Raw genomic sequence first — 57,571 nt, 5'->3', positions numbered from 1 at the left:
TTTTTTTTTTTTTTGGTCTTTTTGAGACAAGGTCTTGCTGTGCAGTTCAGGCTGGCCTTGAGCTCACTTTGTAGCCCAGGCTGGTCTTTAACTTGCAATGATCTTCCTGCCTCAGCTTCCCAAGTACTGGGATTACAAGCGTATGCCACCAGGCTTGGCAAAGGAATGAATTCTCGAAAACATTTTAAAACAAATAACTTTTAGCTTCAAATTAGAAGCAAATTAAGACTCAGTACTAATTTCTTTTTGAGCTGTCAGAGAACTAAGAAAATAACTTTTTCAGATTATGAATGCTGTATCATTCAGAAAACTATTTCTTAATATAGGTATGTATAGTTGCTGTAGATGCATAAAGCTCTCCACTGTGGCAAATAAAAGCAAATGTGTGTATTTGCACCCATTTTAAAAATTATATATGTTTTGTATTGTTCCAAATTCTTACTTAGAAATATAAACTTTAAAACAGAATTTTTTTATTCAAGAGAAAAAATACAACAAACAAAGCAAGTGTTTTGTGTGCGTATGCTTTTTTTGTTATTGTTGTTGTCATTTTGGGGGGTTTTAGCTTGTTTATTTTTCATCCTGAGGGTTAAACAAAGGGCATTCCCACTGCCTTCAACCCCTTTTATCATTTTATATTTTGATACAGGTGCTCACGATGTTGCCCCAAAGGAGCTTGAACTTGTAAAACCCCTGCCTCAGCCTCTCAAAGTTCTAGGATTACAGGCATGAGCCACTGTTTTGTACAGTTTGTGTAATCCATCATCACTATCACATACTCAATAATGAAATCTGGACCATCCTTTTCTTCAAAAACTTTATTTAGTTTTTTTTGTGGAAAATTCAAATATCTTCTATTCAAATAGCATACTTATGGGACTCTTAAAATTTGAACATATTAGATTTAATTGTTACCAATACCAAAATATTGATTTAGGACTTCAGATAAATAATTTTTGGGCCACTTAAAGGGAATAACTATAATGGATTTTTAATAAATCTCAGAAATTACCATTAAATTATAAAAGTTGTAAAAGTATGCATATCAAAAAAATACATTGACACAAATAAAACAGAGAATAAGTGACTAAGAACTATATATGGGGCTGGAGGTGTAGCTTAGTGATTGAGTGCTTGTCTAGCATGGCCAAGACACTGAGTTCCATCCCTAGTGCTCCAAAAAAATTAAAAACGACAAAAGAAGAGGAGAAAACCCTATATATCTACAACGCAGGTAAAATTTCTGTCATGGCACCTGCAAGCAAAGCATGCCTCTCTCAGTAGGATTTAATATACTTGCTGTGACTTAGAGATAAGAAGTGCACATTTAAAAATCTTCTTCTCTGATAGATGTTAAACAGTATTGTACGCTGCTGCTGTACGATCCTTTCGGCTTAGCTTCAAATCTATTTCAAGACTTCAATGAAGCAGAGATCTTTGGAACACTGAGAAAAAAATCCAGCACAGTTCATTCACTGACCCCAGAAAATTTCCTTAATTTCTTGGTGTCTAATTCCTATCTGGTCTCAAGGATTCTTATTGCAGCCTTACATACTAAACATGCCCAGTGTCATAGGCTATAATGCTACAAACAGAAGGATTATGATTTCTTTCTGCTGGCTTTTTTACTGTATTGAAGGAGGATGGGGAGATGTAGTACATGCAGAAAACTGTCTAGTTTGAGCTCATTAATCATCAGTAATTAGCAATTGAGAAAGGAAATACAACTAATACACTGAAGTTAAATGAACTTCTGCAGAAACAAACAACTAAAACTGCCTGAGCCCGAAATTTATCTTCTGAAATGAAGTAAATAAAACTGTAAAAATAAAATTTTAACAATTATTCAGTCAACCTTATATGTAAAAATTCAAATCTAAATGGCTGTTGGCCTCTTTAGAAAACAACTGTACATATTGTTTCTCTGAGTGTTTATTCTCTGGCTCAGGTAAAGTTCATATTAGTCAAATAAATATTACCAGTTGAATAGAAGAGATTCCTATACTCAGATCATTGGTTATTTTAAATATTTTCAGTAAACTTACATTCTTAGTTCTTAGCATTTTTCCTTATCAAAATGTGTCTCCATACATTACAAAGACCCCATATTTATTGTTCTCAATTTATATCTGCTTTATAAATGCGCATTCTGCATTCGGGGAAGACATCCAACTGAAACTGTTAAAAATTGCATGTCACATGTTTTAAGGCACTTGACAATAGGCTCATTAAAAGTTGCTTCTCAATGTGGAAATGTAGGTGTTGAAAAAGATAAAACCACTAGCTGCTAAATTTGCATTTTAAAAAAGGCAAATTCAAGATGTGTCAGATTTAACAAAGCTGCTGCTGGGGGTCTAATTTCGAGGGTAAAAGATAAAAGGGCAGCAATCCACTTTACTCCCCAGTAGATCAATGAAAGTTGTGTCATTTCTATTGCTTCATCAGGTAACTACAAAGTAGTTTCCTCCCAGTAATTCCTTTTTCACTCTTTTGAGTGTCTGTGTGTGTGTGTGTGTGTGTGTATTCTAAAATATCTGACTGTGAAATGGGAAAGGTTTATTTGACTATGATACAGGATATCAAAAAACCCTATATTCAGTTCTTACATAGCCACCAACAAGCTCTAAGTAGTAACACCTGAACACAAACCCTCATCTACCCTTCCCAGACAAAAAAACACTTGGGAATTTGAATTGCTCATGAATTTTCCACTTTTCCTGCACTTCCCCCATCTTTGCTAAGTTCTTCCCAGTTGCTGCTTTCAACTTTTAATCTGATTATCATAACGCTTCAACCTGAAATTTTGTCTGAATATTTCACATTTCTTAGCCACATTAAAATTTACAGAACAAAATCATTTACTGCACTTTGAATGATTTTTCTGGGCAGTCAAGAATTATTTTTGCAAATCAGTTTAGTTATGGTACTTTGAAAGTCAAATGTATCTACGAGTTGCTTTGTTAACTTTTTTTTTTCTAACATGTATTTCCTGAAATCCTTTTCACAGTACTCATTAAAACTGTGAGACGTTGGGTGCTCTTGGTCCCTTTGACAAAATGAGCTCCATATTCAAACAGCAGACGCAATGTCCAAAGTTCGCATCCTCGGAGACAGTCTAGGAGACAGATGGAAAAGTTGTAAACAGGCCTCAAATTGCTTTGGTGAACACAGATTTACTTTGAAGATTTCACTGAGCCTTTTGCACTTGTAAGCCACTCATGGCACAAGAGAGCAAGTTTACTGTGCAAACCTTAACCAGATACCAGCCACAATGGGAGAACCTCAACAAATGTAGATGTGTGCTGCAGATAATTCCCTTGAAAGTTTAGATAATTGACTAAAGCTTATTTAAATCTAGGGAAAGACTTTACCCTCTTCTTCATCTCATCTCTTCTTTTCTTTTTTCTTCCATAATCCTCTCCACCCCATTCTGATCTTTTTGTCATTCTCTAGATCACCCTGCTTTAAATCTCTGTTTTGTCTGAATTTCCACCTCACTTCTGAAAAGACTTTCCCAGGCTGGCAAATTCCTGGATTCAGAATGGAAAGGCTTTGCTTGTCAGGTTCTCCTCATAGGCATCTTTTGTCAAGAGCAAAGGAAAAGAAAAACTTGGTTCTTTGGGAACGTTATTAGGATATTTCTAGAAAAAGCATTTTACAAACACAAATTCTAATGAAAGGGAATGACTCAGAAAGACTATTTTCCAAATGTTGCTATGAAAAGAAAAAGTATTCACTGGCCAATGGACACATTCACAATTACCTGTAAATCAAAGACATTTGTCTTGGCACTATTTCAAAATGTCAGAATAATATTTGGGATTGACATTTAAAGAAATCACATTTGAACACAGTATTCCTCACATTCAACTCTCTGAAATATTGGTTTAGAACAGAGGAGCAAAACCTTTTGATCCCTATGTTCAAAAACAGTCACCATGCTCTTAGGACACAGCAGATAAGATTCTTACTTGGTCTTCTGATAAAAGAAAAACACATTTAATCAGACTGAGTGACTCACTCTTGATAAAAGGTGGTTGAACTGTCCTCATGAAGAATTAATGAATCTCTGTGTTATTTAAACAAGCAAAGTTCCTGGGATTCAGATTTAGATAGTTCAGTCTGTTCAACTATCACAAAATAGCTTACTATTACAGCTGGAAGGGCAGTTATATGTAATATCAGTCATTTACCCATCCATTCAAAAATTAGGGATAAGAATCAGTTAAACACAAATAAAATGCTCCCTTTAAAAGGTGTTTAATTCTATAATGGAGATGAGGCTCTTTCAAAAGTAATTATAATGCAAAATACAAAATGCCCATGGACACACAGAGAGCAAAGATCATATCCACAAGAGAGAAAGGCTTCTCAGAAGAGGTGATAGTGAGTACATGGGTAGGATTTAAACATCTAGCCACAGAGTAATAGAAAATAGTGAAAAATAATGCATTATGTGAATGTTTTGATGGATTACTGAGGTTGTGGGTGGTAAAACTTTATCATTAGACTGGAGAGTTGAAAATGGATTCAGCAGATTGTGTAGAACAATTAAAAGCTTGTGAAATCATGAATTGTCTCACAACTTTCCAAAAATGCAGTTCAAATTGTCATGCTAGAGCAATTGGATATCCACATACCAAAAAAAAAAAATTACATATTGATCTTTCTCTGTATAAACACAAAAAGTAATTATCTTAAAATTGGTAATAGATCTATATGTAAAGGCTGAAGCTATAATGCTTCCAGAAGAAAAGAGGAAAACATTTTAATGATTTTGCAAAAAATTCTTACATAGGACACAATAAGCATTAGACCTATTTTTTAAAAAGACTGATAAATTGGACATGATTAAAATCAAAACTTTAAAGTTGAACATTAAAAACACTAGAGTGAAATGAAAAGACAAAATATGACCTCACTAAAACACTGGCAAGTCATATATTCTATAAAAAATTTGTATCTAGAATAAATTATGTGCTCTTACAACTCAATACTAAAAGGAGAGAAAACACTTGAGTGGACATTTCACATATGGATGGTGAACAAGCAAAAAAACCCACACATTTTATTCATAAGGGAAAAGCAGATTAAAACCACAAAGAGATGCAAATTCACTAGAATAGCTGTAATCTCAAGAGAACAGCAGTGTTTATCTGTGAGGGTGTGCAGAAATTAGAACTCTCGTACATTATCTTGCACATGCACAATGGTGTGGTTGCTTTGGAAAACAGTCTGGAATGACTGTAAATGGATAAGTATAAAGTTGCCATATGACCCAGCAATTCCACTTCTAGGTACATAATGAAGAACAAAGCATATGTCTAAATAAAAACCTGTAAGTGTATTCTTCAGAAAAATATGATTGATAATAAATCAACCTACGAATAACCCACACATCTATCAACTTTTCAGTGGATAAATAATGTTGTGGTATATCCATACAATGGACCAGTATAAGCTATAGATACACTTTAAAGAAGATTACATCTGAAAATGTTGTGTTGAATGAAAGAGGCCAGACTGAAATGACCATGTAGTGTATGATCTCACTTTATGAAATGCAAGAAGATGGCAAATCAATAGACAGCACAGAGTTTAGCATTTGCAAGACGTAATGGATGGGCGTGGTGATGCACGCCTGTAATCCCAGCACTTGAGAGGCTGAGGCAGGAGGATCTTTGCAAGTTTGAGACCAGCCTGGGCTACAAAGTGAGTTCAAGGCCAGCTTGAACTGCACAGTGAGACCCTGTCTCAAAAAGACAAAAGAAAAAAAAAATAATGTAATGGAAGCAGGAAGGAGATACACAGCAGTGTTTTAATGGTGATGACAGTATTCTAAACCTGGTTGTGGTGGTGGTAATGCAAGTCTGTGAATGACTAAAAATTATTGAATTATACACTTAAAGCAGATGAGTCTGTACTATATAAATTGTGCCTCAGTAAAACTTTTCAAACGTATTAGGGAAATGAACAATACAGAGAAAACTGTGTTCTAGGAAAACTAATATGGCTGTAAATATGTGGCAGTTTTGGGGGCAGGGAAAAGCCAGAAGCACAAGGAGCTATGAGAAAGCTCATACAGCTATGCAAGAAAAAGGAATGACATCTGAACTAGGAAAGCAGTGTCAAGGACAAAGAGAACTGTTCAAGGATGCAGAATTGCAAAGACACAGCAAGTCAGATGGACAGGGTTTGACGAGGGCAGGGAAAGATGGCTCTACAATTTTGACTAGATAATTTGAAATAATCCATTCCACAAGAAGGGAAGAAGCAGAAAACAATTATATGAGTTCAGTGATATCAGTGTTTTATAAGCACCTTTTATGAAGGAGTTGTTAGCTTAATAATAACTTGATTTTTTATATCTGGGTTGTTTTATTTTTCTCTTACTCTATCTAATCTGCCTTCCAAATAAAACTTCCTTGAGCTAAACATTCACCAAATTATAACACTCTGGGCCCTAGAAAAATTATGGCAGGTAGATGGGGTTCACTGTCATCCTTTAAAATAATTTTTTCAACAAATACAGATTATTTTTGTAGTCAATAATTACTCTAATGATTTTATACTTACCTACCATTATGTGGTTAAACAAGGATAATATTGGATGTGTTAAGGAAGCTCTTAGGAATCTTTCCCATCTTTATGAGGGCAGAAAATTTTCTTCTTTAGAAGAGCTTTTATTATACAACATGTTCACAGAACTTCCATCTGTGGGGAAGACTTTCTCATTATTATTGAAAAGGCACAGTACCTTTTCAGTGGGTCAGAATACAGTGCGCTTTTCTGTTCACTTCTGTAGGCCAGGAATGTTCTAGTTATTAAGCCATTAATAGAGCATTGTGTATGTCCAATGCTTAAGTCAAATGGTAACTATGAAATTACTTTCGCAATTGAAAATTCATGTTTCAAAACCCTTCCGGGCAACACTCAAACTGTATCTGTTAGGAGATGTTATAAGAGCATTTAAGGAAAATAAAACCATATTTACACGATAAATACCCAGCCATGAAGTATAAAATGTTAAAATTAATCATATACAAAGGTACAATTGTTTTCTTACAAGATTTATGTTCGTTTATGCCTCCATGCCTCACATTTGTAGCTAGAAAAAAATGTACGCAATAAGAGAGAGTCTCTGTGCCTTTCACTTAGTGCCCCGAATAGTACAATTGCAAAGGCACTGACGCAAAAAATATACGGAGTCATGTGTTTCTGCAAAATATTGTAGTCAGGACATCAAATGAGACAAACAATAGCAAGTAAAATGTATGTTTTCTGTTTGACACACACACACACTCACAAGTATAAAATGAAAGAACATCAGCCATACAAAGCGGCACGGGTGGAGCAGAGACAGGGCTCATTAACAAGCAATGCAAGCTAAGCATATAAGAATCCACAAAATGACAAGATAATCCTGCTGCTTGCAAAACTCAGAAGTAAAAAGAGATAGAAAAAAGTTACCAACACTTTCATAATGCATTTGCAAAGAGATAGAAGTGGAGAAAGACTAAAAATACAGATACACAACTTAGACTTCTCTATAATTAATACATTTCAGACAAGTAATGAATCCATCCTAGACATCATAGGTGTAGGTCCACGTAAGTCTGGACAGATACAGCATTTGGCATAAATTTCACATTTTTGAGATAATACAGATGAAGAAATAATGCATTAAATTAAATTAGATAATGGGTTGCTTGCAATAGGACGATTCAACACTGTCATTGTAGAAGGATCAGGTAACTACTTTGTAATGTGCCCATGTTTAGCTAAAAGTGGTTATTGGTGGCCCTGGGATTTGAAAGTAAAATACTCTCCCTCCACCAGGTAATTTTCCATATGCATTTGGGAAGTGTTATGCTTAGAATGCGTTAGATCTTTAGATTTCTTCTTTCCATCTGCTTTCATAACAAAGAAAAGCACAGTGACCACAGCTGACTTCAAATTAACTCACAAGCTGTCAAGTCAGGGATTTGGTGTTCAGCATCCAAGTGGAAAGATGCCTAGGTCATAGCTCTTCCCTAACAGACACCGTTTCTAGGCTGTTGTCCTCCAGCCTTCCTTTACACCATCCTATGTGCTTGTCCAGCCCTTAACCATTTATCATTCAGACTTTCCATTTGTCTCCTGTACCCAACTCAGTCTGGGCTGGTTGAGTGAGACGTTCATTTCTTCAGCAAGCAAGTGGCAGGTACTATTCTGCAGACTGGAAACGCAGCTGAGTAGAACAGGAAGCATCCATCCTTTTGGGAGATCACAGGCAGACAGTATGCTAAATACTCTCTCAAGCAGGACACAGCAAAAGCCATGCATTATGGCCTTCTTTCTGCCAAGTCTCTAGATGTAGTTTGTTACCTTTTCTGATAAATATTTGAATGACATACCATGTCACATGGAATAAGGCTATCATGAGAGATGAGAGGGTTTATAGTTTCATGATAGAGGAATCAGCTTGACAACTGATTAGGAAAACCCTTTTAATTTTTCAAGCGTTCTTTCCTATGGAGGCTCATTCTGAACAGAGTTGTCTCATTTAATAAAAACAGTAGAGCCAAAATATAAATTCTCCAGATACTATTAGCGTGAAACTAAGAATGATGAAGAGAAATCTGGCATTCAGAGTTCAAGGAAAGCTTCTAAAGGATGAGAAATACTTTGAAAACAAACTTCTGCTGCTGTTTGGTTGAACCAGAATTATAACATTTTAACCCTGTCTGCTAAATTGAATTTTCAGTTTATCATTTTGGAAACATGATGTTTTGGTATAAGAGCCCACAACAGGGTTTTTTTTGTCAATGACCTGTAGACATTTTTTAAAGGACACACACTCCAATTAATCTGAGGAACTTAATTGGAAAAAAATTTTAAAGGAAAAAAATTTATTCATATTTTCTTCTTTCGGAGTCCTGTGGTCAAAGTTCTGAAATCACATGTGCTTGCACTGCAGTACTGGATGTACCACTTTTGGAAAATGTGTTCATTCTTAGGACCACTTTGTTTCTTGGCAAATAGGAGATGAAAATGCCTATGCTGATGAACTGTGGTAGGATTATAACTACTGGGCTAGCGGAGAATGCTAAATAAATGCCAGTTGTTGTTATAGTTTTCTTCTAGACTAAAAAACTAAATCATGCCCTAACATAAATTCCTTCATTAGTAAAATTGCAGAAAACAATCACTCCAGTTGAAGCAGTAGTGGGAGCACTGATTACTCTTGCAGTCAATGCTCACACTCTATGGAGAAGCAGTGTAGACGGTGGGCACATAGCACCTTCTAGAAAAATGTATGTTTATATTTTTCCAAACACTTTGTAACTTCAATGTTTCAATTTAATTAGTGCATACGGTATAGCCCCAACCATAGAGGCACAAAGAAAAGAGAACATGAGTTTGATATCCAAGTGAATTAGATTTGACTCAGCTCTGTGCCAGATAGTGAGCGTGGCAAAGGCATCACTGATCTTTTATTTCCTCTTCCGTAAAGAAGAAAAAATAATGCCTACTCTGTAGGGGTGTTGACTGTATTGAAAACATGATCTTACTGTACAAAATTCGGAGCACAGGACCTGATGGTCAATTGTACTCAGGAAATATTATTTCTTTCTTCTCCTTTGCAGTCTTTTCCCTCCTAGATAACAATAAAGACAGGGTCATATATAATAGTAAACATTTCTTAATTTTTCTAAAAAAAAAAAAAAACCAGTTCTATTGTAAATTATCCCTACAAATGACTGGTCACATTTGTCATTTCTTATGGTTGTATGTTTGATTACTAACCCACAGCCTCACAATCAGGTATACTAGGGTTTATTTCATTTTAAAAATAATTCCTACTTCTCTCCATTTTGATGCCTTGCAGATTGCAAGAGGAGCTGATGCCTATTACAGTCTGAGGAATAACACATTTCAGAGATGGACAAATGCGACGCCGGTCAAGGATCTTCCCACCCAGTCATCTCCCCTCCAGGAGCAGTGCTATGCATTCCTCAGACACGCGTGAGCCAGTACTCAGGTCACAGTGGGTGATTTGATTTGCTTGTCTTTCTAAAACAAAAATAGGACAAAATTCATTATTTTACATCTTGCTCTTTTAGCTTAATACATTGTAAATTTCTTTGTACTTTTATGTTGATATTTTTAAGGTGAATATTACTTAATATAATTGTATCATTTTCCACATTCCTTCCAACATTACCTCTTGCTCTTGCAAAGACCTCATGGTGTGTGTGTGTGTGTTATTCCTGGAAATTTTTCTAGGCTGGAGAAAAGGATAAAAATTATTTCATAATCATCCAATAGAGTAATAGTCCTGGGCTTTTTCCACTAAAACAAATCTTTACCACATATCATTTTCTTTCTTTTCAGCAATTATTTCTAATGCATTCTGTTAGCCCCAGAGGCACATACAAAATGTATAGAAACATTTAGGAAAGTAGTTTATGTCATGGTCACCAGCCTCAGCTTTTGAGACCAGCGAGATCTGAGTTCAATTTCTCCCTTTTCACCTACTACTAACAAGTACTACGCATACTGAAAATGGAAAGCACAAAACTCACACACTCCTACTAAGATTAATTGAAAGTAAAATCATATTATTAGTCTCAATAAATTAATAAATGAGGATGAAAAAGAAAAAGGAAATAAATTTAGAGATCCTGAGACATAAGGAGAACTGGAACTTCCTAAGCTAGTTCCTAAGGCTTTCTCATCCTTGTTTCTGTACCGTTTCATAGAGGCCTATACATTTCCCTTCTTGTCCGGGGCTACTCTCAGATCGGCCTTTTCAGAGAGCCTAAAGTCATCACTTCCTTCTCTCATAAACTTCTTTTTCTTACATTTTACTTCCTGCCTCTTAATGTAAGGGAACAATTAATATGAACTGATGGAAAATTAATGTCTAGCTGAGAAAGAAAACAATTTTCATTTCTCCATAGTTCCAGTTGAGAGCTTTGCCTCAGGGGTCTCAAATTAGGATGCACATTCTAGGTCCACTCACCTCGCTTAGGAATTCTTGGGGAGATACTGGAGCCAGTACAAAGCGATCTGTCCAGCTACAAACAAGTGGAGGAAATGAGCACCATGGGGATAAAAGATGAGTACCTATTAGCGGGAGGCAGCACACTGTGAATCAAGATGTAAGTAACATACATTACCTGCGTGCAGCTCCTGCAGTTGAAAGATGGTGGTAATGTTTATCATCTGAAAGGCTTTTGTAGTTAAATGGCATCTCATACACACAGTGACTGCTATATATAAGGCAACCAATTACAATGCATATATTAATGTACGTTTTTAGCATCTAATTCATACATTAAAAATATATAACATCATTTTTAAGATGTTAGAAAGAAGAGGACTCATGGTGGGCCAAATGTACATCTCTATTCCTCCCTCCTGGGAAGTTATTAGATAGATGTTTTTCACTTCATTTAGGAGGAAGAAACAATCTTAGATCCTCTAGTGTGAATTCCAGCATCAAAAGAGAGTTTTAGCAGTGAGGTGGCAGTGAGGGAAAGGAGAATCCAGAAGTTTAATAGAAACAAAAAGAAAACATTAAGGGAATGCCTAATCAGCATAGGGGCTTTGGCAAAAGAGACCAAGGAAGAGATAGGGTTAAGAGGCTGTTGGGCAAGAAGTAAAAGGATTTGGTGACAGCCTGGATAAGGAGGAAGAAAGGGACGCTGTGTGTTTAAAAGATATGAGTGATAACAATGTCCTCAGTCACAACAGAGAAGCTGATCAACTGATGCCTCTTTAGAATGACATTAAGTTTGACCCACACCAAACTGACTTTGTATTTGTGCACTGCATTCTGACATTCTTCAAAGAAAGTAGATCACAAGTTTTTGGTGAGGAAGAGGAAAAGAAAGAATAATTGCATATCACTGACAGAAAAAACATATATAGTAGTAGAGTACTCACTTTTAGCTCACTTATAGTAGTTATATAAAATTTTACCCTCACGGTGAATTAGTTTAATCACCACATTATGCTAATTCTCACTTATTCTAAAAGGCAGATCAGGTATTACTTCCTTTAGCTCCTCAGTAATTATCAGGGCTGTCTTGAAGAAACCACAATGTTTGAGGAATTTGTGGTGTATGACAACAAGAATTGATGTCTAGACTTTCATATTTAGTCCTTAACCTGCAATGTTGTAATTTGAAAATCCTATATCAACTCAATCTAGTTAAGGATTAAGTCAATTTGCCCCAAGAAAGAAAAATAAAAGAGAGAGTTTGCAGTATGAATTAATTTGCACTCAACAGCACAAAAAACCTTAAAACTTTTCACTCATTTCTACAAAATAATAGTGTATTTATGATGTTACCCTTCATCTATGCTTTCTGAATTTCTTCACTATTGAAATAACAGAATCATCACAAAGGGAAAAGCATTTTATGTAAGGAAGAAGAAGGAGACAGTCCAATTCCAGATTTTAACACATGTCATATTTTTGCCATGTTCTCAGCCTTCATGGAAAATTATATTCAAATCAATTAATCTTCATTATCTACCTCTCTGCACATTATAAACTTGACATTATAAACTACTAGACATTGAAAACTTGGCCTGTAGGAAAGAAAAAGAAGTTTACGAGAGAAAGTTTTTGAAAAGAATTGAGAGTATTTAATCTCACTAATTCACCTTCCTGCATATTTGTTAATTTTTCTGAATTTCATGGTCCTGCTAGCAGCAGCCGTCAGTTTACAAGTACACAATTCTAAAGTATACAGAAGTATTCTTACTGATTAACAAGTAATAATTGGATTTATCTATACTTATGCCTTCCCATCTTGATTAGACCTTTCTGTACATCTCTACAGGATTGATGAAAGAGAGAAATAACAAAGGAAAAAAGAGAGAAGGAAAGAGATAAAATGTAAAAGCTCTGAAGAACTACTTGAAAGTTCCAAGTGAAGAAAGTATTGCTTGCCTTGGCAGGCTAAAAATATTATGTCAATCCACAAACAACTGGCTACTGAGAAATAAATGTCTAGTATATTGCCAGTCTCCTGTGTCAAGTCAAAGAGAAAATGCATGCTAAGAGATCATCAAGACAAGGATCTACACTCAGAAATGTAGTGCACCAAGTATGTTATCCAACCTGCTAGCAAAGGTTATCAAGAGTAGGCCGAAGATTAAAAACAGCAGAGTTGAACTCCTTAATCAAGCACAATGCAGTATATTTTTGGAAAACAGAATTGGATAGAAAGAAGTAAGAGGTAGGATTAATAGCCTTTACCCAGAAAATCCCAAGATAAGCTCTGGTCTTATACAGAATTTGTTGTTCTTCTTCTTCTCTTTTAATCAAACTTTCCTCTTTATTTTATTACCCCATTTTCTCATGGTGTGGTCTTGCTGCTAGAATCTCTTCTCAGCTTTCTTCTGGAGTTAAGACCCATTATCAAATAATTCATCAGCTCAGTTCCTTGTATTCTGCAAGCAATTCTATTTTTTTCTCAGGAGGCAAATGTACAGATAGAAGTATGGAGTTTGACAAAAACACTGACTTGACTTAGGGAAAGTGACCCTGAAAGCTTCCGATGATTTCTATACTGTATGTGGTAGGATGTAAATTCACCCTTATCTCTTTACTCCATTTTTGAGATTTTTCATCTCTTCTAGAATGAGGGCTGCGTGTGTGTGTGTGTGTGTGTGTGTGTGTGTGTGTTTTCAGAGTCTTAAAGATACTACGATATCCCTGTGTAGGAAGTTAATTACCACTTCCATTCTTTTTCTGAAGAATTCAAGTTACTTTTCCCAGCCTGGTAAATGCCCAAATCCTGATATGATCTTTATCTCAAAATCTGCTGAGAAACAGCAGGCATAGTGGTCCAACTCCACCAATTTTGGGCAAATTCCAGAGCTTTCTCAGGAACTTCTGCTACATAGAAATGAATGCTACTCCCTGCCTTCTTAGTACCCTTTTTGCCATGTGTTAGTACCTTCTTTGAGAAGCTGAAACTTCTTTGAGAAGTGACTGGTTTAAAACAAGCAAAAAATATAATGTGGCTGATTTTCTTGATTGTGTTTGTTTTCTCTGTTTTTTCCTTTACTTTCACTCAACTATCTGAGTAGTCCTTTGAGTTACACTATTTGCAGGACCTCACTGAGAATAAAACTGTAAATTCTTAAATAAAAGAACAACTTTTAGAGATCTGTAATTTCTAAATAGAGAAAAACTGAATCTAAATAAGAACCTACTGATTGAGTAAAAAATGAAGGACTTCTACAAAACAATCTGAACTTTCCCTCTTCCTGCCTAGCTCACTTCTTTCACCATGAGCTAGAGCAATAGGGCCCTAGTGGGCCCCTTTTTTGTATAATCCGTTCTTACCTACCCCTTCCTTTAAATGTCTGGACCCCTCAGTTTTTTTGAAGATGTAAGTAAACCTCCTAACTCTGTTCATACAAAGCTCCCTATCTTCCCCAACCACTACAGATTCTAAATTATTTCTGCAAAGCCTCTTTCTTTCTCTCAGATACAATTTTCTCTGATCTATGGGCCTGTTCAGTGTTTCCCTTCTGTATTCCTTATTGCCAACTCTCTTTGTTTACTAAGTTCTTCATGACTTCTCCAGTGAGACAGCTCCTCCAGGCAGCCTTTCCTGATGCTTTTTCTCTCCCATCCCTGACTGTGGTAGATGATTCCTCTGAAAACTGTCATAGTTTCTCATGAGTATGGTACTTTTATTAATAATTGTATTACTCCTTATAGCTTGAGAATATCGTGAGGGAAGAAATTATAGCTCTTTCACTTCTAGGCTTTGTGTAAACTAGATATTCAGTAAATATTTGTTGGCATATAGAAAAGCAGTGTCTTACGATAACCATAATTTATAGAGTGACTATATAAAGTTTTAGAAACTGAAACTGTGTTTTCTTATTTAATCCTTTAAAGAGTTTTCAAGGAAGTTTACTATTACTCACTTTATAGATTAGAATATTTGTTAATTTTTGATTTATATGTTTGTTTTGTTGCAGTGCTGGGGATTGAACTCAGGGTCTCATGCATTCCAGTAAAGATCTCAGCCACTTACTTACACACCCAGCCCCTAGATAAGAGCATTTAGAAAACAGGGAAGAAGGGTAAAGAGTAAAACTCTGTTATGTTATACTTTATCATGTTTTCTACAACAGATTTCTAATTAGAATATGTTAAATATGATCTAGTGAATTATTTAACACAATATATTACAGTCAAAGCTTGTCTTGACTACTGAGAATGATTAATAACACTGAATGCTCATTATAAAGAGCTTCTACTTCATCCTGAGGTACAAAGACAAGGAGAAAACAGACTGTGTAGCATAGAAGGTGTTGTACTCAGGGTTTGTAAGGAAAAGGAATACAGGCCATATAATTAACACAAGGTTATTTTATAATATTCAACCCAGAAGTCAAATGCAAAAGAGTGAGGGGGATCCATGCACATGTTAGAGACCCAAAGAGTCCAGCTGAGGGCCTGGATCCCATAGCAATGTCCTGCAGGAGTTCAGCTGAAAACCTATAGCCCATGGCAACATCCCCCAGAAGTCCAACTGGAAGCCAAGAGCCCATGACAATGTCTCCTGCAGGTCTGTATCAAGTATCTGCACTGGGAAGGAGCAAAGGTCAGTGGTGAAAGCTAGAAAATCTGCAGTAGCCAGATGAAGGATCTGTGCCAGTAGGCTGACAGATCTGCACTGGAGCTAGGACATGACGCTCAAACTAAGAACCAGAGATCCCCCTCAAAAAACTGCAGCCATCCTCAGTGACAAGGTTCTGAGCTCCTCCGATGATGAGAACAGCCGAGTTCATATCAGGAAGGAAAGCCAGCGCGACAACCTTCTCCAAGAGTATCAACAGCACACATCATCCCTTCTGAAGCCAGGAAATAATGATACTCAGAGTAGGAGCTCTCCAAAGTGAAGCACAGCCACCCTCAGCGACAATGAGGTCCCGAGCTCCTCCATGGACTACAGCTGAGTTTATATCGGGAAAGCTAGCCTGGCATGCTTCTCGAGGAGAATCAACAATCCCTTCTTTTCTAGTTCTCTTTTTTATGCTATTGGCAACAATCCTCAAGTGGGCCTTCCACACCCGGCACCATGCTGACTCAGTTCAGCTGAGTGTTACAAGTTGGCCACCAGCTGTCAATCCCCCCAGAATGATACAGAGGAAATAACTCAACTCAGAAATTGAAGACGAAATGTTAGAGCTAAACACAAGGAAAGCGCTAAGTAAGTATTCAGTTGGAATTTTCCTACTTCTTTTTTAGAGTTAGCCCTATGGTTACATAGATTCCTCATCTCATTTGTTTGTCCATGAACTCCTATTCTATTTCTTGATTCTACAGTGTTTATAATGTTGACTGCAGGCCCTGCAGAAATGTAATGATCTTAGAGTTAATTTTGTTGGTGATGGACTGAGGTTAAGGAATATAGCTTCTCATGGACTTCATCTCATTTTCCATGTTAACATTAAATTCTGGGCCATGAACGGGGCACAGGACAGACTTTCCCAGTGAGAGTAGCCCTTTATACTGTCCAGTTCTACACTTGTGTAACACTGGATGTGTCAGTGATCAAACAGCATGGGCATCACCATCTATTTCCCCAAGGCTCGTCGGCCAGGGTAGGGCGGCTTATACAACCAGAACATTTACACTGTTATTTGTGTCTTCCTATGTTTAGTTTGGGGCACAAAATTTTGTTACTTCAGCCCTTATGTTTTTAAAAGAAAAACCAAGAAAATATTCAAGCAAGTGAGCATTTTCCTGATAATTGGCCAGTTTAGAGGACTTATTTCCTGCTCTAATTTTTAAATTTGTTGGTTACCATGGTAGATTCATAATAACAAACATTTCTTGGTTATTTGTGCAGAAAAACCTCTAAGACTACACAATGCAGTCATTCTTAGGACAGTAGTAGGTGGCCTACTGTTAGTGGAAGAAACTTTTCAAGTGATGATTTTTCTGGTCTTTAAACCCAAGCCAACAATCGCTCCTCAGCCTTTCGGCTAAGATCAAGTGTAAATCCAAGCCAAAAATTGTTGATCCTCTGTCATTAGGTAATAGATGAGAAGCACACAAAATATTCCTGGAAAATACTGAATGATCAGACTAGACAAAAGTGTAAAATATATTTTGGAAATATTGAGGTAAAGGCAAAAACATCTTGTTTCAAAAAACCATTTAGACCTGCTTCATGGAGACTGAATCAATAGAAGGTTTAAAATGCATTAAAGTAGGAACATGCTAGAAGTATTTCAAATTATTATAAGGATTTTTGCCATAAAATCCCATACCAAAGATAATGGAGCTTAGATGAGAATCAACATAATAGAATATTAAGAGTGTGGATAAAAGTTTTTAAATATGTGTCTTTATTCACCACCTAATAAGATGTAGATATGAGATTTTTAATGTCTGGGTATAGCGGAACGATAGCAGCCCTTTTGACAGTTAACTGTGAAATGCCAAGTGGCTGGAGGAAGAAATGCCTAGCAGATGAGTAAAGCACAAGCCTGGTTCTGGGTGTGTCTGTAGGGAGTCTCCGGCAGAGATTGCCGCGAAGGCCCGGCACATCCAGTTGTGGGTAGCACTAACCAGTAGGTTTTAGTCTGAATGAAATAAGAAAAGAAAAGGAAAAGAAACTCTGCCCTTTTTTTGAAGACCTTCAGTCTGTTTGAGTGGCTGTGTCCTTTGCTGCCATAGCCTTTGGATGCTTTCTTCAGTCTCCCAACACAGACTCACACCAGCAACACTCCAGAGGCCTTTGAACTTGTACACAGCATCTGTCTTCCTGAGCTAAGCAGCTTCTAGGTTCTCTAGCTCGCTAGCAAAGAGATGCACATTGTGGACTTTCCTGACTTTGATCCTACTCTCTCTCTCTCTCTCTCTTATGTTCTCTCCCCATGTACATATATGGAGAGAGCATGAGAGACAAAATATATAAAAACCTATCAATTTAGAGAATAGAGATGTAATATCTGGCAGTTCAAAATGGTGAGCTCTAGACATCCTGAATGCATAGTATTTGTTTTTTACTGATATTTTATTTTTGGCTCCCTATTCCTATAACTACCTTTTTCTAGGTATAGCGCTGATTTTGTTTTCTAGAAAAAAAGTAATTTTAGTTTCCAGTGATGTATTTGAAAAGAGAGAGATATCCTCTTTTATTTTTAAAAAAGAAATTATATTATGAAGTATATAAATACACTTTCTATACGGTATAAAAGGGATTCTAAAAAACAACTAGAGTTAATCCTTTGTTTTCATTGAAATAAATGCTCAACAAAAGAGTACTTTAAATAGACATTATTTCTGAAAGAATGTGTTAACAAAACAAAGTATCAAAAGGCATGTATAAATTTTAACAAAAACAGAAAAGCAAATGGGGATATACATGGCAAACGCAAGGTCTGGAGCTCAATCCCCAGTACAAAAAAAAAAAAAAAAAAAAAGAACAAAAAACTACCTCAAAACTTTTTTAAAAACATTAAACCAAATTATATACACTCACTTCTCTTTTAAAACCCAACACTAAGAAAACAAAACATAATTACTCTTCACTGTGACCCCATACTGTACACCCACAGACACTCAGGATTTATTTACATGCTGAATATAAATTTTAGAGGCATTGGGACTAGAACAAAAATCAGTATGGATCAACAATTTAAGTAGGTATGTGACATCTTTGTAGAATATAGAAAAGGGGTAACAGCTTAGTGATGATGTCCCCTTGTAGATGACTCTATTTTAAAAATCTAAATAAAAAAATAAAAGCAAAACCCTGGGTCTGAGTTTTAATATCTATAAAATGGGATGTTTTAGCTCAGATTGCTATAACAAAATACCACAGGCTTGAATTTAGATATCAGACATTTGTTTCTCACAGTTAGGGAAGTTACAAGTCCAAGATGGAAGTGCAGATATATTTGATGCATGGTGAGGACCTATTTTCTGGCTTTGTGTGTCTGTTTTCTTGTGGAATCTTCTCATGGCAGAGAGAGAGAGATAGAACTCAAGTGTCTCTTCCTGATTACAAGAACACTAATTCCATCATACGGGCTTCACTCTTGTGGCCTCATCTAAGCCTCGTTACTTTCCAAAGCCCCAGCTCAAAGTCCCACCATGTTACCATGTTGAGGATCAAGAATTCAACATATGAATTTGCGGAATACAAATATTCAGTCCAATGACATTAGAAATGGCAATAATCCCTTCAGCCCTTCAGTATATTGTTGAATCCTAATAAGAAAGAAATGCATTTGATTAATTGATCAATTCAGGCTGATTTGCCTTCTGAGTAGGTTTTCAAGAATAATTCTTTAGCAACGTAAAAACTGCTCTTCCTAAATTCACTCACTGAGAAATCGGTTAGGTTAACTCTGGTGTTATGTGTTATGACAATGTTTCCACACTTCTCTAGTTGTAAGAATCAACGTTGGGTAATTCTTAAATCCCTCCTGCTGGAGATTTCCTTGTGAATTACTTTTTAAAATGAAATAAATTTTATTGTCAATTAAATTAGGGAAGTGAAAAGATTCCAATAGGAGAAATCCCTTTTCAACTATCAGAACTAAAAGCTATTTTTATGTTGCAGTGAAGAGGGAGACAGAGGGAGACAGAGGGAGAGTCATTCATCCACAACCAAAACCATTCCTTACCTAGTTTGGAAATATATGTTCTAACAGTATTTCTGTTTGACTGTCTATGAAAATGTAAAAGCTACTATGACCTGGCCTTCTTGTTTTATGGATAATGTACTTGGCCTTCTTGTATTATGGATGATGAAGCAAAGGAAGTGCTTTGAGCAAGATTAGAAATAAATATATGAAGGAACACCAGTCAAGCTGCACTTATATCATTCCACAATTCTTGAGTGATGAATTATCCACAAGCAATCGTTCTTCCAAAATATGTCCTATTTTCATTTCTGAAATTTATTTTCTTTTAAAGCTAGTTAATCACATTCTTTAAAAATTTTCTTTGTCTGATTCCAGAGTCTGTTTTACTTATCAGTATCAGGAAGCGAGGATTTCTAATTTCTTATTATGCTTCTAACATCATACCCTGGAGCCACTGAGAAGAAAATGAAAGGGAAAGTTACTGGATATGATTCCTAAAAGCAAGGTTTAAAGGAAAAACTACCATAGAACTAAACTGAAAAAATCTCAATAGTGTACAGGGTTGAAGAAAACTATACCAGGTGATTTACAAGTACTGTTCAACAGAACTGCTAAATTAAACCAGGCTTGGTGGTGTGTGCCTGTAATCCCAGCACTCAGGAGACTGAGGCAGGAGGATCATTATAAGTTCAAGATCAGCCTGTGCTACAAAGTGAGCTCAAGGCTAGCCTGAACTGCAGAGCAAGACCCTGTCTCAAAAAAAAACAAAAAACAAACAATAAAAAACTTCTAAGCTAAAGTCTCCTGAGCAGCTGTCCCTCCTCACTGGGTGAAGAATAACTGAACACAAATAAAACATGCACAGTCTGGGTGCTAGGGGTACAAACATGAGTAAAGCATAGCTCTTCTCCTTCCAGATTCATGAGAGTGTAGGGTAAAAGAGAAAGGTCCATCTGAGACCCTTTCTGCCTTCTTCAGGGTACCCAGCTTGTGCATGAAATGTTAGACCCTTAAAACTGCTGTTAAATTAAATAAGCAGGTGGCTATTTGCCTTGAACTTGTCTCTGTACTTTAAATTCCTCTGTCACAAACCAGAACCAAATTTAGTTAAGTAAATAAACCAAAACCTAATTTCAGAGCATATTTTTTAAGAGTAACAAATAGCCAGATTTCAACCAATCACAAACAGCCGAGTTTCAGCCAATCACAGGCAGTCCCCCAGTTAGACCAGGCCCAAATAAGGAAAATACCTAGCTGTGGCCAATCAGAAAATTTCTCCATTTTGTTTCCGTGCTTATCCTATAAAAGCTCACTGCTCACATTGCTGGGTCAAAAGCTCTGAAGCTCTTTTGGTTCTGAATGCTGCCCTATGGATGACTCATTCTTTACTCAAATAAACTGTCGTAAGTATACTTTGTCTAAAGTTCTAAAGTTTTTCCTTTAACACTGCCCAGTACCCTGGTGAATATCACCAACTGTCCGCAAATAGGATGAAGACTCAGCCGGTTGAGACCTGCCCAAATTTCTGACTCACAGAATCATGAAATACAATAAAATAGTTGTTTTGATAAGGAACAAGTTTTGGTACTAGTTTGTTCAACAGCAACAAAAATCAGAAAAGTGAAGTGTTTAATTCTGTATGATTTAACAAAAAGACTCTTCAAATGGATTGAAACATGAATGTGGTGTCAAACTTTTTACAATCTTACTTTCACAATCAGTAGGAGAAAGTCACTCCAAGATGAGCCAACAATATGAGAAAAGACAGAAGGACATGAGTTTTGTGTATTGTATTATCTCATTATATTGGACAACAAAATAAAATAGAATGAAAGAAAGGTTGGTGATTAAAGAAAGGTGATAACCATCTCTGCCCAAAACATTCATATTTTAATCTCTTTAAAATAGATATATTTTTATAGGAAGTGGGAAACTAGGAAGAATTTAATGGAAGAAAGCTGTAGCTGAAAATTATTTTGGATTTGAGGAGTGAGGATTAAGAACTCTAGTTGTGCAGTAATTTCAAGAAGGTGGAAAGCCTGAAATATGCATTTAAAAATAAAGATAGATAATTTAAAATCCCAACTCAGTAAGAAATAGATTGTATAGATGGAGAAAGAAAGATGATGAAAGATTAAATCTTAATTTTTGTATCAAGTGACTGAATAGCTACCACCAATTAAAAATGAAATAATAGGGCTAGGGGTGTAGTTCACTGGCACAGTGCCTGCCAGGCAAGCACAAGGTCCTGAGTTCAATTCCTGATACCAAAATAAAAAAAAAAAAGGAAGAATAACAATTTGTAAAAAATTATAGTTCAGTGTTTAAGTTTAGTTTTTGATATGTAAACTTTGAACATCTGCTGGATAATAATGTTCTACAGCTTGAGATTGACATGAGAGGACCCTCACTCTTTTGTTTTGCATACAGGTGTACATATAAATATGCATGTGCTTGTATGTACATTTAAGTACATGTATATATGTTGAATGCCTATGATATTAGTGACTGTTTCCTATTGCTAGAACAAAATGCTCACATCCATAACTTAAAACAGGAGAGGTTTAATTTGGTTTATGATTTCAGAGGTTTCAGTCCATAGTTAACTGGCTCTGAAACACAAACATCATGGCAGGAGGGCATGGTGGAGCAAAGATGCTGATTTCATGGTGGCCAGGAAAAGTGCCAGTGAGAGATACGCCTTCCAAAGGCACACTGTCAGTGACCCACATCCAACTGGGCCCCCACATCCTAGCAGCACATTCACTTATGAACATCAGTGGGTTAAGTCCCTAATAAATATAACACCTCTGTGGCCCAATCACCTCTCCAGGAATCTCTCAATCCAGTGAAGCTGTCAAGATTAACTAGCACAGCCATACCCTCACACAGAGATATGGGAATTGTCAGTGTAGGCAATGTTTAAATCAAAGTAAAAAGGCAACATAGCCCAAATTAAGCAAATAAAGTGAGAATGAAAAAAACAGACAAGAATACTAAGAAGTCCAGAGCAATACTAATATAAAAGGATGAGGAGAGGATAAACTTCACATAAAGAAACTGAGAATACTCAGTCAGTAAATTTTGTCATGAAGGCTGTGTTGAGAACTAGATTATTAACTTTAGTTGCTGAAAATTCCCTTCAGACCGCCCCTTCCCAAGTAATATAGACTTTACTTCAGTGTACTTGGAGCTGGGTTGATGATAATATGTAAGTGTTATATAAATCAAAATAACTGTGGATTTAGGTCTGGGACCAGCAAGACTATATATATATATGATATATATTTTTACATTTATATATTTTATATTTATTTATATTTTTCATAAATGTGTACATTTATACTTTTCATGTGAAGACTTTTAGAAAGGCCTTTTCACAACAGTAATATGAAAAATAACCTACTTGCCTTTAAACTAAATTGCCAAATTATTACATATTTTTAATTCAATATCATAAGGCAAATAAAACACTAATAGTCAAGATTTGTTTTGTTTGATAAAGCAAAGGAAGTATTTAAAGCTATATAATCAATTTAAGGACTTCTCAAATTAATGCCTATGGCATTTAGAATTTTTTCACAAATGAAGCAGCAACTGAGAGCTAAATGGGAGTACATTTATTTTATTAAGATCAATTTGCTTCTATCATTCTCAATAAAAATTAATGTCTTGGTTGAAACACTATTTCTAATAGCTTGTTCACTGTAAGCTTCATGATGAGATAAGACATTTTGAAAAGAAAATTCCAAGGCAAAATTGAAGAGTCTACATTTTGGTATTAGAGCAGAAATACGATTAGCTTTGTTCACTTTTCTAGAGATCAGGATTTAGTAACAAAAATCCTATTTCATTCCTTATTTTCTTCCGAGACCTTCAATCTCCTTTAAACAGAATATGGTCAATTCCTAGCTGTGGAATAACCACAAGGCAATTAGAAGTAAAATTGTTGAGCAGCCCACATCTAATTGAAGTCTCTCCATTTTAACCATTTTATTTTTAGCACCTGAAGCAGTCTGTAGCTCCCCTAGTCTGTAATCATGTTTATTTAAGAGTAGTGCAGTCCTCAGTGAAAAAATACAAACATACCAGAACTTCTCTACGGAATAGAAGAAAATAGGAAGATGGGTGGTAGTTTAGGACACTTTTCAGTTTCAGAATTTCCATCCATTTTCCATATAATCATTTCAGCCTGGCTTATAAGATTTCATCTCAGAATGGGGTTTTTTTGTATAATATCGTATATATGTTTATCTATCTTGAGTTGAGAACTAATCTAAACTTTTTACTTTTCAGGAAGTTAGAGCCCTTGAAGCTCTGAAGATACTGTTATTCTGCATGTCATCCTAGAAAGCCACCATGTCTAAAACTCTGTCTTTTGAAATACACAGGCAAAACCAATATGCAATGGGTGCTCTTTCCCATGTTATTTCTTTATTTTCTTTTTTTCCTTTGGTACCAGCAATCAAACTCAGGACCTTGGGCTTGCCATGCAGGCACTTGTGCCACTGAGCTATATCCCTGGCCTGCCATGTTATTTCTCATAGAATGAGGACTAAAACCAAAGAGAAATCCTTACCTTCCCAGAAAGAAGACCTCTGACAAGTGACCTTCTCCTCATCACCACTTGCTACAGTTTGGATCTGGAGTGTCCTCCAAGAGCTCATGTGTTTCTGGTCTTCAGCCCTAGTGGGAGGTGATGGAACTTTTAGAAGGAGGGGCCGAGTGAAAAAAATGTGCACTGGGGTCATGTTTTTAAATGGTATGTTGACTCTACAGCTTTTCCTCTCTCTGTTTGCCTTTCTGCTGCAATGAAATGGGGAGCTTTTCTTTAGTATACACTCCCTGTTGTGATGTGCTTTGTCACCCACCAAAAACCATGCAGCCCACTGACCATGGACAGAATCTTCTGCAACAATGAGCCAAAACAAATTTTTGTTCAAGTTGTTATCTTACATGCTTCGTCATAGTGATGCAAAGCTGACCTGTAGATTTTTGTAGGCATTACTTTACTAACAAAATTAATTGCCTGTTGTTGACCAGCCTTTTATACCCTTCAGATGGATTATGGTCTTTAATGCTCAGAACAACCCTATGTGTTATCATGAAAGATGAAGTGATCAAGCTTCTAATGAGATGGAGAAGACTGTTAATTTCTGGAGTAACAGGTGCTGAACTGAATCATGCATTTGTTTTGTAAGTAACAGAGCAAATGAGAAATAATTTAAAATAATAATTGGATATCACATCACAGTTGGTGAATGATAATGGTAGATACTCAGGCCCTGAATCAAGCTACCTAAGAAGGGAAAGATTAGAGGGTCATATATTAGCTTAGGAGGATTTTGGCAACCAGATCTATTTAGATGTGAGCCTAAAAATCTATGATGGTGACAGAGACATTAAGATGTGTTAAATTCCTGTCTGACCTAGACACTACTCACTTGGCAAAAGCAAGGCCAGAAGAAGGCAAAGATAGAATAGCTGAGGAGCTATTTTGGTGTGCTCATAGTATTTCTTCAACTTTTACTCAGTGACCACATTGCCCAGTTGTAGAGATTACATGCATCGTTTACAGTTTTTTTCTGTTCTCATCCCATGAGGCTTTTCACACAAGGATCTTTTTCCTGCAACATGGAAAAGCTGTTAAGAGCCTACTCTAACAAGCTTGCCTGAGAATGGCTTGGAGAGCCTAAGAAAATAAAGGCTTCTGAGCTCTGCTCAAGCCCACGAGATTGGGATCTCTAAGAATAATTGTTCCCAAAATTGTAACATCCTCCTCGTGTTACTGTTTAGCCTGCCAAAGTTTGAGAAGTATTATTTATTGGAGCAGAGTTTAGAAAGAATAGAATCATGCCTATGCACCTATCTTAGCCTGCATGTACTTTAGAGATGCTTCCTTTAACCACAATGATTTTGTGTCGCGTTAAAAAACACAGCATTGGTTTTCATCTTGACTAGGCTGTGAGAAACTAAGGATTGGTCAGTCTTGCCTGTTCAGATTGAACAGGGGCCCTGCCTTCCAACCCAGATGAATCCTCTCCACATGTCTCATTCTGAAATGATCTTATGGCAGAGGCAGAAATAAAAGCACAATTCAAGCATTTAGCTTTCTCAAGTCTACTCAGATTCCATCAGCTGGAAGAAGTATTAGCAAGTCAAGAAGTAAGGAATCACCCTTAGAAATGCCAGGTAGTTGTATCAATTTAAAATAACAGGTTGGGCTGGAGATCTAGCTCAGTGGCACAGAACCTGCCTGGCAAGCTCAAGGTCCTGAGTTTGATTCCCAGTAGCAAATTAATTGATTAATTAATTTAAATAAATAAATAAATAAAAAGGTCATTTCTCTTAGGGATTTTTTTCAAGGAGTAATAGAAATAATTTGTGTTTGTAAACAGGTGATGCTATGTCTGAAAGCAAAGCAGGAAGAGGGTACTGGGCATGAAGATAATTTCCATGCACAGTATGACATTCAATATCAACCACTCCCAAAGTCTGTGCGATCTGGAATTCACTACACACAACTGCCAATGATCTCCAGCTGTTCTCTAATCACTGCATGTATTCCAGGCTCTGCATTAAGCTTCTTCAGTATAATGTTAAACCTCATGAAAGGCAGCTTTACAAAGCATGCTTTTGCCTAAGATTTTGACAACTTTCCCCATTCTTTTCCTTTTCTTTCTCCTTTGTCTTCCCTTCTTGCATCCTCCAATTTATTTTATATTGATGAGTAAAAGTACTTCAATCAAAAGTAGCCAGTAGACAGAAATATCCATCTTGATCTGTCCCATGCTACAGTCAGCCATCTGACTCTGAGACCATGAATGTTCCAGTAGGAATTCTTCAATGTGATTCCTTCCCCCAGCTCAGGCACTCACCTCAGCATTGCAATGGACTCCTTAAGGAATTTTAACTCTTGTATAATCTTCTCTCTAATACACTCATCCTATGTACTGCTCCTGAAGTAACCTCTAATCTTGTCACTCCTTAAAGTTTTCCCATAATCCCTGTTAAATGCAGATCTATGATCTATATAACAACACATGAAAGGTGGTAGAATTTCAAACTGAAGATCACAGTCTTTGGACTTGAAATGCTCTTGATTGAATCCTGGTTCTTACATGCTGTGGAACTTCAACAAGTTGCTTGGTAAATCTGATCTTCAATTTCTTCGTGTATGAAATGAAGCTAATTAGAATGCCTTAATAGAACAGTGGTATGAATGCAAGGTGAAAATGTCTATTCAGCAATATAACCATGAATATATGTATGGTATTCATGGGCGGTGTTTAGTGATCCCTCACCCTATCACTATCAGTATCATCATAGTTCTAACTGCCTCTAGTGTTTTGCCCTACCCTAGACCCTTTCTCATCTCGTGCAAAATCCTACCAATTCTTCAAGATCGACATTTCTAAGCTATTCCAGGTCTTTCCAGGTAGGTGAGTAGATGTAATTTTTCATCCTTTCAGCCCCTTTTTATTGTGGGGGGGGAGTAGTGGGGAGAAGCATTCTCTTTAGAAATTCGTAACATCTAACAATCTATAAAGTTATTTATATTTTTCTAATGTATCTTTTCAGATCTCTGCAAATTGAGAAAAGGAAGATATTGTGAAGATAGTGCTATTCAGAATATTTTTTATTTTTCTGATTCCAAAATAAAGCCAGGAAAGAATTATTTTGCCTATGTTACGGTTGATACATTGTGTCAACTTGAGGAGTCTAGAGGCTTGGCAAGTGAGTCAGGAATTCTACATCCTGAGCCTGTGTAAGAGGTGGGCATGGAGATGGTGTGGGCATGGGCTGACAGCCCATATACAATATAAGGAAGGAAAAGAGGCTTGCTCCCCCTCCCCCCCCCCGCTCGTGCTCCTGCTGCTTTTGCTGTCTTGTGCGGCCTTGAAGTGTTCCCCAGTGCCAAGCCACCCTGCCCAGGAGCCAGCTGAATATAGACGGAAACCTCCACAAACTGTGAGCTAAATAAACCTTTCCTTCCTTAATTCTGGATGCTAGGTATTTTGTCTCAACAATGAGAGAAAATTATCCAAGACAGCCTAACTTTTGGCATTAATCAGAACTTTCCCTGCAGCAAAGAATCTTATTTAAGTAAGAACAGGAACATTTTATCATAGGGTTTAGGGGTGTATGATAGTTCTCAAAAAAAAAAAAAAATATATATATATATATAAATTAAACCCAGATAATAATACATGATTACAATGAAATGAAGAAATGACTTGCTTCTCCTGGAAACCAACTCTAGATCTGATCTTTGGAAATAGCATCAAACATGCCAGGTTTGGATCAGAGGCCATCACATGAGAAGTAGAAAGGGAGCTAAACCTAAAGTGAGGGCTGGGGATTTAGCTCAGCAGCAAAAGCGCCTGCCTGGCAAGCGCAAGGTCGTGAGTTCAGTTCCAGGTACCGGAGAAAAACCAAAAATAAATAAATAAATAAATAAATAAATAAATAAACCTAAAGTGACAAACAGGCAGCGTGACTTCTGTTGATACTAAGAGATATCTTGTCACTTTACAACCATTTCTGGGTCAAACACATACTACTGATGAAATAATTTTCATAATATCACTATAATGTTTTCTAATGTTTGACATGTTTTGGAAGAGGGGGAAAAGATTTTCCTTACTACAAGTTTAATATGCATGCTAAAATTAGGCACCACTCTCACTTGTTGGTGAATACAGACATATGTTAGCGAAATAAAGCTTTTACTTGATACAGAATCAAAGGTGGGATAGTTCTCAAAAGGAGTTACAGTTTTTACACTTAGGATTCTATATCCTAACCCAGCCCCTCTCTGGAAATATGCAAGTGATACCATGCAGGTGAGGGCTCTAGACTATAAGTAAGTTTGTCAAGATTTCTGTCCTAATCAGGGCACAAGAAGCAATGATGTTCTATCCCCTGCCATTCTCCCAGGTCATATTCCAGAATGCCCACAGGTCTGCACTTCATGGACTTAACAGTTTTAATGTTCTGCTGAGTGCTGTAAATAACCCATGGAAGACTGAAGCAGGAGATTCAGGAAGTAGCAAGTTTTACTCAGTAGATGCAAAATGCTCAAGAGGACAAGTTATATTCAGGAAATGCTTGGGGGCTCTGAATGAAATGAAATGAAAACACAGAGCAGTGTAGCCTAGATAGATGTCACTCGGTAGCTGAATTGTTTGTGAACTGCCATAAAACTACTGTGATGCTTGGGTCTACAAAATTCCTTACAAAAATTATCAGGGCTAAAATAAACTGAATATGTGACACATATGTACCCATAAAATGAAGCCTCAAGGAAATCGTGTTATTTCATGTGTTCCTTCCAATAAATGAAAATGTCTGTATTATACAGAAGGTTGAGATATAGAGACCCCAAATATCATCTAAACATGTACATATAGTCTAGAGGTTATACAAACAAGAAAGTATATCAGACATATCATGATATTTCTGACAACATCCATTACCATCTCCTATTTTATTCTGAGATACTTGCTGCTTGTATTTGGTGGAATCATTAGGCAGGATAACTCCCAAGTCTGAAAACATAAATGAACAGATATTATAGATTGAGTATCCCTTAATCCAAATGTTTGGAACTAGAAGTGTTTCAAATTTTTCCAAATCTTGAAATATTTCACATGCAAAACGGAATATCTTGGGGATGAGATTAAAGTCTAAATACAAAATTCATTTATGTTTCATATACACTTTATACACATATAATAAAGACAATTTTATACAATTTTTTATGTGTACTGTGCATCTGCAATCTTCACCTGAGGTTAAGTGTGCAATTTTCTACTTGTGGTATTGTGTTAGTGCTCAAAAAGTTTCAGATTTTGGAGAAATTTGGATTCAGGATTTTTGTGTTACAGATGTTCAACCTGTATAGAGTTTATTGGTGATGTATTTCAATACTTTATGAAATAGTCTATGCTCCCGACTTTGTGAACTAATTGAATTTTCCTATTTCTTTATCCTTTGGGCAGCATGAGAAACACCTAGGCCATTCTTCTCATGCTCTTGCTTCATACTACTTATTGCATTGAATCTTTACTGTGTATCAGTTCTTCACCTTCAGGAAACAGTAAAAAACTTTGGAACAAGCCTTTTTCTTATGTATTGTTGTTTTCTAACATATACTATTTCTCTACAGGATGTTTCTTTCCCTCATTCCCTCCGAGATTTTCTGTATTGCATTGCCCAGCCCTCAGTTTGCTCTACCAGTTGCTCAAGCTGGGAAATTGCCATGGCTTCTTGACTTATTTATTATTGAAGGATACATCCCAACCTCCCCGACTGATTTCCTTAATTATGACCACATATTGGTGACTATGCCCTTCTTAAATTTAATCAGTAAAACTCTTCTAAGAGGGTTTCTTTTTCAAGCTAGCACTTTTTCTTAAACAGATTGGTTTTATGCTTTTCTTAAGACTTTAAGACTTACACTTTTCTCAATATCTGACTTACCTTTGCTTCCAACAGAGAATGTATTTCAATACAGGATGTTATCAAAATGTCTATCAGCCCAGAAGATTGGTTTCAGATAAAAAATAAAATTTCAAATACTTCAGCCTAGAATGTGAAACACATTTCTGCTCTATAAATCAATTTGGATGTATTAAGACGAAGTGTTAATTTGCTAGTTTATTTCTTTTATTTTTTTCAATTTTTTTTCTCTCTGACGACAAAATTCTGCAGATCTGAGCTTTTCCCTCTCAGCAGTTAGAGGCTCCCAAGTCCCTAGAAAAATGAATGCTTACATCTAAAAGCTCTGAAGACAAGAGGAACTGCCTCCTTCTAACGAGAAATGGAAAGAGATGCTGACAGCTATCCTCCATAACTTGTAGCGGCCTCGTTAGGTATTCCCACAGGCCAACCTACCACACTCCTGGATCAGATGCAACTGAAACATTTGCTCACCAATGAACCACATAAAAGGATAGACCCATCGAGTGCCTCAAGCAAAGTTTATCATGTAGCCAATGTGGGAAGCCTAGTCTTACTAGAAAACTTGTCTTGGTGAGATAGCTGAGAGAGCAATCTCAAGTTATGCATATCTTAGGGCTCTAAACATTTTAGGTAAAAGAAAATCTTCCAAACTACTCTTTTAATACCCTACCCACCTCGTTCTCAAAACTGAAGGGCATAAGCCCATTTTCTGGATCCCATAGCTCCCATTCTGGGTGACTGGAAATGGTCTAAATGCTGTAGATTGAAGAGGTCATTCAGGTGAAATTGACAGTATTCTCAGAATTTGACAATCTGTGGAGGCAAACTGAGAAGGACCCCACTGTTTGGGTTTTTTTCTTCCCGCCTCTCTCTCTTAAAATCCTCAATCCCCTTCTTGTCTCATCTCCTTTCTCACTCTAAGGATTTGATTTGGCAGAAAACTAAAATCCTTTGACTTTTCTGAAATTTGTTAACGGAGAAAGGCAGGAGTTGAAGGTAGAGAGGCACTAATGGGAGACGGGAACTTGGCAATTTTTTGTATGGCTCCAGGGTCTGTGCTAGTGTCTCACCACAGGGAGCTGGGGAAAGGAAAGGGTAGAGATGTCCACAGGCCCAAGGGAAGGGCTCCATGTCAGCCTTTTGTAGCTGTTTGCAGTGATTTACCTGGGTCCTAGGGCCACCTGTCCAGGCCTACTCATAGGTATTTTTCAGGATCCTCATGGGGTTGATTCTTTAATGCTAGCTTGCTTTGTCCCACTAGTTTATTTGCTTTTGGTGTACTTATAACAATATTAGCCTCCTTAGTTTCGTATCTAAAATGGGTTTTGTTTTGTAGTTGCTAAGTGATATCACCACACATTTTAAATCATCTGTGAGAGGTGAGCAGGATGGCACATGCCTGTAATCCCAGCACTCTTGGGAGGCTGAGGGAGGAGTATCACCATGAATTAGAGGCCAGCTTGAGCTACATAGTTAAACCATGTCTCAAAAAAATAAAAGTAAATCATCTATGAGTTCCTTTAATATGTTATAAGTCCCTAGACATAAAGATCTTTGGAATAAACCTTTGAGTAAAGCCAAGGCTTTCTGTACAACTTTTTTTTCTACTTTTTTGTCTATTGATGAAGGTTGGAGTAGCTGTGTGCCATGAACAAGGACTCCTGTCCTTCACATGAGCAACAGATTTCTGCATGACTAGTGGAGAAGGCTAGACTAATTATAGCAGAAAAAAAGGGCAGAGCTGTCTACACCTGCCCACACACACACCTTGAGCAGTTCATGATATCAGCCCAAATTCTTTCCATTTGCATGACTTAACAATGGCCTAATTTAAATAGAGGCTGGGGACTTAGCTCAGCGGCACAGCGCCTGCCTGGCAAGCACAAAGTCGTGAGTTCGATTCCGGGTACCAGAAAAACAACAAACAAACAAAAATAAACAAATTGATTGGTAACATAAGAATAAAGTTGTTTGGAGGACTTCTGCGAAAATGGTGAGTGGTACCAGTTCTACAAAATGCTCTGAAAGACATATTAGAGAGGGATAATGAAGACCACAAACACAAGAACACCAACAGAAAGAAGCTGCCAGGGCAGAGCAAGCAATTAAATGGAGCAAAAAGGCAAGGAACAAACAACAGGGAAACAACATGAAAATGAAAAACCAATATACATCAGTTATAACTATCAATATAACTGGTCTCAACTCACCAATCAAAAGAAACAGACTAGCAGAATGGATCAAGAAGCAAGATCCCACAATATGCTGCATTCAAGAAATATATCTAATCCCAAAAGAAATTTATAGACTAAAAGTCAAAGGATAGACAAAAATTCTCCCTGCCACAGGAACCCAGAAAAAAGCAGGGGTAGTTATTCTATTTGCAGGTAATGGAAGCTTTAAACCAAAACTGATGAAAAGAGATGAAGAAAGTCACTACATACCCATTAAGGGAAAACTCCAATAAGAAGAGATAATAACATAAATATTTATGTATCTAACACAGATTCGCCCAACTACATAAAACAAACATTGACTGACATGAAAAACCAAATAGGCACTAACACAGTTATAATGGGGGATCATAATACCTCACTCTCACAATCTGGTAGATCAACCAGACAAAAAAAATCAACAAAGAAATATCAGAATTATGCAAAGCCTGTGAACAAATGGACTTGGTAGATGTCTACAGAGTATTTCACCCAAAAACAGCAGAATACACATTCTTCTCAGATACACATGGAATGTTCTCCAAAACAGATCATATATTAGCTGACAAAACATGTTTAAGTAAATGTAGAGGAATTAAATCATACCAGGCATACTATATGACCATAGCACAATGACACTGGAAAACAAGAACAAAGGAAACCACAAAAACTGCTATAATACTTGGAAATTAAATAACACCCTTCTGAACAACCAATGGGTCACAAAAGAAATTAAAGATGAAGTTAAACAGTATATACAATTAAACAACAATGCTGATACAATATACCAAAAGGTATGGGATGCAATGAAAGCAGTCCTATGAGGGAAATATATAGCAAGGAACTCACACACTGGGAAAACAGAACAATCTCAAATAACTGGACTGAATATTGAACCTCAAACTTCTACAAAAAAAGAACAAATCAAATCCAAAGCTCATACAATGGAGGAAATTATAAATGCTAGAGCAGAAATTAATTCAATAGAAACTAAAATATCAATACAAAAAACAATGAATCAAAAAGTTGTTCTTTGAAAGAATAAATAAAATTGATAAACTAAAAAGAGCAAAAAAAAAATGCAAGCAATTCAGAATGAAAAGGGGTAAATCACAATGGATCCCACAGAAACCCAGGAGATCATCAATACCTACCATGAGAAACTATATTTTAATAAGATGGAAAAAAACAGAAGAAATGGGCAGGTTCCTGGACACAATTCAATTGCCAAGAATAAATCAAGAATCTATAAAAATCTAAATAACTTGATATCAGTCAATGAAATTGAGAATGTAATTAAAAATAGACCAACAAAGAAAAGCCCAGGCCCTGGTAAATTCACTGTTGAATTCTTCAAGAAATTTAGAGGAAAACTAATACCACTAATGCTGAAAATCTTTAAAGAAATTCAAAAAGAAGAAATACTTCCAAATCATTCCTGGAAGCAAGTATTACCCTATATTGTAGTTAGGATTTGCAAAGAAAACAATACAGAACTCAAAGAGTTTAGTACAGAAAAGTGCAATAAATCTGTCTATACACTAAAGAACAAAAGAATCCAGCTGAGATCTGGATCCCATGGCAATGTCCTTCATGAGTCCAGCTGAAGACAGAGCTCAAAACAATGCTCCCCACAGTCCAAGCTAGAGGACAAGAGTGCACAACAATGTCTCATACAGGCCTATTTCAAGGATCTGCCCTAAGGAGGTCTCAAAGTTAGTGGTGGAAGCTAGAAAACCTGTGCCAGCTAGCTGAGAGTTTGGCACTGGAGCCAGGAACCGATGCTCAAAGTAAGAACCAGAGCTCTCACAAAAAGTACCACAGCCATCCTCAGCAACAGCAAGGTCCCAAGCTCCTCCAACAGTGAGAACAGCTGAGTCCATATGAGGAAAGCCAGCATCACAATCTCCTCCAGGAGAACCAACAGCCCCAAAAGAACCAACAGCCCCCTAACAGCTTCTTTTTGTGTTGTTGGAAACAATCCTCAGATGGGCCTCCCACATCCAGCACCACCCTGGTTCAGTTACAAGTTGACCACCAGTTGTCAATCCACCACACCCTGATTGCAAAACCAGAGAAAAACCCAACCAAGAAAGAAAACTACAGGCCAATCTCCCTATTGTACATTGATGCAAAAATCCTTAATTAGATACTAACAAATAGAATGTAGCAAATCATCAAGAAGATTATACATCATGATTAAGTAGGATTCATTCCAGGGATGCAGGGATGGTTCAACATATGAAAATCAATAAATATAATACACCATATTAACAGAACAAAAGACAAAAATCACATCATCATCTCAATAGATGCAGAAAAAGCATTTGATGAAGTCCAGCACCCAGTCATGATAAAACCCTACCGAAAATTTGAATAGATGGTTTTTATCTCAATCTTATAAAACCATCTATGACAAACCAACAGCTAATAACCTATTAAATGATCAAAACCTGAACACTTTCACTCTAAAATCAGGAAAAAGACAAGGATGTCCTTTATCAACATTCCAATTCAATATAAGTCTGGAAACAGTAGCCAGAGCAATTAGACAAGAGCAAGAAATAAAAGGAATAATGATAGGAAAGGAAAAAGTGATTATTTGCAGATGACATGATATTCTACATAGAAGACACCAAAATTCCACCAAAAGACTTTTAGATTTAATATCCAAATTCAGAAGTGTCGTGGGATACAAAGTTAACACTCAAAAATCAATAACATTCCTGTATACAAACTAGAAACTCATGGAGAGAGAAATTAAGGAAAGCACACCGTTTACAATATCATCCAGAAAACTGAATTACTTAAGAATCAATCTAACAAAGGATGTAAAAGATTTGCACAGTGAAAATTACAGTACTCTAAAAGAAAGGAGATTGAAGAAGATATCAGAAAATGGAAAGATATCCGTTGCTCTTGGATAGAAAGACCCACCATAGTGAAAATGGCCATACCCCCAAAACTGCTATACAGATGTATTGCTTCCAATCAAAATATCATTACCATACATCACAGATCTAGGGAAAACATTCCTGAAGTTCATTTGGAACCTGAAAAGACCAATAGCAAAAGCAATTCTGGACAACACAGGCAAATCAGGTGGCATTATAATCCCAGACCTAAAATTATAGTACAAGGCTACTGTGATAAAATCAGCATGGTACTGGCAAAAAAAGCAAACCTGAAGATCAGTGGAACAGAACAGAAGATACAGACACAGCTACAGACACTCAGCCACACTTTCTTTGACAAAGGAGTTAAACACGTTCACTGGATGAAAGATCACCTCTTTACTAAGTAGTGTTGGAAAAACCAGCTTTCCACGTGCCAAAGACTAAAACAAGACCCATGTCTATCAACATGCGCTAAAATAAAGTCAAAATGGATCGAAGATCTAAATATTAAAATAGAAACACTAAATTTACTGGAAGAGAAAGTAGGCAGAAATCTCAAAAACATAGATGTAGGCAAAGACTTCATGAACAAAACACAGACCACAAGGGAAATAGTAAAAAGAATCAACAAATGGGAGCTCACCTTACTAAAAAGCTTTTGTACAACAAAAAAAATCACCAACAGAGTGAAAAGATAACCCACAGAGTGGGAAAAAATGGTAGCAGTTGTCCCTCAGATGAAGAATTTATATCTAAAATATATAAAGAATTGAAAAAACTCAGACCCCCCAAATTAAAAGACCAAATCCATAAATGTGCATCTGAGTTGAATACGCACTTCTCAGAGGAAGAAATACAAATGCAAATAAATACATGACAAATGTTTTAACATCATTGGTCATTCAAGAGATGTAAATTAAAATAACACTGAGATTCCATCTCAGCCCAGAAAGAATTGCTATTATCAAGAAATCAACCAATAAGAAATGCTGGAAGGGCTGTGGGGAAAAAGAAACTCTCTATGGGGAAAAGTAACTCTTCCCACTGTTGATGGGTGTGTAGACTGGTACAACCACTGTGGGAATCAGTGTGGAGACTCCTTAAAAACCTACGATTAGAAGTCTCATTCCGATTATAGCACATACACCTATAAAAAGAATCTAAATTTCACCTAAAAAGTAAAACCTAAGTTAATATATGTAAAAGATTTCTATATAACTCTGATGCTAGTTATTACTAACTTCTTGGTGGAGTAAATGCATCTATGTTCTGCAAGTGTGCAAACCCACTAGAATATAAAATTTAGGAGATGACCTTGACACATTGGTATCCTTAAACAAGACTGTTTATAATGGTAGACTTTTTGAGGTTTATGTTTATGTTATTGTTATGTAATTATATTATGTTAGTTAGAGGTACCTAAAAAATGTCACTCTAAAGATTAAAGGTTTGACATTACATACCCACAAAGTACATCTGTAACAAAGTACATTCTACTTAGACACTTTATTTTTTAAAAAGAAAAAAGGTAGGAAACAGATGAGAAATTACTTAGAGCATAATTAGGTATGTTATTTCATACTATAAGTTATCTCATATTACTACTATAAGTTATTTCATATTACTACTAAAAGTTATTTCATACTATTACTATGTTATTTCATACTGAAATTGGAATTTTAACATAATTTTAGAAATGGTGATGATTTAACTTCATACATAGATGCAGCTATAGAATGAAATGTAAATATTCTAGCTACTAAACTTTTTAAAACTTTGTGATATAAAGTGACTTTCTGTTATGTGCTTCAGACTTTATATTATCTGAAATGAGTCATCAAAGATCTTCACATCTACAAAATACAGCTCTATAGTATTTTAAAAACTGAATGGCCCAAGGGTCATAAAATACATAGATATCTTCATTCAGCATATTCTTTCACCATTGATAGAATTAAAAGTTTTACAAATAAGATTTCTTTAACAAACAAGAGTCTTTATGGTCTCCAATAGCACCTGCTATATTTAGGTAGACTCCTCAAAGCAAACAGAGGTTAATATTAAAGATAAAAGCTTTATGCCATACGTTTCTGACTTCTATCATTTTTTGAAACCACTATTCAGTCAATATTTTACTCTTAATATCTTGTTCCTCGTCATATAGCAAGGTTATAAAATAGAGTCCACTCATCACTGACTTAGCTAATGTCCTTTACTCCTTTCCAGAGTGTAGAACATGATTGTTCATCGAGCAACAAAACCCATCTTCCTTCATCTCCTTTAGATCAGTCAGGGTAAGACTCTGTCTCTGGCTAGAAAAGATCAATGCCACTCCCCAGCCTGAGCAGTTATAGGAAGATAGCCTCTCAGCCTTTCTGCGTCCCTTTACAATAAGGGATCGAGGTCTTGGGAGAGGAGGAATGAGGTAAGAAAAAAAGAAATAAGAGACAAAATGGAGACAAGAAAATCATAATAACAAATTTGTACTTTTAAGAAGATTGCAACTTCTGGGACTCAAGTTGAAATTCCCCAAGGCAACTATCTCATTCCCCTGGTTAAATTTGGGCTCCTTTCCTTCTATACCCATCACACCTGAAATTCTTCAGGAATACTGAGTCAGTTTAAATGAGACAGTTAAGATCAGGAGCCTAATCCTAAACTAAAGGAACAAGTTGAGAGAATCCAAAGAATGTTTAAATTACCTATCTTAGGAAAAAAAAAACCCTGGACTCGTATCTACAAAATTGGCTAGTGCCCGTCAGGGGAGGTGACCCCTTTTTCCCCCTCAGGAGAACCATCACTGCTCCCCATTTTGGGAGATAAATTGCCTCTCTCCTTGAAGGTCTGCATTCTATTTCTTTGAGTGTGTATTTTAAAATATTTGCCTAATAAAATCTTTCACATGCCTCTTACTGACTAGTTATGAAAATTCTTTTTCTGTGACAGGAATCAGCAAACCTTCAAATCTATCCTATGGGTAGTGTGAGAGAGAAGTCTTATCTCAGTTTCAGGAAACTTCTCAGACTCTGTCCTGCAGCAACTTGAGAAATTCATGCTGTTACAATCAGGGAACTTCCTTGAGTTGGTGTGCATATGTGTGGCCAGAACAACACAAATTCAGAACTTTACTAAAAAACATGGCTGCACCATAGTGTTTTCACTCAGAACATCAGGAGAAATTGTAGGACTGTTTTTTCTCCTTTCTCTTTCCTTATATCCTATAGCACTAGAATACTATTTCTAGTATTCCATGTGATATGTAGACACTATTGTTTCCAGTTATGGTTACGGCAGGGATATAGAAGTTTAAAGATGAAATAGCTAGAAGAATCATCATATTTGATTACTTACATAAGCATCAGTTGGGGCTGGGGATTTAGCTCAGTGGCAAAAGCGCCTGCCTGGCAAGTGCAAGGTCATGAGTTCGGTTCCCGGTACCGGAGAAAAACCAAAAAAAAAAAAAAAAAAAAAAAATTATCAGTTATTTAAAAAGGAATGATTATGGTAATTAAAACCTTCTGAGAGTCATGTGATGCCTTAAAGTTTGTGTCTTGACGTTTCAGTCAATACATCAGTTAGCATGTATTTTCCTGCAAATATATGCAGAGCATTTATCATACGCCTGGATGATTGTAACATTTATATCGAAGTAGTAAGGGCTAGGAAGGATGCAGTAAATGATGATAGCATTGACAGTAAGGCACTGACCAGAAGCTTGTCTTCTCTCAGAAGTTTGCCCTCATTTCTTAAATTTTCAAAATTTAATTTCTAGGATAATGAATAAAGCTAAATATAAACTGGTAGTTCGTGTAAAAGTATCATGCAATGAATGGAAAAGGAATATAAACATCAGATGGTGCTGAAATGGTAGTAAAAAAATCGCTAAAATCAATCATAATGAAAAACTCAAATTACTAGTTTATTTGCATAAGAAATATTTGCCATTAACTAAGGAAAATATTTTATGGGATCTTAATGTGTTTTCTCCAGCTTCCCAGTTTGCTCACTTATTTATCTATTTTTCTTTCTTTTTTGAGGGGCGGGTGCTGGGAATCAAACTCAGGACTTTGCGCTTGCCAGGCAGGTGTTGTGCCACTGAGCTCTATCCCCGGCCCTTTATTTTTGTAATAGTGTTTTCTTAGTTTCTCCTGCTTTATTCTCTGCTCTCTCTCTCTCTGGTTAGGTCTCTTCTCAGCAGATGTTCCCAGCACTCCTTTCTCATCTGTCTGGTAAGAGCACATCATTTCATCACAGAAGGTTTCAGATTTGAGCTGTATCCCCAAAACTTCTTTCCATGGATTGAAGTATTTTTAGCAATTAGAATTCCATACAACTGATAGCTTTTAAAAAAGAAAGATCATCCTTAAGATTATAGTGTTACTGTGAATTATGAAACAGATAGCAATTATTTAAGCATATCTTCTAGGAATCCAGCTACTAAAATATTTTTAAATGTAAAATGTTAAGTGTGCAACTTGTTTACCACTTGGGGATAATTTGCTATTGAATTTTTCTGTCAGGGTTCCCATAACCCATGGGCATTGAAGAATTTCTTTTCAAATACTACATATTCTCTAATTGCTTTTTTAAAAAAGTGTGAAGGTTGGAAGTATGCATAGTAAACTCTCATGAACTTACTATTCACAAGAATTTTTTGAGAAATTTATTCATAATATAGATACTTTTTGTTCTCACACAGATATTGTGATTCACCCAGGGGCTATGGAGATAACATTTTACGTAAGCATCTGTGTGATTCTAATACAGGGCCCCACCTTGAGAAATACTCACGTCATTAACAGGGTTGTAAGATCAAGACAAATATTACCTTTAATATTATACATTTTGATGCTGAAGTGAACTGCTGTGCATCAGTTTCTGACAGAAACTGAAAAATTCTGTGAAACTATAGTGCTGCTGTGGAGCCCATTAAGCAGAAGAAAGATTAGAGAGTTCAACTCCAGAAAGAAAAGAGTATGAGCAATGAACAACTTGACCCACTTACTTGTTAAAATTTAAGGACTGCGAGTATGTCCCACTAGGGAAGATACAAGGAAATGGTTTATGTCCTCAACACTAATAGTAAGAATAAAATACTGTACAGCACAGACTATTGGGAGGTAATTAGCAATATATATCATATTTCACAGTAAAAAATTTCATTTAAGCAGAAACTTGTATGAATATATGGAGGAATATATAAGAATATGGAATATTATGCTGCATTAATGAATGTACAATTGGACACACTGTCTATCAAGAGGAAAATTAATAACTCAGGAACATCTGTGTTTATGGAATAGTATGCAATTTTTATAGAAAACATGCAAGTTATTATGTATGAAACATAAAAATTAGGGCTAGGGATGCAGTTCAGTGTCACAAGCGCCTGTCTGGCAAGCACGAGGTCCTGAGTTCAGTTCCTAGTAGCAAAAAAAAAAAATTAATTTAGAGCCAGTTAATATAGGCTTATGCTATTTATAATAGAAGAATAAGTTATTAAACTCTTAATAGTTATATCTAGGAGAATAAAAGGGCTTGCAGTGGAAAAAAAAACTGTGAAAGAAGAATTCTTAAATTTTTTTTTCCATTTTTCTATAACCATACCATATTTATTGATTGTTTCTGGTTTAAAATAAAAGATGGTGGAATGAAATAAGTAACAAAGTCCAAAGACAGGCAAATTTTAAGATATAGAAAATTTTTCTAAGTTTTAGGAACTAAGAGATATTTGCTTATTGGAGTTTTTAATTTTTAGTTATTTTATTTATGTACTTATTTATTTATTTTTGGTACTGAGAATCAAACTCACAACCTCATACTTGCCAGGCAGGTGCTGTGCCCCTGAGCTACACCCCCAGCCCTAGAGGTTGTTTTTAAAAAGTATATTTCATGAACTTGCAAGGCTGGTATGCCATAGAAGCAAAGATATATGTATCAATAAGTAAGTAGAAGTATATCGATTTATCATTTTGTTTAGTGAATGGTTGATTAACCTTGCATTCTTACATCTGGTAATCTGAGCAATTTCATTGAAGATAACAATATGTAATATGACAACCACTGTTAATTCCTATCATCTTGTTTTGAAATCCTGTATCATTTTTATTGCTTTTGTATTGTTTTGTTTTTGTCTTGTTGTTATTTTGTTTTTTTTTTCTCTTTTTAAATAAAAATGAAGGCCTATATAACAATATACCATTATCAGAATGTACATTTTCCCTACAGAAACTATTGGTAAAATATTTGCCAGTGGCTATGTATATAGCAAGGGGAACTTCAACTATGAAAATATTATGCTTTATGGGGAATTCTTGGCCACCAGTTAAATGTCATGCCTTTCATTGTGGTTTTCTATTCACATAATGTTATTTATCCAATAATTACTCTAAAAGAATAGCTAAGTGTAGAAATTTTATTTCACAAAAAGCACTTGAAAATATATTTTAATCCAAATTCTTGCTTTAAAGAAATTCCACTGATTAAAAAAAGTATTTCAAAAGCATTAAGAAACTTACTATTTCAGAATTATATAATATGACTCAGTAAAACCTGGATTTAATGGTTTTACTATAACTTATACTAGTCCTAGTTAAAAATTTAATTTTAAATCATTACTCATTCTCAAGGTATAGCCAAGCTTGCATACTTATTATATATTCAGTTATAGTTTACATATTTTTCACATTCAGGATCAGAAATGCATACAGTTGTCTCTCAGTGTGCTTAATATTTCACTTCCTTTAACTTACTTGCATAACTGAATAAACATTTGTCAGACTATATTCTGACGTTTCCTGTAAATGAATATCCTGCAGTATTTCCATTGTCCAAGCCCCCAAGCCAATCACTAATAAAAGTAGGAGCAGTAAGTTGATATAACCCAAGGGAGGTTGACAAAATGGGCAATTCCCTCCTGATATCTACTTTCATTGGAAAGCAAACTCTACTTTATATCCATGAATGTTAGGTCAGAGATAGAAAAGGTTTGTACTGAGCAAGGAAGCCAGCATCACATTCCCCTTCCTAAAAAGTGGTTCTCAAACTTTGCAGCATGTTAGAATTATCCTGGGAATCTTTAAAAACTCTGAGTGCCTAAGATGCCCTCTATACCAATTACATCAGGATGTCTGTGGGTAGGACAAGAACACCAGTGTTTTTTAAGCAGGTGATCCAATAAATAGCAAAGATTTCAGAATCCATTTCTTAGAGAACATTAAAAGTTTTTAAAGCAGCAGCTGCCTCAGCAAATCAGAACGGCAAGTGAAGTTAGTATAAGCAACAGGGCCCGCTACAAAAAGCACAGACCTCACTGCGGATTAACAGGCAGTTGAGTTCAGTTTAAAAGAAAAGCAAATTGAATGCCCTAAATGAAGGACTAAAATCCTTCAGACTTTGACACCTGTGCCTTTCAATGGGAATTTTGAAATAATTAGAAGTTAGGCCACCTGTGTGTATTTTCCCACCTCAAATAAGATCAAAGTTCAATTATTTAGAGACTAGAGTTCAAGGAATTAGAGATCAGCTTAAGCAGGTGATTTCCTGAAATTTTTTTCTTTCGTCTCTGCTTAACTTTCTACACATTCTGTACCTTCTACAACAAACAGGGTCACCTAGCACTCACTGCACAAGGAAAGAATACACACTTGCTTGTTCAGTAAAAAAAAGAAAAAAAAAAAGACAGATGAAGGGCTTTATGACCACAGTAGATTTCTAAATATATGCCATTAGAACACTGCTTGTAGCCATTTTTAAGACCATCAAGCAGTGACAGTGAACCTTTTAGAGCTTTCACTGATACAAACAGGCCACCCATAGGTTTGCTACCACTGCCATAAACCCTTTGGAAATTCAAAACCTCTTAACCATTTTTTGGGCACAGAAACCACTGCTTGTATTTTGGGAGTTATTTATTTTGTTGAGAAAGGCTCTTTTTCTGTAGTTCAGGCTGGCCTTGAACCCACCATATAGCCTAGCTGGCCTCAGCAGTCCTCCTGCCTCAGCCTCCCAAGTGCTGAGATTACAGGTATGTGCCACCACTCCCAACTTGAAAGCACTGAATTTCAATTGCATTGTATACTCTGAAAATTTTGGAAATCACCACACAGTGGCATTAATTGTAGTGTTAATGTATGTCTGCCCTCTTGGACCATAATTTTTTCTGTTATCAGATCATTGAACTGCTACTTCGTTAGAACTTGCTATGAAGTCTCTTCAGCTAATAAATTACATGTGAAATATTTCATATCTCCTATTTTAACTAACACAGAGTTGTCATTCATCCTGTTCACTGCACAGGAAGTAAAAACATGAGAGATTTTTTTAAAATCTATATATTGTTCTTATTCCCTTTCACCTTTCCAGCCTTGAGTCTTGGCACACAGGTTATGGGAAATTCCCACTTTAAAATAAATCCCGGGCATTTGCATTCCTAGTTGCATTCCTTTGTTAAGAAAATCCAGGTCTAAATTCCAGTTTTAGGGTCATCGTGGCGCTTCACAAATCCAAGAGGAAGGCAAAGAGGTGTACATGGCTACTGCTTTGAGGAAGACAGAAACCAATGACAGCAGCTGCCCAACTTGCCTCGTTAGAATAACCTATCAGTCATTTAGAAATTCCAACGCTTAGGCCACACCTCCAATCAATCAGCCAATCACATTCTGGGTGGAAAACCACAGGCATCTGAAGTTTTTGAAGCTCCCAACTGATCCCAGTGTGAAGGCAAGTTGGGAAACCACTGAATGACTAAAGGTATCCCCTGAACATGTTTTAATTTACCTCAGCCCATTGAATGAATTTAAACCCAGCAATTAAAATGTTCTATCTTTAGAAAAGGTAGAATCTCTATGAGGGAAAAGAAGTATGCACGGTCAAATTACAGGATCAAATGAGGGCAGATGGGGATCCGTAGTCATTTTATCTCCATGAATATAAATTATTGTTGAGTGTAAAATTTCTTTACCATGTAAATCAGAATAAGGTGAGCCATTCATCAATGTTTTCTCAAAGCCATCTAAATACAAGACAAACAGCAAAATACTTGGTATTATTTTATATCAGAAGAAAATTCTTTAAAAAAAACTTTTCAATGCTTTGTCTAATTCTTGACTTAAGATTATATTTCTGCAATATCATCTAAATACAGAGTGAGAAAAAATAAGTAGAAGTATTTTAATCTATTTTTATTTAATTATGAGTAAAGTACATATGCAAAAAGTTAAGACATAGTTTATTATTCTGTTTCTATTGAAGAAAATTAATTATATACTCACTAACCCTTTTCATGTGTTTGAGAGCATGGTGAGCGGCACAGGTGTGAACTCACTCAAGGAAGCAGCATGGGAGTTCACGGATTCATTTGCATATCGTTACTGAGCAACCGCTGCAGAGTGAGCCCAAACTTGGGTGCGGTGAATAAAAACAAAATGAACTAGATCCTTGTACTAATGATAATTGAAGTTTGATAAGTAGGACAGCCATTTAAGAATTATAAAAATAGTTTATTAGCATTTGAGTAACAGCTCAATTTAAAAGCATTTACAAAAGCGCATAGACACTTAATTTAGTCTGTGCCAAAACAGCAAGTCGGTGTCGACTTTCCTTACAAAGATAAGGTGAAGATTCATGAGAGAAAAACTGTAGTAACTACTGCTGAGTAGCTAGCTCATTTGCATTCAGTCTCTCCCATCGCAACTCTGAGATTTAGTAAAATGGGTGTTCTCTAAGAAGGATCCGCAAATATAAAGAATAAATCTAATACCCCAAATATTAGTTAACATTTTTATTGTTATTGACATAAGTGGTCTTAGAGACCATCAGCATTCAGATTTCAATCATCATTTGGTTATTCTTAGCGGTGTGATATTAGAGACATCGTTATCCTTGTGTACCCCCTCGTCTCATTGCCTTATTAATGGAGTGTACATTCATTCACGCTTCCTACGACTGTTTTAAGACTCACGGGAAATTATACATTACGTAAGCTCAAGCACTGGTACACTCTAAGTCTTCAACCAGTAATTTATTTCTCTTCACATAGCCCCTGTTAGGCCGTTCTGTTAGGATAAAATCATTTTGATTAACAGCTATGTAGCAGTGGGTTCTAAAATTAGATGCAAAATCCAGTCAGAGGGCAAGCTTTAAAAATATGGATGCATAGATCCGTTCGCAAGAAATCTGATTCAGTAGATTTTGGAAAATACCTAGCTATCTGGAGTTTGAAGTTTTCCAGGTGTTACAAATGATGAGCTCAATTTGGGAACCGCTTCTGCGTGAAAGCTATAAAATAATCATCCCTTTTGAAATGGAATCAGAAACACAGATGGAAACACCTTGCGTCTTTCAAATCCTAAACTGACGTGGAAAATCCCTTCTTGATGGCACAACACCACCGCAGTGTACTGAGAGCGGCCGGAATCAGCTCACGGTCTGAAGCAGCTCTCCCCAAGGGCACGCTGACAGCTCACACACGTTGGAATCTGCACACAGTTGCTGAAGAACATCCGCTTAGGAAATAGTCCTCTCTTTGCGGTAGACACCATCCTGAGACCTACAGCTGTGCAAAAGTTCAAGCTTACCTCCAAGTTATACCTCAGAGCTGTGATTTCCTCAGCAGTTTTGCGCTCTATAGAAACAATCATGTAAGAAACATTGAATTTAGGTATATGTCTCTCGCGAGTTCCTGATATTTTTAGTACTTTAAAATGAATCCGTGGTATAATTATACCAGATTTTCTTCTTCTTCTGGAAGTTGAAACCACTCAGCCCTCATTTGTTAATAAATAGCAAATGGTAACCATAAATGCAGTTGCCCCTGCACAAGGTATAATTTGAAGGTTGGACTTAAAGGAGAAGCAACTATAATCAGTATACAAAAACAACTTTTATAAAACACAGTAGACACTGTGTATAGGTGACTTGGTAGCTGGTCTTAAATGCATAGATTTATCATAATGTAGTTTTCAAAGTAATATTAGCATGCAGAAAGCATTGTTCTAGATGAAAGACAGCATAACCTATGATTATTTTGTGAAATATTTGTAATTTATTAATTTTTCTCTTTAATCAAGAAAAAGGGTATAGTATTGTTAACTTTAAAAGTTTACTTTTACAGTGCTATTAATTTAATCTTTTACTCTTTTTATTTCCTTGAAACCTATAAGAAAGTCCACGTAGTACACTATCTTTTCAAATACACTTGTCACTGAATTTTATGAAAAAAAGTTTCCCAATTCAGAAACTTGAATTTCTTTAGGGAAACTTGAATAGCTTTGGAGGAATTAGTAACTGAATGGTCTCAGGTATATGCTGCCTTTTTTCAAGTTGTCAGATAAAATTTTAACTTAATTTCAATGTAAACTATTATGTACCTTAAAGGATACAGAAAATTTTAGATGATTGAATACTTATTGGTGGTACTTACTAAGAGGTTAGACTTTGAGAAGATGATCCCGGTTTTATTACTTAGTAGCTAACTGGCTTTATGGAAACACCTAAACTATTTATTTGCCTTGGATTCCTCATCTATAAAATGGAAGTAATAAACGTACATATCTTACAGAGTTCTTAAGATTATAACACGTAAATATACATGAAACACTTCAAATAGTCTCTGCTACCTAAAACATGATCAGAGAGTTGTACTCATCATTATTTCCTGCCAATTGCATCTCTTAGTTGGAAGGAGGTTTTATTTACAAAAGTCCCAGAATATAAAAAGGCAAGTAAAAATATTCGTTGAGTTCCTGCTGTGTCAAATACAATGGCACGGATCTTCACATTCTCACATAGAACAAAATGGGTTCCTTACAGGAAGAGAGGTTATCAGCAGCAAGGAGAAAGTTGCTGAATGAAATGTTATTATGAGGGGAAAACCTTGCCAATTTCTCAGTTTTGCTCAAAATGGACCCCAGCCTTAGCAACTTGGAACTCCTTGCTTGTTTGTTTGTTTTAAACATTTTCTGTAATTGGCCACATAAGTGTCAGGACATTAGTGCCTGGTACCACTTGATCACCAAGATAATAGAAATAGTGATCAAACTGAAATGTGCAGCACTCCCAGAATAAATAATTTCCATCTTTTTCCTTGTCTCTAGCTTTCTGTTCATATTAACTATGAAATTTAATCTTCCAGCAAGCAAGATTACAAACCAAGCTGACTGAGAGTTTTGACTATGCTGACAGGAAGAGAATGGTGAGATTTTTATCACAAACAAAGATATCTGAACTGAAGGCCGTATCCTGTTAAGTGATTTATGTATTTCTGTGACTTATGTACCTCATTAGTCAGTTCAGAGAATCATAGGGCCATTGACAAATATGGAGCCCAGATAAGAAGAAAAAATTAGTCTATTATATCAAAATTGTGATTTTTTTTTCTTTTGCTTACATCCTGCTCCTTTTATTTGGGTATTTTAAATATTTGTTGCAGTAGGTTCTGTTTTGTTGTAATTCAATGAAATTGGCACAACTACTTCTATTGTAATTTGTTAATTTATTCTTCCCTTCAGCAAATGCCTGTGACAGGGCTTCCCCGTTTCAGTTCTCTCAGTCAGTTCTTGAGAGGAAAAGAATCTCTTCAGTAAATGAAGGACCTTTTCCTTTTCCATAGCTTTGGGGAAATTAGTAAAGATTTAATGTCTTGGGGGCTGGGGATTTAGCTCAGCGGCAAAAAGCGCCTGCCTGGCAAGCTCAAGGTTGTGAGTTCGATTCCTGGTACCGGAGAAAAACCAAAAAAAAAAAAAAAAAAAAGATTTAATGTCTTAGTCACTTTGTCATGTGACACATTACCCAACACCCACAGTTTAAAGGAGGAAAGATTTATTTTGGTTCACATTTTTTAGTCCATAGTCCACAGGCTCCATGGTAAGAAGGCGTGGCAGAGGGACATAGAGGAGGAAAAGCTGCGCATGTCATGGCAGTTAGGAAGCACAGAGTTCAGCGAGGAAACAGGAAGTGAGCTATACACTTCCGGATCAGCACATAGTGACCAGCCTCTTTCAAACAGACCCCTGTCTCCTCACAGCAGGTCAGCTCTAATATCCCCATAATCCAATCACCTTGAAAGACATGATGTTTTGGGGGCCATTTTAGATCTACATTATAAATAATTCAGTACCAACTGCAATTTTTCTAATCGGAATGAGACATATCCACATATCTACTTGATTTAAAAGAAAGATTGACACAAGTCCTAGTTCTAGTCCTACCTGTAGTATAAATCATAATAATGTCTTGCCTGATTGTAATAGAAAAATGAAAAAGGATTAAAAGAGATTAAGTAGTTCTAATAATCCTACTACCAGATAGGCCATCTAAAATTAGATATTTGATATTCTTTGATGTTCCTATAAGTAATTCAATTCATTCTGTGCATGCTCTATAACAGGTTTTTTATACATTTACACCTAGAATTCTGAACATTTCTGAATACCATTTTAATGATTGCAGAATATTTTAATAACATAACATAAATCATATTTACATGTCTATCTTGTTGACATGTAATTCATATACTATTTTTGCAATTATAATACCATTGCAGATGGATTTTTTGTATATCCTTGTTCTTTAAACATACTTCTGGAACTAAAATTATTGCATCAAAGATGTTTTACATATTAAACACCTTCCAAATTGGCTTTCTAAAAAGAAATTCTACTAGTATTGTTTGAGAATGCTACAAGATTTGTACCTACGACAAAATTAGGTACTATCATCAATAACTAGGTAATTTTTTTAACATTTAAGATTTGTCACTAGGTAATTTGTTTTAATATTAAGATTTTTACAGACAAAATACACATTTTGCACAGTCAGACACGTTGTTATTTGCTTTTGTCTTAGTAGAAAAGTACATATTTGTATTTCAAGATGACATTTACAACTTATCCTGATATGACAGCAACCTCACCGTGACAAATCTGGCTAAAGGAAGCACTTCCTGCAAGATAAGACATCTATTTTAGACTTATATTCTTTCTAGAATTCCTGACACATGAAATAGCCCAAATCAGCAGTTACTACCCTCACAACAGAGCCTTGGGCTGCCACCCACAAGTGGAACAGGTGATGGACATTTTAGCATTTCCCTTGTTCTTCCGTTTCTATAATGCATACACAATAATTCCTGCAACATCACGATTCCAATGGGGATGAATGCTGTCTATTTAGCTTTTCAGGTAAGTTTGGATCTCTGATTTTCAGCGTACAAAGAAAATGAAATGTTTATGTCAGCTGACATAGACAATCTTCTAAAAATTGTCAAAAGCCCTCACAATCCAACTACCTTCTCTGATTAATATTAATTTAAATTCCAGAGTGTCACAGAGATGTAAAGGGCTTCAGAAGAGGATTCTTTATAAAAGAAATTTTTGCTTATGAGGAGAAAGTTGTCAAATATTGCAAAATATAATTTGGAATTATGCTCAGCTATGTTTAATGTTTTCTGCCAACTTTGCTTTTTACTATAGAGTCTGTTTAGTAGTTTATAATAACTGAGGGTTAGTTCCCCCTGCTCTCCAAAGATAACTTCATATTTAGGGGCCAGGGTGTACTGTGGGGCACATGAAGCTCTTGATTCAATCCCCAGCATGAAAAAAAGATAATTTTACATTTAATAGTATTTATGGCCTATTCAATATTATTTTAATTAATAAACTTTGGCCAAAAAAACACACCTTGTCATAATTTGTGACACTGTGTATTAATTACCTTGGTCAAAACCAGAATTGTCCCATATATTACTTCCTTAATCTCAACCCTTGTAAGTATGGAAGTGATGTTGCCCTTATTTTATAATCCTTTTGACAAAACAAAAGCAACTATGGGTTATGAAGACAGTTTTGTGATTGTTTCAAAACAAAATACGTCTCAAGTTTTCTTTTCTCGAATCTGTTGCCACCTAATACATAACTGCTGCTGAAGAGTGCTTTTCTGTTTTGCTTAGGCAGCAACATTTATCATCAAAGATCAAAAAAGTCTTCCTTTGAGATACCCTACATTCTTGCTAAAGTGGATTATTACTTTTTGCCTTACTAAGTGTCCATTTTTAAAGCTTTTACAGCTCTGGAATTTTGCTGACATTGCTCTGTTTCCAGTATCTTTCCCTTTCTTTTCTACTTTGCAAATGACTTCTCATCATTCAGAAATGTGACACCTGTCCCTATGCAAGCCTTTCTGTAGAAATTCTGTAGCTCCTGTGAATGCTATACTGGATTTGATCAACTATGTTCATATACAGTATCAGGAATGGGGTAACCAAGCTTGCCAACCAGACCAGAGATGAACCCTTATAAAAGCTGGGCCAGTAAGAACCTTGGACAGGAATTTGGAATCTCTGAAAGGCTATGCCACTCTCTAAGTATTGGTGAGTTGAATGGCTATTTTTAATGGGGACAGATATTTTTCATCATGACAAACCATATAGCACCACGAGTGAATTACAGTGGAGCAGAAATAATAAGCAACCTAATGAAGTCAGTCTGCACAATATCTTCTGTAATAATTTTTATGAGAAGTTTCATTTCAGTCTCTGTTTTGTGCTCTTTTTGTACCTTAAATACTTGTACATTAAAGAAAATTTATGCTAATTATTTTGATGTTAAAATAATTATTAAATAAAATTAGAAATGTTCGTTGTACTCTTTTCTTCTTTGGGCAAAGTGAATATTGAAATTTTTGCTTAATCTGAAATCTGCTGATTGAAAGGAGGATAGAGATATACTTTGTGGTGAATTGACAACTGGTAGTCAACTTGCAATACCCAGCTGAATTTAATGAGCATGGTGCTGGGTGTGGGAATGCCCACCTGGGGACTGTTGCCAGCATCATAAGAGGTAGAATTGGAGAAGAAGAAAAAAGGTTGTTGAGAGCTGGTAGAAGTTGTTGGGAGCAGAGAGAAGCTGTAAGGAGCTTTTATTGTCTCGGAGGAGCTTGTCATGCTGGCTTTCCTGATGAACTTGGCTGTTTTCATCCTCCAAGGAGCTCAGGACCTTGTTGTCACTGAGAATGGCTTTGGTTCACTTTGGGGGAGCTCTGGGCCTCACTTTGAGCATCCCTTCCATGCTCTGGAGGGAAAGATGGTGCACTATTCAGTCTCCTGGAGAAGCTTGTTGCATGGCTTTCCTGATGGGAACTTGGCTGTCCTAATCATCTGAGGAGCTCAGGACCTCACTGTTGCTGAGGAACTTTTCAGGGGAGCTCTGGTTCTTACTTTGAGCATCACTTCCTGGCTCCAGTGCAGATCCCTCAGGCTGCTAGCACAGATCCTTCATCCCACTGTCACAGACTTTCTAGATTCCACCACTGACCTTTGGGCCTTCCCAGGACAGATCCATGAAACAGGCCTGCATGAGATGTTGTCATGGGGCTAGGCCTCCAGCTGGACTCTTGGGAGGCATTGTTAAGGGCTCTAGGTCTTCAGCTGGACTCATGTGGGACATTATAATAGGATCCAGGCCCTCAGCTGGATTCTTGGTCTATAGTGTGTGGACAGATATCCTGCGCTCTCTTGTCTATGATTCTTTGGGTGACTATTATAAATAATCTTATAAAATATGTGTCCTGTATTATGTAGTTTCCTCTTGCAATATCCCCCAGACTATAACATACTTCCAAATGGTTTCTTTTCCTTGAAATAAAAGCACCTTGAGAAAATTGTAGTTCAAATACTATCACCTTTCTGAGTAGCTACAGACTAGTACAATCATTAATATGTGGTCAGGTTTAGTACACTATAACAATATATACATTTTATTATCCAATAGTGAGACCTAAAATTACTGCCTACTATGGGCTAGACATAATGGTAAACATTATTCTCATACTTACATTCTATATTCTCACACTTACAATACTCTATATTCTCTCCACATTATCAATAAGGTTATATTCTTTGCCCATCATGCAGATGGAGCTTGAGGAGACTGTGATTCCACTCCAAATCAATCTGATTCCAAAGACTGTATCTAATTACTCTACTGAACCAATTTCAAGCACTAATATTTGTTTATTGTCTACCTTGGCAAGTAGCGAGTACCTTAATGGGAGAAACCAACCCTGTAGACATGTTTTTTAAATGACAGCATAGTGCTCTCTGAGCTGATTAATGTCAATAAATATATATTGAGGTAAAAGTTCCTAGCATTACCTAGATTGTAGTCCTAGATTATTAAAGTGACTATTTCTAAACAATTCTAATGTGCCAAACATCTAAAGACCCACATAAGGGTACATATTTGTATAATATCTGATGTTCTAGGTATTTTCTGTATTTTTAATGTAAAGGTAATACATTTTATAAATTTGATGTTATGCTCAGAGTAGTGTTTTAGAAGACATAGAAATTATAATAATAAACTAAATGGAAGACATTTTATTAGCCAAATAGTATTTTGTCTATTTTCCTTTAAGATTCTAAAAGAAAGTTGACAACATGAAAAAGTTAGATAATGCAGCCAACTTTAAAATTAAAGAAAATTTAATGACCTTTTTTTCCACAAGCAGAAGTGAGTGCTCATAGTGCTAAGAAATTAGAAATATTAAAGCTCAATTATAAATGTATAATTACATTACTAACTTTGTGAATGAATTAGTGAAATTTGATTTACTGTAGGGAAATCCACAAATGTTTTGACTGACTAAAATATTAGTAATCATATTTTGATTATTACTTTTAAACACTATATCCTACCTTCACTGCTATCAATAAATTAAATAGTTAAAATATTAAGCTGTGCAAGCAACACATGAAAAGGGGTGAGGGATTTAAATTTTTTTGTTGTTTGGTAATTGTTTTAAAATTGAAGTAATCAGAGCAAATCACCTTCAAATGAGTGTCACGATTACTGTTTACTATAAATTTGTTAGGATAAGCCTGTAGTTCCCTTTTTCTCCCTTGAGAAAACAAAGACACTTATTATCACTAGATTAGTGATAAACAGACATCAAGATATTTTTCCTAAGCCGGGCCTTATGGGCAGCTAGAGAAATCATATAGCTACACATATATGAGGACAGGAACACAATAATTTTGTACCCATGGCACAGATTTGTTAGAGTAAAACCTCTGGAAACAATGTAATTATCCATGACTGCTTAAATACATTAGAATATAATGATATTAACATATTACACACAATGTCATTATTAAAAGCAGTGTCACCTCTTTATTATGCAGGAAGTTCTTCAAGATTCTCAAAAGTAGAGACTCAGGTGAAGGGCAGGTGTAGAGCATGTTAAAATGATAAAATACTTCATGAAATGTTCTTATGTGGATGAATTTTCTTTTGTAATACTGCAAATCACCAACACAAAATATTTTATGCAGCCGTTATCTACAGTTCTGCATATCTTTCAGTTCTTCATTTCTTCAATGATTCTGAGTTGTATTTTATCTGACTGTGTTCTTCCAGCCTTCTAGCTAGTAAAACATCTTGGTTTTGATCTATTTTCTCACTGCATGAAGGTACAGTTTGTTTTTTCTGGAAATCTCTCCCTCAGTTCTTGGTTACATGGGAAGGAGACCTATCCCCACTCTCTTAATCTTGCTCTCTCCCTCCCTGTGCTGAAAGGGGCAGTAGGTAGGACTAGACCTCTGTCCACAGACAGGGAAGGGCAGAGATGAGGTCTCTGGCTACAGTAGGTTCTGGTAGAAAGGAAGGGATCCAATAACCAAGGCCCTTCAAGCATTTGCTCCTTTCCCTTCTTAAACAGAAGGCCCTTCCTTCTTCTTTCCATGAAAGGGTTTCCTGTCTCCTTTCCTCTATTGTACTTTATTGGAGAAGGCAGGCTTTAGAATTGGCCTTTTTGGCACTTCAGAAAGCAAACACATGTAGAAAAAGAAAGTTTCTCCTGTGAGGAAGCTGAAACTTCCAGACAAAAGGAATGTACTCACAGACATCCTGCCAGGTTCCCACTTAGTGAAGAGCCAACTGAAGCCTGTGTTCTGTTGGCTGGGTCCCTAGACACTAAGCCACTTCCGGGAACACAAAAACAACAACATTCTAGGACATCTGTGCTATTTAAGGAAACATTTGGACAATTAATCACTTACTACTATCCTGTGAATGGCTTGAACCCACTGTTTTGTGGTTTTCATGTAGGTTTTTAGAATACTGCAGCAAAAGTATAAATTGGGAAGGTGATTTCCCCCTTTCTGAGTATAAATATCAAATCTGGCAGGTAAACATGCAAAGATGGTTTAGACTTCATGGTATCACTTCTTGGCCTTTTGGCTAAGATCAAGTGTAGACTTCATGGCAGTGAGCTTGCTTTAAGACAGTATATTCCGGGGCTGGGGATTTAGCTCAGTGGCAAAAGCGCCTGCCTGGCAAGCGCAAGGTCGTGAGTTCGGTTCCCAGTACCGGAGAAAAACCAAAAAAAAAAAAAAAAACAAAACAAAAAAAAAGACAGTATATTCCTATCCTTATTTTAGTTACTTATATAATTACTCAGCTCATTTAGCAAGAGTGGGATATGTGAGATTTTAAGATTATTACTTAATAATTATTTTCAAATTAAAGATAATAAAATAAGTCTTCCTTATATGCAGGGGTATTAAGATATTTCAAATTAATTTTTTTCATACACAATTGGCATTTGTTTGTTAACTGTATTTCCATATGTATTTCCTGCCAACCACCAAGTATTTGGTACTACTTTTAGGAACATTTCCTTTCTTGTCTAATAGGTATTGACCATTTAGGTAATATTAATGTACCAGAAACTATTTTTGAATGTAGCAGCGTAAGATTCAACCTGATACTAGCACAATCATTTCAGTTATCAATAGACAACACATTTCCTTTAAATTTATTCAGTATCATCTTACATTTAGATAATATATTTTATCTGACCATCATTAAACATGTCATATTTGTTTTTCTAAACACACACACACACACACACACACCTTTTCTAAGAACACAGACCCAAATTATCAGTGATTGTAACACTTCATGATATTAAAAGTTCAATTTTGTTTCAAGGACTGTCATAGCATGGAGTGAAATATGTAAACACTGCGATAAGGCTAGCTAATTCAGGAAAAAAAGCTAGGATTTTCATGTTAAGTTTTAGATGCCTATCACTTATTTATCCAAGAGTTTTTTATGTTCTAGACTCTAGAATTAAAACAAGAAAGAGCTAGGTATTTAGAAACTGTAAGCTAAAGTTATTTATTTCAGGTCAACAGGAATATTTATTAGTCAAGGTAACAATCAATGTGCACAAAATTTACATAAAAAGAAGAACAACAGGCAATGCAGCACCTTTAGAAAAATAATTAAAAGTTTTGTTGCATTTACAGGTAAGTGCCACACTGAGAATTTACAACAACACAGTAATTTACTGCAACCACAGGGGCGTTCCATAAAGAAACAGAGCTCTCACACTCCACGTTTTCAGAAGGTATTATTGGAATGCTTAACTATAGTCACAAAATGTGTACATCCCTTAGGATTGAACTGGCAAGTCATAAAAGATTTCCATAGCATATATTATATAAATGGAGTCCACTTCATCTGGACAGCCGGTTTAGTGCCGTTGGCAGGTGTGAAGCCTAGAAGAATTACTGGCTTGATGGTGATCTTTCTGTATCCGGCAAGACAGCCCTTCTCCGCAGTAACAGCGCTGGAATATCTCTAGACCATGGGAGCCTTTTCTCCTGTGTTTGGTGCATACTTGACCTTCTTTGAGGACAGGTTTACAGATCTTGGACCAGAAGTGTCTAGCACAGCACAACCCTGTGGCACAGTCTGATGACCGAAGACAGACAGAACCTTCTTGTCCTATGAAGGAGATGGTAAGAAAAGCAGAGTTACAGTACTGATACACCTTCACCATTTCGTTCAGACAACACAAAAGCCATTTCTGATATGCTAAAAATGAAGAATGGATATGGAGGTGCTTTGATCTACCTTTGGTGTGATAGATTTTTGAAGACAGCGTGGTTCTTCTGGAGTACCCATCCAGGGTGCCGTGATCATTACCAAAGCTTTCGATGATGGTTTCCTCGATTTCCCCTCTGTGGAAATGACTGTGATCGGAAGGCATACAAATTCCTAAGGAAGCAGGAAACAGCAATTAATCCCAGGGTTGTGTTATGTTACGGCTAACAGCCAGCCAGGAAAGAAGTCTGTTATGCCCACACCAACCTGAGACAGTGTACTGCAGTGACTTTCTTTTAAAACTGTGCCAAACTCCCTTCCTAGTACTTATCAATGTAAAACTCCCCAAATGGACAGAAGTATCAGTGACCGTACAAACAACACCGTATAATCACACGCAACACCCCAGTACAACCCTTTAAAATACCTGCCCTATAACTGTAATAGTGGCAGTGAAAATACTGCCCATTTTAATAACAAAATAAGGTAAGAAAGAGAAAACCAGCCACTTAAAATTACTTCTTAAAAATAAAACTTCTCTATGGGTACAAAATTAAACAAATCCACTTCCAGCTGCCTGGAAGGTTAAATCTCACCCACCAGTTACTTCACTGTATAATTTCTATATTACAGAGACTGAGTTAATTCATCCTAGAGTACTGACTGCTCTGTCCTAAAGAGGGTAGCCACCCTGGAAGTTTATTTCTGGAGACCTCTTTGGCTGTCTGAGTACCTCTTTGGGAAGTCAAATTTTTGTGGATCTGTGGTTGGGCGGAGGAACAGTTATTTTGGCAGAGGGTGGAGGGAGGAGGAAAGATGGCGACAGGGTGCTAGGGTACCGAGACCTCCCTCACAAACGGCCAGCACGGATAAATCACCCCATCGCCTGGGTGGTAAGCTCTGACATCCAGGGACAGCGAATGAAAGGCCAGCCTAGCAAAGCCACGCGAGGCACTTTAAAAGCAGATGGAGTGGGTACCAAGATGCCCGCTTCCCAGGTCTCTGATTCAGGATGACCCCACTGCCCTCCCCCGCCCGCTGTCTCAGCCGAACCTGGGGTCCCCGTAGACAAACTTTTACGAAAGGGTCCGCTCTGAAGTAAACCACTGCGGGCGCGGAGGAAGAGCAGCAGCTCCCGACGCGGAACCTTCATCCCTCAGACCAAACGCTGGGAGCCGCGCCCCCGCCGCGCGGCCGTCCAGGTGCAGGTGGCGCCCGGGATGCGCTGCCGGCGGGGCTCGGAGCCGCGGCCGGCGGGGGCGGGGATCGGGCGGGACTCACCGTTCTTGCAGTAGTTCCCGGGGCAGCACATGGCGTGGCGCAGGCAGCGTTTGCGGCGCTTCCTGCAGGCGAGGCAGATCTGCGCGCCGGCGCCCCCCGCGCGGGCCGCGGCGGAGCAGTACTCGTCGGGGCCGCACTCCTCGTCCTCGGCGCACGGGAAGGGCTGCGGGACGGCGGGGCGTGAGCCCGGCCA

The 57,571-nt window shown here is 36.6% G+C and overlaps 1 protein-coding gene and 1 long non-coding RNA gene across 5 annotated transcripts in view; both read right to left on the bottom strand.

Annotated features, from left to right (window-relative positions):
* Positions 1–9,770: 9,770 nt before the first annotated feature.
* LOC102006049 lies at positions 9,771–44,559 on the bottom strand. Of its 4 annotated transcripts, none has more exons than XR_001234263.1 (6): positions 44,486–44,528; positions 29,112–29,183; positions 24,212–24,318; positions 11,166–11,258; positions 11,009–11,063; positions 9,771–10,056 (listed from the first exon to the last, which is right to left on the bottom strand). It is a non-coding gene; the product is annotated as an uncharacterized LOC102006049 (long non-coding RNA). The 4 variants fall into 4 exon arrangements; XR_001234262.1 differs by lacking the exon at positions 11,166–11,258 and adding an exon at positions 10,208–10,270; XR_001234261.1 differs by lacking the exon at positions 11,166–11,258.
* A 10,802-nt stretch (positions 44,560–55,361) lies between these two features.
* The window catches only part of Dkk1 (dickkopf WNT signaling pathway inhibitor 1), a gene marked incomplete in the record, with an annotated part of 3,636 nt that continues 1,426 nt past the window's right edge, over positions 55,362–57,571 (bottom strand). Inside the window, 3 exon segments of the mRNA XM_013514768.1 lie at positions 55,362–55,998; positions 56,128–56,271; positions 57,379–57,544. Of these exon segments, the coding sequence (XP_013370222.1) occupies positions 55,745–55,998; positions 56,128–56,271; positions 57,379–57,544 (564 nt within the window).

This window comes from Chinchilla lanigera, unplaced genomic scaffold (assembly GCF_000276665.1).
Source record: "Chinchilla lanigera isolate Chin_1 unplaced genomic scaffold, ChiLan1.0 scaffold00024, whole genome shotgun sequence".
Lineage (NCBI taxonomy): Eukaryota > Metazoa > Chordata > Mammalia > Rodentia > Chinchillidae > Chinchilla > Chinchilla lanigera.
Note: the sequence above shows the minus strand (reverse complement) of the source record. Positions and strands in the feature narration are given on the sequence as shown.